The sequence below is a fragment of the Clarias gariepinus genome, chromosome 10 (genome assembly GCF_024256425.1).
Source record: "Clarias gariepinus isolate MV-2021 ecotype Netherlands chromosome 10, CGAR_prim_01v2, whole genome shotgun sequence".
Taxonomy (NCBI): domain Eukaryota; kingdom Metazoa; phylum Chordata; class Actinopteri; order Siluriformes; family Clariidae; genus Clarias; species Clarias gariepinus.
The window spans coordinates 12,435,382-12,507,470 of NC_071109.1; the positions used below are offsets into that span (position 1 = coordinate 12,435,382).

A 72,089-nucleotide genomic window follows, 5' to 3' on the forward strand; every position below is an offset into this window, starting at 1 on the left:
ATATAGTAGCACCCTCATGAACAGCAGCTGTTTAATAACATTAAGCATCTTTAACAGAATAGGATAAAATATATGTGTTCATTTGCTATTTTTTTTTTTACTACATTGTACTGTGGTGTTCAGTGTAAATGTAATAGATTGGTCAGCTTTTGTCTAAACTACGGCTTTACTCTGCTTTATATCTTAGGGAGACCGTAAGGCCTTAAGCTTTGGAGAGCAAAAAATTTATCTACATGAAGTTGGCAAAGAGTTTGAGCCAAAGGCCAATAATCCTATGCCAGGCTCAGCAGATCTTTGTCTCATCACGAAGACCCCGCTGGAAACAGTTGCTGCCCATCTGAAGGTGTGTCAACTTCAGAACAATCTAGTTTTTCAGACTGCTGAAGAACCCTAATATTGACTTGTGTTTTTATAAACAATTTGCTTATCTATTGTTTTCATTTAAACAGAAATGTGGTGTGAAGATTGAGGAAGGGCCAGTTGAGAGGACAGGAGCAGTAGGCCCAATCAAGTCTCTGTACTTCAGAGACCCTGACCACAACCTGATTGAAGTTTCCAACTATATTAATTAAGACTTAAGGTTAAATTGTGGAGGAGACTGTTACTCTCTTAACAGTAATATTTGGGCCAAAATTATGCAAAATAATTGTGAACCTTTTTCTTTGTAAATTTACTTGTGTATATATAACAAAACACCTTAAAGTAAATGCAATAAAATAAAAACAATTTACAATTTCAGTTAATATTACAGCAAATGTCTATGACCCATTACATCACTCACTCACTCATTGTCTATACCACTTTATCCTGTATTCAGGGTAGCGGGGGTATGGAGCCTATGCCAGGAGACTTAGGGCACAAGGCGGGGTACACCCTGGCCAGTGTGTACTCATCACACACTATGGGCAATTTGGGAATGCCAATCAACCTAATCCGCAGGACTTTGGACTGTGGGAGAAAACCAGAGGACCCAGAGGAAACCCATCAAGCACGGGGAGAACATGCAAACTCCATGCACACAGAGACAGGAATCGAGCCTGGCCGGGAATCAACCACGGACCCTGGAGATGCAAGGCGACAGTGCTAGCTACTACACCACCGTCCTGCCCTAATGCCAGACAATTAACATAAAAAAAAAAAACTAGTGACCATGAGTATAAGTAAGTTGCTATCTAAGTAAGAAATTAAACAACACATGAACTACTGTTGTTTTAAGAAAATACTATCAAATAATTTTACTTAATCAGCTATGGTAAAAGGTTCACCTGCACTACCTACAGGGCTCACTATGGCTGCAGCCCACCGTTTCATGCTTCATGCTTTTCATCCTAATCCTTCATTCTACAAAAAAGGTGGAATTATTGTTTTTTTTCATAACAACCAATCTTCTTATTTAATGAAAATAAAAAGTAAATTGGTTAATGCAACCTGTCAAATGAAACTGAAATTTACAAACTGAACAGAAATAACACTGCATGAATCCTGACCTAATATTTAACTATAAATTAATTTAATATTTTACCCTAAGTGACTCAGTGACCAAGCAATCACATCTATGGCCATATTCATGCTTTATTTAACCTAAGAAAAATGGTTTTTGTTGAAGTTCCTGTTCAAAATGTTGCAACGTTTAACAGTAACTAATCACCTTTTTTCATAATAACCAATCTTCTCTTAAAGAAAATAAAAAGTAAATTGGTTAATGCAACCCGTCAAATGAAACTGAAATTTACGAAATAAACAGAAATAACACTGCATGAACCCTGACCTAATATTTAACTATGGTTGTGTTCAAGAAATAATGATAACAGTATTGTGCACTGAAAGAAACTACATCACTCAAGGCAAAAGTATGAGGAAACATTCTGCTCATAAACTCCCCCTAATATGTCAGTTATGTTGATTTAAATGATTTTGACTTCATATGTTTATAAACTAATAAACATACATGAACAAGCTATTTATAAAATGTTTTGCTTTATAAATTACTAATGTAATTACCATGCAGTAGCCCAGTGCTTGTGGGTGCTTGGACACAACAAATGTTGGCAATCACTTTTATCACCCAACGTTTAATAAAACGTAATAAGAATGATTTTGTGAAGGCTTTCTTTCATCACTGTCTCATTCCCTATTGACCTCTATTTTTAGAGTGTAATAGTTGTAATTTGGAAATCAGATGAGACAGCTGATTATATGAAATGTTAATTAATCAGAATTCAACATCAGCTCTTTGTGTCACGATTCGGGTGTATCGGGCTGTTGGTACGCCGTGGGCTTACGAAGGGCAGGCATAAACGCAGAGGGTTCTTTTCAAAATTAAGGGTCTTTTATTGACAAACTAATCACATGAAGACTAAACAAACATAACACTGGCTCTGGAAAACATCACACTCGGGTGTTTAGGAAACAGCACACACAGGGACTCAATAACTCACACACTTAGGGATTCCATAAAACAAACTCACAGAGGGATGCGGGAAACCTTTAACACTTTACACTAGCCTAGAGTGGGGACAGAGACTCTCACAGCCAGGCTCTAATACCTGAGACATACATACACTAGCTCTGTTGTGACACAGGCTCTATTACACACAGGCTCTAATACCTGAGGCATACATACAATAGCTCTAGGCTAGACATATCACCCTCATAGTGCTGTGACAAAGGCTTAAAACACATCTCATATACACGCAACCATAGCCCTTGCTGGTGGAATGAAACCTCGTCTGCTACTACTAGCGCCGCACACTCACTCGCTCTTCAGAACAATACCCACACACTCACTCGCTCTTCAGAACAATACCCACACACTCGCTCCTGTGTCTAAGCGGCCCCTAACTACACAACACACCCACGCTCCTATGATCGGCACTCACCCCCACTCACTTCATGCACATCTTACACATCACACACCTCATACACACACACCTCATGCCCATCATACATATCGCACCCCTCATCATACACACACCTCATGCCCATCATACACACACCTCATGCCCATCATACATATCGCACCCCTCATCATACACACACCTCATGCCCATCATACACATCGCACCCCTCATCATACACACACCTCATGCCCATCATACACATCGCACCCCTCATCATACACACACCTCATGCCCATCATACACATCGCACCCCTCATCATACACACACCTCATGCCCATCATACACATCTTACACATCGCACCCCTCATCATACACACTTCTCTGCACATCATACCTACCTCTAAGAGCAATACACAACACACACCCACGCACTCGTAGAGCAGACCCAGGCTTAGAGCTTAGATTAAACACAGGGAGATAGTCTAAAGAAAAGGGGAAAGACACTAAAGACACACAGACGAAACAAATAGGAGTGACTGAAAACAACTGGACACTAGTCACATACTTAATACTCACAAACGAAAGCAAAACCAAAGATACACTTAATCACATTTAACATAACGAACATGCCCTCAGAGGCAGTTCAACACAAAAACTGAATTCACACAAAACAAAACAAATGCCCACTAGACAATATTAATGCGCAACCCAGTTTCCCAGAACTAACCCAGAACTTTTTATAATGTCCCTAATGAGCCACCTCGACTCAGGTGAACTTCGTCAACACCTGACCGAGGTGCCTTCTGGGAAACTGGGTCTTCTAACAAAACTACACACAAAAAACAAACATAGCCACAGTGCCCTCTAGGGGCAGTCCCTTACACTTTGACTACCATTATAAATTAATTCTAAAAAACAATTTTAACCTAAAGTAGAAGTTGTTTGCTTCTTAAGTGCAGTCAATGACCAACTACATTCAATAACCCGACATTAATTATTGTGGTGAAGCACCATATTAAATAAAGATTTAAGTGAGTTTAGACGGCTTATTCTTCTCCAACAACTAGTTATTTGTTTATCTATTTACAATTTAGTCATTCTGAAAGTCACACAAACCAAGGACTATGGACTTTCGTTCAAACTACAACTATTCTATTTTTTATTTTAATTAGGTCAATAGGACATCACGTCTGTAGACAAGTCGCTGCTACACATCCAGTAAAAAACTAGTTTTTTATTAAAGGTATGTGTAGTAAATGAGACATGTTTTAAACACGAAGAAAGGTGAATTCAAACTGTAAATAAGTGGTTGCAATGGTCATTTATTTGGTCTAAATATTTGTTTCTAATTATGCTTATTAAATCTATCGATGTCAGTAACAGAAACAGACCTGTTCAGGGCTTAAATGGTAAAGTGTAGAAACTGATACTTTCATCATTAAGGAGTGCCGTGGAAAACCCGATGTCTTAAGTAACAGTCACGTTTGCGTTTGTGTACGTACAGTATGGGAGACACTCCAGGGTCTATGCTCTGGCTTTGTATTAAACAGACAGTGAGAGTGCAGGAAGTTTATCCAGTATGGTAAGTCCCATGGTGTGGTCTCATGCCTCACATTGTCATGCAAATAGACAGTTTTAGGATCTGGAGTTGCTTCAGTTGGTCATGTCTAAGCTCAGAAACATTAAATGTTAATAAATGAACTCAGCTGATGAACTGAATGTACTCAGTGACCAAGTAATCACATCTATGGCCATATTCATGCTTTATTTAACTTAAGAAAAAGGTTTCTGTTGAAGTTCCTGTTCAAAATGTTGCAACGTTTAACAGTAACTAATCACTTTTTTCATAATAACCAATCTTCTCTTAATGAAAGTAGAAAGTAAATTGTTTAATGCAACCCGTCAAATGAAACTGAAATTGACAAAATGAACAGAAATAACACTGCATGAATCCTGACCTAATATTTAACTATGGCTGTGTTCAAGAAATAATTAATGATAACAGTATTGTGCCCTGAAAGAAACTACATCACTCAAGTAATGAGTATGAGGAAACATTCTGCTTATAAACTCCCCCTTTTTAATCACAGGCAGTTTTGTTCTTTGTATTAAAATTTGGATCATAAAAATTTCCTTAAATGTATTTCTTCTTTTAAACCTAGAACTTCTTTAATAAAAATTAACCTTATTTTTAGGTTTATGAATCCACAAAAAGTAGAGCATAATGCATTTTTATATATTTAATAACTGATGTTACTTCTCTTCCTGATAAATGAAAGTAACACCAATGACAATTTAGAGAAAAATTATTTACTACTTCTATTTTAATTGTACTATTTACAAAATGGCTTCCATGATATAGACTTGTTTATTACTTTATGTAAGACCACATGGTTTTCCATTATGTCGAGATCAATTATTTATTTAATAATTATCAAATGAATAACACAAATGATGGACTTAAAAGCTTCAAATAAATTGGTAAATAAATTATGACATTCTAAACAAATGAACAGAGACATCTGACATACCTTGCTTAATTATAATAAATAATTATTTTGTAAGATATTAATGTCATTGTGAATCAATTCATTTCAAGAAAAGTATGTGGTCCCACTTCCATGTATTATTATAGTGACAAGGCATTTGCTTGAACTTGCCATTTTTACACTATAATGAAATTTTGAGCATTAAAGTAATACAATGTATTTCATGATTAAATGTTCATACTATATATACTGAATACTTACATAAATAGTATGTCGGTTATGTTGACTTTAATGATTTTGAAATAACACTGCATGAATCCTGACTTAATATTTAACTATGGCTGTGTTCAAGAAATAATTAATGATAACAGTATTGTGCACTGAAAGAAACTACATCACTCAAGGCAAAAGTATGAGGAAACATTCTGCTCATAAACTCCCCCTTTTTAAAGACAGGCAGTTTAGTTTTTTGTGTGAACACACTTGTATATATATTATTTCCTTATACTATTTTATCATTCAGAACCAGAAAAAATCAAAAGGAGTTGGACAAAGGACAAGAGAGTGTCGTTGTATGATTAATGTATTGTATTTTACGTATTTGTTGTTGCATGATTACAGAAAATAGCAGGCCTCATGTGAGTAAGTGCATCAGTACAGGAATTGGTCAGGTGAGCAAAGCAGAGGTTTACTAGAAAAACCTGCATTTTCACTGGTTCTTTTTATAGTCAGTCTTGTTTTACTGTATATGTGTATTATATTTGGGACAGCAGTCCTTTTAAATCACAGCAATTTACCAACCGTTTCCATTTTTTATTTTATAATTAACACCTCATCCTGTTTTTTCACCTAGGTACAATTACATTTATTGTCAATAATAATAATAATAATAATAATAATAATAATAATGTTAAGACATAAAAACCCAAAGAAAGAAAAAATTTAAAAGGCTGTAGAAGTGCAGGAGATGAATCTGCTTAATCAAAATGGCAAGGTCACTTTTCCACGAAATTTTCCAAAGGAGGGAGAAGCAAGTGTCATTGGATAGCTTCCTTGTTAAAGTTGCACAAAAAGCAACATGCAGTAATTCATGTTCAGTGTTTTTTTGTGTTTAGATAAAGCATCTTGCCACAAAGTAGTGTATATAAAAGGATAGAAAACTTCAAGGAAGTTTGATTGTGTTTGCCATCAAGAAGAAGCCAGAAACACATCCATGTTCACAGCTGATGGCGCCATTGAGTTGAACCATCGAACCGTTACCTGTTTGGTTCCCTGAAAGCAGCCCTGATGAAGAAGTCAAGACAGCAATGCATTTGTGGCTCACGGCCCAGGCTGAAATTTTTTTATGAGGTAATATGAAAGCTTGTTGACAGATGAACAGTGTATTGAAAAGTATGAAGATTATGTCAAAAACTATGTATTTTATATTAAAACTACAGCCATATCTCTCCTCTTCCGCTCTCCCCTCTTGTTTTCTCTCCCCCTTTCTCTCTTCCCTCTCTCTGTCGAGTTACACATGTCGTTCCTGAGCTGCCAGTGACTCCCTCTGCCCTTCAATCCTGTCGGACCCATCCTGGTGCCCCACTTCTGGTTGGAGATGTCGTCGCATGTGTGTCTTTTTGGGATGTGTCTGGTGTCAGGGGATGGTTTCACTCTACCATAAAGACGGTTCTGGCCTCGAGTGAGACTTCTGGCAATTGTCTTCAATAACTACCTGGACCCAATATTAACATTAATTAACATCAACTGTTATAGCTGAACTGGCTGCTACCTAACACACTGTTTAAATGCAGATCAATTCCTGTTTTCTGTTTCACCCAAATGAGGATGGGTTCCCTGTTGAGTCTGGTTCCTCTCAAGGTTTCTTCCAATTACCATCTCAGGGAGTTTTTCCTTGCCACTGTCGCCCGCAGCTTGCTTACCAGGGATGATCTGCTCACATTGATTCAGCACACTCATATTTCATACAGACTTAAATAATTCTTTTGATTGTGTAAAGCTGCTTTGAGACAATGATAATTGTTAAAAGCGTTATACAAATAAAATTGAATTGAATTGAATATACAGATCAGTGCTGATACAGTGCTGATCGTTTTTGACTCACACTTGTAGACAGATACTAGATAGATACATAGTCATGTTCAAAACTTAGTTTGTTAGCCCCTTCTATAATAATTTTTATGTTATTTTTTGTTTGTGTGTAAAAACATCACTGATTGTAGCGGGTCTCAGTATTAAGCAAATACAACCTCATATATACAACATATAGAACATACAGTGGGGCAAAAAAGTATTTAGTCAGCCACCAATTGTGCAAGTTCTCCCACTTAAAAAGATGAGAGAGGCCTGTAATTTTCATCATAGGTATACCTGAACTATGTAAGACAAAATAAGAAAAATAAAATCCAGAAAATCACATTGTAGGATTTTTAAAGAATTTATTTGCAAATTATTGTGTAACAAACTTTGATCTCACTACTTTGTTATATACCCTTTGTTGGGAATGACAGAGGTCAAACGTTTTCTCTAAGTCTGATGTTTCCACCCCCATGCTTCACAGTAGGTATGGTGTTCTTTGGATGCAACTCATTTCTTTCTCATCCAAACATGAAGTTTTATTTTGGTTTCATCTGACCATATGACATTCTCCCAAACCTCATCCGGATCATCCAAATGCTCTCTAGCAAACTTCAGATGGGCCTGGACATGTATTGCCTTAATCAGGGGAACTTATCTGGCACTGCAGGATTTGAGTCCCTGGCGGCGCAGTGTGTTACTGATGGTAGCCTTTGTTAGTTGGTCCCAGCTCTCTGCAGATCATTCACTAGGTCCCTCCATGTGATTTCTGGGAGTTTTGCTCACAGTTGTAACCTTTTTGACCCCATGGGGTGAGATCTCGCGTGAAGCCCCAGATCGAGGGAGATCATCAGTGGTCTTGTATGTCTTTCATTTTCTAATAATTGCTCCCACAGTTGATTTCTTCACACCAAGCTGCTTACCTGTTGCAGATTCAGTCTTTCCAGCCTGGTGCAGGTCTACAATTTTGTTTCTGGTGTCTTTTAACAGCTCTTTGGTCTTAGCCATAGTGGAGTTTGGAGTGTAACTGTTTGAGGTTGTGGAGAGGTGTCTTTTATACTGATAACAGATGCCAATAATACAATTAAACAAGTGGTGACAGAGGAGCCTCTTAAAGAAGACATTTTTCATAGTCCCTGTATGTTTTTAATGAAAATGAAGCCAAAAAGAAAAGACCTTTAGTATTACCAAGTACCCCCCATGATTTAATACAGTAGCTTGTAGATCCACCTTTAGCAGCAATGAATTAAAGTAATTGTTTCCTGTATGACTTTAACACTTTTTCAAACTGCTGTGGAGGAATTTTGGCGCAATTTTTTTTTAAACATTGCTTCAGTACATTAAAGTTTTTGGGCAAACTTTAATTTTTTTTTTTTCTTTGGAAAATCTGATTTACATGTGTGCTTGGGATTATTGTCCTGTTGCATGACCAAGTTTAGACCAAGCTTAAGCTGCTGGACAAATGGCCTTAAATTTGCCTCTAGAATACTCTAGTATACGGATGAGTTTATAATCAACTCAATGTCTGCAAGCTGAGAAGGTCCTGCAGCAGCAACCTTAGACCAAATCATCACCTATCCACCACCTTGCTTGACAGTGGGTAGTTTTGCAAACCTCAGTCATGTATTTTTTTGGCAGACCTATCCAACAACAAACTTGCTCAGTCTTCTTGTAATTGTGCTAACATTTAACATGCTCAGTGAGGCCTGTTGGGTCTGAGATGTAGCTTCTTTTAAAAATATATTTCTCTGGTCATTGCTCGGTCTGAGATTGGGGTCAATGTGCTTGGCCATTTACACCTGGGAAGACTGGCAACTGTCTTGAGTGCTTTCCATTTGTGAATAATCTTTCTTACTGTAAAATGTTGAACCCCAAATTGTTTGGAATTGGTTTTATGACCCTTTCCAGATTGATGTGCAGCAACAATTGCTTCTCAAAGCCCATTGTTTATTTCTTCCCCTCTTGGCATTGTGTTGCCACACACCTGAATCCTCCAGACCAGAAAAATGTCAAAACTTCTGTTACCATAGAGGTCTGTAGCCCTGCTAATGATAAATTAAAATTAAAACCTGATTGCAACTTACCATCTTAAATCCTGTGGAAGCAGCAAAGGGCTACTTAGTATTGGCCACATTTTTGTTAAATAAATACAGGTGCTTCTCAATAAATTAAAATATCATCGAAAAAAGTTGATTTATTTCAGTAATTCAATTCAAAAAGTGAAACTCATATATAGTAATATATAGATTTACTACACACAGGCTGACATAGTTTAAGTGTTTATTTTTTTAAATTCTGATGATTATGGCTTACAGCTAATAGAAACCCAAAACTCATTATCTCAGAAAATAAGAATATTGTGAAAAAGTTTAATATTGGAGACTAATGTAGTCACACTTTAATTAGCTAATTAACTCAAAACACCTGCAAAGGTTTCCTGAGCCTTTAAATAGTCTCCTAGTCTGGTTCAGTGGGTCACAAAAGGTCATTGCTAAAGAAACTGGCTATTTACAGACTGCTGTATCCAAACTCCTTAATGGAAAGTTGAATGGAAAGAAAAATGTGGCAGAAAAATGTACAAAAGCAACAGGGATACCCACAGCCTTAAATGGATTGTGAATCTAAGCCTATTCAAGAATTTGGGGAAGATTCAACAGGAGTAAACAGTCGCTGAAGTCAGTGCTTCAAGAGCCACCACACAAAGACGTATCCAGGACATGGGATACAACTGTCACATTCTTTGTTAACACTTCCCAGATCCTGTAGAGCTGCTGTTGCTGACGTAGCTTCCTGTTTTCGTATCGTTGCCGCGAAAGTTTGCGTTTGTGTTAGCGTTTAAATTACACCCTTTTTTTCATTTATACAATAACAATATTAATAGCAACTAGTTTTTTACATCTCACACTATTTGGCTTCGCCTTTTTCTGCGCTTTTTGGAGAACGCGCGAGTTTCTTTGTCTAAAAACAACAAACGGAATTCAGCTCCAAACAACTCCGACTCAGGTACGTTATCATGTCTAACATTCAGCTTGTTCAATGTGTAGAATGCAGGATGTTTAGACATTCTTCCTCCGTCGTTAGTAATAATTTTATTTGTGATAGGTGTGTGTTAGTGAGCATTCTGACGGAGAAGATATCAGCGTTAGAGGAGCGCATCCAGACTTTAGAGAGGGTTAGAGAGTGTGAGAGCAGTGTTATTACTGTAGCGGACAGTCTGGGTGCCGCAGGCGGAGATAACCAGCCCCCGACTCCGGCATTAGAGCCCTCACAGCGGGGCGAGTGGGTGACGACTCGGCGGCATACTCGTTCAGCCAAAGCTAACGCTAAGGCTAGCCCACCGGAGCACACCTCTTCTGCACTTCACGTGTCCAACAGGTTTGCTCTCCTCAGTGATGCACCCACTGAGAAACCTGAAAGAGCTCTGGTTATAGGAGACTCTATAATGAGACACGTGAAATTAGCTAGACCTTTAGGGGCACCAGAGGCAGTGGTTAGGTGTATCCCGGGAGCCAGAGCACCGGACATAGCAGGTAATCTTAGGGCTCTAGGACAGCACAGGTTCTCCAAGATAGTAGTACATGCTGGAGCTAACGATATACGCCTTCGTCAGTCAGAGGTTAGTAAGAATAACTTTATAGAGGTGTTTAAAATAGCGAAGGCGATGTCCGATGGAGTAGTATGCTCTGGTCCCATCCCAATGAGACGTGGTGACATAACTTACAGCAGGTTATGGTCGCTGAACCGCTGGATGTCCAGGTGGTGCTCCGAAAACAACGTGGGCTTCATTGATAATTGGAAGACCTTTGAGGGCAAAGCTGGCCTGTTAGGGCGGGACGGTGTCCATCCCACTCGGGAAGGTGCTGCTCTCATTTCTTGTAGTATAGCACATAGTCTTAGAAAAGGCCTAGTTAATCGGTGACAATCCAGAGCCCAGGCCAGGGAGCAGACAGACAGGCTAAACCAACCGTCTGCTAGCTGCACAGAGTCGTCACTCAGGGTTCACTCTATTGAGACTGTGTCTGTTCCCCGAGCTAAAATCAAATTTAGAAAGACTCAGAAAGTCTGTTTTAGTAATTTAATTAACATAAAGACTACAAACTTGGATCAGACTGAATGCGCAGCCGGCACCTCTGATCTGAAGCTAGGACTGTTAAATATTAGATCTCTCGCATCTAAAGCAGTTATAGTTAATGAAATTATCACAGATCAGGAGTTTGATATACTCTGTTTAACAGAAACCTGGATTAAACAAGACGAGTATGTAGCTCTAAATGAAGCTAGTCCTCCTGGATACAGCTACATACACCAGCCTCGGTTAACTGGTAGAGGAGGAGGCGTCGCAGTTATTCACAATAATAATCTGGCTATTGTACAAAAACACGGACACAAATTTAATTCATTTGAAATTCTTTATAGTAACATAAGTGTATTTAACTATATTAAGTCAGCTCAGTCGATCCCGCTAATTGTCATTTACAGACCTCCAGGGCCGTACTCGGAATTTCTTAGTGAATTTGCAGATTTCCTTTCAAATCTAGTCGTTTCTGTAGACAAAGTGCTAATTGCTGGAGATTTTAATATTCATTTTGAAAACCCAGAAGACCCTCTGAGAACTGCATTTATGTCTATACTGGACTCGGTAGGAGTAAATCAGTGTGTAGTAGGACCCACTCATAAAGCAGGTCACACTTTAGATTTAATAATATTATTTGGATTAAGTATAAGAAATTTATTCACTGTACCACTATCTGAAGTTATCTCAGATCACTATCTTCTCTCAATTCAAAGTGTGTCACAATAATAATGTACACACAGCGCCGCGCTACCGTATGAAACGCACATTTACATCAACTACCAAACAGAGTTTTATCAGTAATCTCCCAGAGTTCCCAACTTCGATTAGATCGCCGTCTGACCCCACAGAACTCGATCAGGCGACTGAATATTTAGAGTCGACATTTCGCTATACCTTAGATAATGTAGCTCCAGTCAAAAGAAAAATTATTAGAGATAAGAAACTTGCTCCCTGGTATAACGATCACACGCGCACTTTAAAACAGACCGCTCGGAAATTAGAACGTAAATGGCGTCAAACTAAATTACTAGTATTTCAAATAGCATGGAAGGAGAGCATCCTGAACTATAGAAAAGCTCTTAGTGTAGCTAGATCAACATATCTCTCCACTCTTATAGAAAATAACAAAAATAATCCTAGATTCTTATTTAATGCTGTAGCCAAATTAACCAGAAATAAGACCACTGCAGAAATCTCCACAACAACATCATGCAATAGTGAGGACTTCATGAACTTTTTTAATAATAAAATTGTAAATATTAGGCATAAAATTGAGGTTTTGAAACCGAACAATGTAATTGATGCAGATGTTAATCTAGCCATGTCAGATCAGAGCCTAGAATACTTTGCTCCCCTTGAAGAGAATGAACTAATTTCACTCATCTCTTCTTCAAATTCATCAACCTGTATATTAGATCCTGTACCGACACATTTTCTTAAACAGATAGTACCAGCAATAACAGAACCCCTGTTGAGAATAATTAATTCTTCACTCAGCATTGGATATGTTCCAAAATCTTTTAAATTAGCAGTTATCAAACCAATAATTAAGAAACCTGACCACGACCCCTGTCAGCTGTCCAGTTACAGACCAATATCAAACCTCCCCTTTATCTCTAAGATTCTGGAAAAGATAGTAGCGGAGCAGCTATGCACATATATACATAGAAATGGCATACATGAGCTGTATCAGTCAGGATTTAGGCCTCATCACAGTACAGAGACAGCGCTCGTTAAAGTAGTAAATGACATTCTATTGGCCTCTGATCAGGGTTGTGTAACTATGCTTGTACTACTTGACCTCAGTGCAGCTTTTGACACCGTTGATCACGCTATTCTTCTTCACAGATTAGAAAATGTAGTGGGAATTAAGGGTACAGCCCTCTCCTGGCTCAGATCCTATCTGACCCATCGTTATCAGTATGTAGACTTAAATGGTGATTATTCTGCATGTTCTCTAGTGGAGTTTGGCGTTCCGCAGGGTTCAGTTTTAGGTCCACTGCTTTTTTCCCTTTACATGCTTCCTCTGGGCAACATAATCCGTAAGCATGGTTTTAGTTTTCATTGTTATGCTGACGATACACAGTTATATGTCTCAGCAAAACCTGATGAGAAAAAACAGCTTACTAAAATTGAGCAATGTGTGCAGGACATAAGAAATTGGATGCTAATTAACTTCCTTCTGCTAAATCCGGATAAGACAGAAGTTCTAGTCATAGGACCGCATACAGCTAGGAGTAAAATTTTAGATCACACCGTAACTTTAGATGGCCTTTCTGTTCCATCAAATGCAACAGTGAAAGACCTTGGTGTGATTATTGATTCCAGCCTTTCATTTGAAGCACATGTAGATAAAACTACCAGGATAGCATTCTTTCACCTCAGAAATATTGCCAGAATAAGAAATTTATTGTCGCTAAACGACGCAGAAAAACTAGTTCATGCTTTTATCACCTCTAGGTTGGACTATTGTAATGCCTTACTGTCTGGTTGTTCAGCTAGATGCATAAATAAGCTTCAGCTAGTCCAGAATGCAGCAGCGAGAGTCCTCACGAGAACCAGAAGATATGAGCACATCACCCCTATCTTATCTTCACTCCATTGGCTCCCTGTGAAATTTCGCATTGATTTTAAAATACTACTCTTGACATATAAAGCATTAAATGGTCTCGCGCCGCAGTACCTGAGCGAACTGCTAGTGTCTTACGATCCGCCACGCCTACTTCGATCAAAGGATGCAGGCTGCTTGTCAGTACCGCGTATTACGAAAAATACAGCTGGGGGCAGAGCTTTTTCTTACAAAGCCCCAAAGTTATGGAATAGTCTTCCAAATAGTGTTCGGGTCTCAGACACAGTCTCAGTGTTTAAGTCCAGGCTAAAAACCTATTTATTTAGCCAAGCATTTTTATAAATAGATTTGCCATAGGTAAAGGAGCAGATCTGGGGGACTCATGGACGTAGAGTATTATGGTGAACTGGTATGTTTGGATGCTGTCTTCCTCACTCTCATTGATCACTCAGGTTTGCTGACGGTGAGGTGATTGTTTGCTTTACATGTCAGGAAGCCCTCATGTTTGTGTTTCCTTCTGGCTCTCCCTTTTAGTTATGCTGTCATAGTTAGTCCTGCCGGAGTCTCTGCTTGCACTCTACAGGTAATATACATTCACATTATACATTGTGTGACTGTGACCATACCTAACTGCCATCTCTCCTCTTCTTCTCTTTCCCCCCCTCTTTCTTTTTCCTCTCTCCTCCTGTCTCCCCCTTTCACTCTTTCTCTCTCTCTCTGTCGAGCTACACATGTCGTTCCTGAGCTGCCAGTGATCCAGACTCCCTCTGCCCTCCGGACCTGTCTGACCCATCCTGGTGCCCCGCTTCTGGCTGAAGATCTCGTCACATGGATGCCCCGTGTGTCTCTCTGGGATGCGTCCGGTGTCTGGGAATGATTCTCTCTACCTAGAAAATGGTTCTGGCCTTGACTGGTGTTGGCAACTGTTTCTCTGGGGACTTGACAGTTCGATAGTTCATAACTGGAACTTCTTACAAGTCTACCTGGGTCTTCAATAACTACCTGGACTCCATATTAACATCAATTAACATCAGCTATTATAGCTGAACTGCCTCCCACCCTACACACTGTATAAATGCAGATCATTTACTGCTTTCTGTTTCACCCAGATGAGGATGGGTTCCCTGTTGAGTCTGGTTCCTCTCAAGGTTTCTTCCTATTACCATCTCAGGGAGTTTTTCCTTGCCACTGTCGCCCTCGGCTTGCTCACCAGGGACAAACTGACCATTTTGATTCATACAAATTCACATTTCAGACAAACTTAAATAATTCTTTTGACTGTGTAAAGCTGCTTTGCGGCAATGAAAATTGCTAAAAGCGCTATACAAATAAAATTGAATTGAATTGAATTGAATTTGTGTCAAACCACTCTTGAACCAGAGACAACATCACATGGGCTAAGAACAAAAAGGATTGAACTGTTGCTCAGGGGGCCAAAGTCCTATTTTCAGATGAAAGTACTGTAAATTGTCTATTTCATTTGGAAATGAAGGTACCTGTGTCTGAAGAAAGAGAGGAGAGGCACAAAATCACACTTCAAGGTTGCTTGAAGTCCAATGTAAAGTTTGCAGTCAGTGGTGGTTTGGGGAGCCTCGTCTTCTGCTGGTGTTGGTCCACTGTGCTTTATCACGTCCAAGGTCAGCGCAGCCGTCTACCTGGACGTTTTAGAATATTTTATGCTTTCCTCTGCTGACCAGCTTTATGGAGATGCTGATTTCATTTTTCAGCAGGACGTGGCACCTGCCCACACTGCCAAAAGTACTAATATCTGGTTTAAGTACCATGGTATTGCTGTGCTTGATAGACCAGCAAACTCACCCTACCTAAACGCCTAGAAATCTAGGATCATTAAATCCGGCTGTTCATAACATCACTTTTACTCAACATGCATATAAGAGTAGGTATTTTATTAGCACTATGGTTTTGGGAGCATATGAGACAAACTGGTTTTAAACTTCCCGCAGGAAGAATAAAACATACAATGATCTGTCCATAGAAATTTTGAACGCCTGCTTTGAGGGCAAAAGTTGTATTTGTCCCAAAAAGTGATGAATACGTATCACAAATCAAATGTCTCAACAATAAATTGACAGATGGCACAGGCAGCAGCACTGGGGATTAATTAAATGTAGATGTCACTTGGATGACAGGGAAGCAAGACACTCTGCAATCCTGAGTGTTCTAAACGTTATGTCTCTACATCATACAGCAGTCGCACTCCTACATGTGGGAGACTTGAATAGTCCCGCGGGAGTGTTAACTCTTAGTGCAGCTTTTTAATCAGAATACGAGGGATGCACAAATGCAGAAGACAACAATAACATGAAACTTGTCCTTTTTAGAGTACTCCCAACTTTCGTGGCTTGCACAATATGTCACTGAGCCATTCTAACAGTTTACACATCCCATGGAAAACAAAACAAAAAAAAAAAAACTTTTTCCACAAGGAAAATTACTTAAAATTACTTAATTTCCTTAAGCCTCGATAATCTTCTGTTGAAGAAATTATATTTAGTTTATTTTTATTGAACAAAACCAAAACAAAATATACATTTAAAATAGCACCAATATGTTTGGATAAACATATACCAAAACAGGGCACACACTAAACGAAAACAAGTAAGAAATAGCAAAAAACACTGAAAGAAAGAAAAAAGTTGTAAATAAATAAAATAGTTGAGTAAATACAAATACAAAGGGGTCTCTTTATTCCTCTTCCAATAAACCAAGGTCTCTTATTATTCCACAAATCTTGGAATCTCAATGAAACACATTTCCTTCTCTCATCTTTGGTCACTGCTCTATGCTTAAAGTGTAAAGAAAAATATTTGTAATCTGACAAATACGATGGCCTTTAAAAGCAAATCATTAACTCATACAGTAGGGCTTGTACTATGCCATAAGTGCCATGTCTATGTACTTGTGCACTTGTCCGAATCAGCCCATTATAAAGATTTTATTAGGGAATTTACAATAATAGTCGTTTTTTAAATGTTTGTTTTCAGATTTTTATAAAATGATCTATTTTTTTATTATATACCAATTATCATATTATAATGTAGTAAATCTACTAAAAAGCAAAGGGTAGATTTAAATAATTTCTTTTATTCACACTTATGTAGGCATATTGCACAAAAATTTTATATCAACACAGCAAATGTCTACAAAAGGAAAAGGGAGTATATGTATTACAGTATAGAAATATAGTTGTCTACAACTAATTTCACTTTATAATAAATTACCATATTGTATGTCTCAGTGCTACTGTTTTTTCAGAGAAACAGCTACAACAAATTAAAAGAAAAAGAAATAATTCTATAAATAACCATTATTTTCACAAGATTTTCCTTTAAAGTAACTGTCCTTCAGTACAAAAGTAGTTGATTTAGACATGAACATAAACAAGCTGTTTACTGCAGCTGAGCTAGCAGTGGTTCGCAGTTAGACAGAAACTCCAACCCCTCCACAGCTTCTATAAGGCCATTCACTTTCTCTGGTGGCACCACTACACTTGCATTATTGCGGAACTTTTTCTGCAGGCTCTCATCACTCAGTGGCTTCCTCCAATGGCCATAGAAGGTGTCACAATGACCTTGTAACACAATGCCATTCACTAAAGTGACCTGCACTTCACCATACATGCGGTCAAAGTTGGCTGGATTGTCCTGGGGGTGCTCTACACGGACGCGGGAGAGCAGGGCATGAAGCTCTGGCCTCAGTAGTGCTTCAGGCTGAAAGGACTGCACTGTTACCTGGCCATCGAGCAGAGTGGTGCAAGCATTGAACTGGAAGGAGTGACGTGCCTGGTGCTCTGACTCTGGGAAGGGCCGATTTATATACTTTGAATGTGGCACCCGTAGTAGGATTTCCTGCACTGAGTTTGGGGAGATGACTCCATCAGAAAGATGCAGCAAAGCCTTGTGGACATGGGCAGCAGCATCAGCAACCCAGTGCATGCCCAAGTGGGCTGGAAATCGCTTAAAGGCAATATCTTGTGTCTCCAAAAGGAATGTGTGCTCTGCCTCTTCGGGCAACACCATCGGCCTTGGGCTATAGTCTTCATAAAATGCACTAAAACCAGCTACCCCAGGAACTCCATCCAGGACCAGGGGGCTTGCCTCCAGCCCACGTGAGGCTAGCAGGGCAGCTTCAAGGCCCAGACGAGAGGCATTACCAATGTGCAGAGGCTTGGACTGAGTGGCAGCATTGGCCATTGGCGCCCCTGCTAATGAGGCAGCGATGGCCAAGGCATGGCTGCACTGAGAATGGTCGAGGGAAAGGAGCCGGGCACAGGCAGCAGCACTTCCCAGTGTCCCCACGACACTAGGGGGATGGAACCTTGAAAAAAATAATTTAAAAGGATATTTAATTCATGCCTTTTAATGCATTTATTAAAAACTATTCCGAAAAGTTTGCATACAATTACAAAATCATAGTCTTCAAGTCAGACATTACAGATCATATTTATGGCATAACTTAAAACATATCATATCGGTTGCTGAAAAATCAGTCACAGCAGAAATGTCTCATTTATTCTATTCATCCATCTGTGTTTTTAGTCATGGACCGACCTACAGTACATAGGTTAAGGTTATGTTTAAAGGTAAGGCTAGCATTCCTTTCTTAAGGTTTATGTATATAAAATTTAACCACACTCACATTGTTCAGTTGAATTTGTTTACTACAGTGGCAGTTCTGTTTAAACTGCCCTCAAAAAATTACTTATTTTAATACTATTATTACTAATTTTGGGACTATATTAGAACGATGAGGTATCGTGTTATGATGGTTGCTCAACTTGGTTTAACTTTGAATTACTTTTGTTATAGAGACAATTCTTACCTTTTAGGAATGTTGTGGGCTTCATTGGAGAATCTCATCAGGCGACCTTGCATCTCAATACCAATGTTAAAGGCCATTAGGAGGTCCAGACCACTTGGCTTGCTGTTTTTGGGAAACATGTCACAAATGGCAAGAAGAGCAGGAAGCACTGCACCAGAGGGATGAGTTGCAGGGTGCCAAGTATCATCAAAGTCCATAGAATGAACCTGAAGAAGACATGCTAATCATCAAATGGTGCCTTGTAAGTACACAATTTGGCTTATTACTGGCAATGCAAGTTGTCTGCTACATATACTTTAGAAGTATACCAATTCCTTTATAAAGGTCAAGATGTAGCTTTTAGCTCTTTACCCTAGTTGAACAATATCACATGAATGGATCAACATTTGACCACAGGACAATATGAGAAAGGCTTAATAAGAGTTCCATTTTCTCTTATTTGCCAATGATGCTATGGGGAGAATTTTTTTTTTTCAGTCCCTTATTTCAAGTATGAAAAGGAATACTCACTGCTACTCCATTGACTAAGGCAGCTAGGGTTGGGGAAAGCTTTGTTCCACTGCGCCCATAAACAAAGCTGATGTCATCGGGAGCGTACATGTGCTTTGAGAGAAAAGAGGAAAGATGGGTCACTTGCTGTTACATACAATGAGCTCTGCCAAAGTAGCCTGTGGACAGGCTTTATTTTAGCATTGGATACAGCATTGCTTTTGTACAAACAGGAGTTAAGGTTTGAAAGATTGGAAAAACTTGACAGTGTAGACAAAACACACACAAAATAAATTCGAAAGGGGTGTTAGGGGTGAAGTATATTCTATAAAGCCCATGCCATTGTTCTAGGGTCAGCATTTGGTGCATTTTCGTACTCCCTTATTAGTTTATTGTTAACATGTTGCTGTTGTGTGCCATTACCTGGCAATGCTGAAGTGCAAGTTCAAACACTTCAGTGGTGCTACCCAGCAGTCCTACACCAATGCTGTCCAGCACCATGCGTTTGCTTCTTTGGAGTACGACTGGTGACAGATGACTTGGCTGCACTCTCTGGATGAATCGACCAAAGCTGCTGGTTACAGTCTCCTCGGGGTTGGGTCGGTCCATGACTAAAAACACAGGAGGAAGAAAGGAATAAATGAGAGATTTCTGCTGTGACTGCTTTTTCAGCAACCAAGTAACCTGCTAAATATGTTTTGGTACACCAGGTTACTTTAAATCTTTGTCCAATTTGATCAATATAAGAGTGTGTTAAGAGTAGTAGAGTTAGCTCACCATCTAGTGCGGGTTTATGGAGTCCTCTGATTGTAGATAGGGTGGACACTTGTCTGAATGATCTCTAGATAATTGAAAAATTTGTATCATAGAATGTATTAGTATTAACATAACACAAGATATATGTCATGTTTTTTTAACAAGCATGAGTTCATGATTCTTTATTCTAAATAATCCAGCTATATTTTACTAGATTATAGAAATAGTTAAGGTTAGGAGCATCAGGAGTAACGTATACCACGGTCCAAGTTGTCATATAAAAATAGTAAAGAAGCAAAGAAAGCTGAAAAGACACTTTCCACAGCAACATTGTCATTCATTAATATGAAAATTCTAAAAAAGCATCATTACCTGTACTGTGGGAAGCATATTGTATCTCTGTATGGTTGAGGATATTTATGTGGATGTCAAACTGAAGGAGCCTACAGTAGATTTTTCTTTGTCTCTGCACACAATGTCTTTGTAGCTGATGCTCTTGCTTCTCAGGTGAGTCCTCATCTTCTCTTTATATAGCACAAAACACTCACCAATCGCAAGACTGGAACTTCCAAAACCTTTTTACGCAACAGGGGTGGGATATTTCATCATTTGAGTAGAAACTTTAAAGTCCTAGCATTTGACCAATTATGTCATCCTTCAAGTTGAGGCAACAGGTTGGTTGGGAGCCTTAAAGCTCCATCTACTTTACTTAAGCACATTTCTATTAAAAGAGAATCCTTCCACTGCCATCCAATAGTACTTATACTACAGATTTACAGCAGGTAAGTGAAGTTTTTTACATACTTTATATGATTTCTTAATGTTTCTTTTATTTGGCCATTTGGGCCACCTGGACGTGGCTCAGATTTGCAGGTATGTTAATGTTATATTGTAAATCTTGAACTTATTTTAGAATTTCAATATTAGCTTACATAACATTTCACAAGATTTACATATAATCTTAAATAAACTTTAATAATCTTAAAATATTGGACCGTGTTCTTACAGGACAACAGCTGCAGTTTTCAACAGAATCATTAAGTTTACTGCAGGAGCAATAGCATTTTTGGTTATTAATTCTATCCTAGTTCTGATTTGAATTTTATTAATTTTGATGGAATTTCTAATGGATATTTACAATAATATGCTTGATTTCATTCCTTTTTATGATTTGCAGCTGCTTATGACAATCTTGTTTGCAGGCATTAACCATTATTATGGAGGTCATAGTGGTGTGTCTTCTTCTTTCCACTTTTAATAGACTTCCATACCAGTTGGAAGGTAAAGTTTGCTTCACAGTGGACAATCAGAGATGATAATTTATAAATCTTTAAAAATGACTTTATATTCAGTAACTATTTTTAAATACCCTTTTTCAGTTGATACTCTTTCAATATTTACCATAATTTGTTTATATGGAACTCTGGCATCACTTGTTAATTCCATATACTCCAAGACCATAATACCAGTTGGACCCGCACTCATAAAGGTATTTTTAAATTGCTACAACATGGGAAATTTAAGTTGTTAAAAGTACTTAAATGATTTGAATGTCATTTTGTCTTGTACTTTTCATAGAATAATGATAAGAAGAAAAAATCTGCTGCTACAGCTCCATGTCCAATTCCATCTTCTCGTGGGACCAGTGGACTGCTAGAAATTGCGAAATTGCTGGAAAGCAAAGGTGTATGTGGTATACCAACAGATACTGTATATGCTTTGGCCGCTTCTTGCAAGCATCCAAGTGCAATAGAGAAAATCTACAATATTAAAGTGAGTACCATGCAATTCTTCATTTATATTTGATGTACTAACCTGTTTGAGAAAAATTTAACTTGTAATCATTTTCTTAAATTATCCTCCACAGGAACGTCCTGCAGAGAAGCCCATCTGCATCTGCATTTCTAGTTTGGAGCAGCTTGTTCCAACAAAACCACCATTTAGTCCATTGCTCTGGGAGTTCATGAGAAATGTATATCCAGGAGGGATCAGCTGTATTGTCCCAAAAGGAGACTGGCTCCTTAAACTTGGTAAGACAGCAGCATTAGAATGTCTGATCAAACATTTTCATTTTATTATTGTGTAACTTGCATAAACCTATTGTTTTAAGGTGTGGGGGCTGCATACGATCGTGTGGGGACCAAGGACAGCATAATGATTCGTGTCCCTGACCACACAGTCACTGCCCATCTGTGTGACATCACTGGGCCTTTGGTTATCACATCTGCAAATCCAAGTGGTGAACCTGACAGCACACATCATGACATGGTTATTAAGTAAGTTGTATTTCATGACTCATGACTGTTGGAATAAACTTGCAATGTACACTAAGGTTTGTTAAAAAATCATCAACCCTGTTCGTAGTCCAAATTAATATTGCTTCCTATTTTATTTATTTATAGAGCGGAGACTTTGTAATTATTTGTGCACTGAAATTCACTTATAGATTTTGTAATGATCCTTACTGTTTATGGTAAAAAAAAGAAACCACTGTGTAACCAAACATTTTTGGTAGTAAATAAAGGTTTTAATATTAAGGCATAACAGAAGAACTTTTAAATGTCTACCAGGCGCCTTGGACACAAGATCCATGGAGTACTGTGTGATGGGCAGTCCAATGAGCTGGTAGGCTCAACTGTGGTCAACTGCCTGAAAATTGATGAAGGTAATCCAAAAATGAATTTACCAAAGATACAGTATTTCTACATTGATTACCTTTTTAATGTCCATACTAATAGATGTTGCTTTTTTAGGTACCATACATTTCCTGCGAGAAGGTTGTGTCCCTGCAACAAAGGTGCAGCAAATTTTTGAGAGGGTGAAAAACAGCATGTTATAAGAAATTAAGCTACAGCATCAAAGCATACAAACTTTAATTTAACTACAGTGTAAAAACTATGGTGATAAAAAGGCAAAATGTCTGACAGATTATTGGTAATAAATTTAAAAGTGAGAGCATGATGGTAAAATAACTATATAAACTATTAATGTTTTGTTGTTGTAAAAAACATTGTGGAATAAACATGCCCAGGAGAGATGGATGATATTATATACTTTAGATGGATGATAGTATATACTGTAGGTGTCTATATATGATCTGTGAATATATATTTTTCTAAATGTGTTACCATTTATAAACATTGACACAGACACTAAATTATATGCTGGCATGTATGTTAATAGTATCTCCATTTTTTTTTTGTAATTTATTGCCTAAAGTGTAGGATAAATAAATCAAGAAAGAAATCATTCTTCTTCCTCTTCTTGTATTTTTGTTATTTGACCAATTTCTTTTTTATGGTATTTTAATAAAAGCATGTGTTACTACAAAAGGGTAATTAAAATAAAATCTATACACAAAGCACTTAAAAAGATCATAATATCTGAAGTGACCACAGTACAATCACTCCAATGTCTTTCAATATTTTACAATCAACTATTTATTGTGAGTGAAGCTATCCAATTGTTAAAATTATTATGAACTTTTATATGAAAGGACACAGGGAAAAAATAAACTAATTAAAAATAAATAATATATATATATTTTTTTACTTATGCTGGCATACCCAGCAATTCAAACAACAGCTTTCTTATATTTGCGAATGATTGCCAATAACACTATTATTAGTCCAAGTACACTATGTGGCCAAATTCATATCACAACCATCCATCACACCTACAGTACAGTTTGTATAATCCCATTCAATTAATAAAGGGTTGGTCCTTCTTTTGATCTTGTAGTAACCGCGACTCTTTCAGGAAGGCTTTCAACGAGATTTTGGGCAAGGTTGTGGGGATTGCCCCATTTCAACCACATTAGTGAGATAAAGCACTGATGTTGGGTAAGGGGTCCTGGATGCATTCAAAAAAGGCTGCTAACTAGCCAACTAGTTAAATCAGGTGCATTGGGAGCAGAGAAAACACCAAAATGTGCTGGACTTTCCTTCCAAACACTAATCTCATCCCTACCCATTTTCTCTTTCATCCCTTCATATCCCTAAGAAAAATGCGGGACCAATATATGTACAGTACATGTAAAAATCAAGTGTTCACTTTCTCCTGTACAGTTTATATTTATATTTAGTGTTGTAATATTTTTGTATAATTAAGGCTTTTTCATACTTTGTTTTATATTTTGTGATATAAACAAAACAAATCAAAAGTTAAACATAGTTCATAGTGATGGAGAACAGATTAATTCTATTTACATATATTCCTATGAACAAAGACTGAACCACTGTACGACCAAATCAGGTTACGAACAAAACTTAGGAATGAATTACATTTGTGAACTGAGGTTCCACTGTATTTTAAAAGAAGCAGCTAATTATAAAGTTTACAATGTGAAACACTGTTCTTTTGTCTTTTTCTTTACAAGGCTGCCTTTTCAAAAATATCAAGTGAATATATATATATCAATTCACTTGATATTTTTGAAAAGGCAGCCTTGTAAAGAAAAAGACAAAAGAACAGTGTATGTATGTATGTATATATATATATATATATATATATATATATATATATATATATAAATATATACTTGTTTTATTAACCTTGCTAAACTTCTCTTTTCACAGAAACACCTCTTATTCCCTAGACATTGAATTTTGTGTGCGACAGTTTAAAATCAGGAAATTTGATCTATTGAACTAATATACACTTCAGTGAGGCAGCACACACCTGCCACATGTTAATACTTATCTCTTATTTTATTACAGTTTACTGTAATGTCTTTTTAATCATTACTTTGTTTGTAACAGTCCAAATAACTGCAGACCATTATGAACATGCTTATATTTCACCAGGTCTTTTATTGTGCTACAAGCATACCTTACTACTACCATAAACAGTGAAAAACAGTTTTATCATGTCCCTGCTTTTACTCCTTCTTCCACACTTGTAGGTCACGGTTCAAACAAGATTTCTCCCTAATGTAACCTCATACAAAAATATACACTCCCTGGGCTTGTTGCTCAGGTTTGCTGTTCTCTGGCAGAGCAGAGGTCTTGTTTACAGCTGGAAAGTGTGGATTTGAATAAGAATTTGTGGCATTTAAAAGCATTTTCTGTGGGGTAATCCAGATGGAGAATCAACACACACATACACACACATTAAAACAATTGTTTTTTTAAACCTGCCAAACCTCTAGTTTCACCCCTAAAATCATGCAGACTGTATGTAATCTGTAACAGTTTGGGGATTCCGGTCGCATGAAACTTATTGTTGACACACCCTCCATGTAAATAACAAATAAAGCATTTAAAAAAAGACAACTATAGTAAAACCTACAGAGGATTCCATTTACGTTTTATAACAAACCATAATGATATTTGTTTTACAACATTTATTTCATTTTTATTTTGTTAAATAAACACACACACACACACACACACACACACACACACACACAACATACTGTATAGTTGAACATTGTTTAACACTTGTTAAATTCTTTGTAATTCTTTCAATCATGCTCTTTTATGTGTGTTGCTTTTGTGTAATGAGTAATGTGTAGTTCCTATAACCTTGTTTTACACCCCTATAGTATGTAACAAATTAACAACAAAAAAAATAAACAACAAATAACAAGCAAATAAAATTTATTTAAATTCAATACAGTAAACTTCTATAAAATGTGTTTAAAATGCTTTCCCTTATTATATGTTTTACAATTATATTCTTATATTATAAACATTTTATATATGATGAGAAATGACAAGTTAGGGAATTTTATCTCATCATCTGACTTGAGAGTTCACAGTGTCACCTTACATTACCACACCTTGGTTTTTAATTAACTGATACCTCAATTTTGTATGTTTTTCCTGATAATATCCAGTACGTGTGATTATACAGAAGGAATGTCTGGCATTATGAATGTAATATACTGACCTAAAACTTCAGTTTTTATAGAAAATGTGTGCATGATGCGTTGGTGTAGTGGTTAGCACTGTCGCCTTGCACCTTCAGGGTCTGGGTTTAATTCCTGGCCAGGGTCGAATCCATTCTCTGTGTGCATGGAGTTTGCATGTTCTCCCTGTGCTTGGTGGGTTTCCTCCCACAGTTCAAAGATATGCAAGTTAGGCTAATTGCCGTTCCCCAAAAAAATTGCACTGGTGTATGTGTGTGCCCTGCGATAGATTGGCACCCTGTCCAGGATGTACCCTGCTTCGTGTACTAAGTCTCGTGGGATAGGCTCCTATCCCTTAATACAGGATGATGTGGTATAGAAGATGAGTGAGTGAGTTAGTGTGCATGATAAATTACTTGGGAGTATGGATCTTCTTGTTAGAATTATTTATCCATGAAAAAAGAAATTCTTATTGGTTAATTGGATGCCAAACATAAACATACATAAAAAAGACAATAGCTAAATTCTCACGGATTCTATTCACTATGAATAATGATACTTGTGTCACAAATGTTTCCAGTCCCATGCCACATGTTATTTTTGTTTAGGGCTTTTTTTGGGTTGCACAAGGTTTATACACATAGCCCATGACTGAAAGTGGAGAAAGTACAGGGTGGGCCTTTTATATGGATACACCTTAACAAAATGAGAATGGTTGTTGATATTAACTTCCTGTTTGTGGCACATTAGTATATGTGAGGGGGAAAACTTTTCAAGATGGGTGGCGACCATGGTGGCCATTTTAAAACCAACTTTTGTTTTTTCAATAGAAAGAGGGTCATGTGACACATCAAACTTATTGGGAATTTCACAAGAAAAACAATAGTGTGCTTGGTTTTAACAAAACTTAATTCTTTCATGAGTTATTTATTTACTATACTATTTAAGTTTCTGACCACTTATAAAATGTGTTATAAATGTGTTATAAAATGTGTTCAATGTGCTGCCCACTGTGTTGGTTGTCAATGCAACCCTCTTCTCCCACTCTTCACACACTAATAGCAACACCGCAGGAGAAATGCTAGCACATTGAACACATTTTATAACACATTTATAGCCACTTGACTAGGTTTCCCATGGAACTGAACATCAGCTAGTAGACTTGTAAGACTTGTTTGTGTGGTTTCAAAGAAACAGGTATTGTGTGTTTTATTGTATTTTAATATTGGTAAATTGTAAATATCAAGTACACATACACACATGCACGCACCCCCCCCCCCCCACACACACACACACACTGATAACTGATACCTCAATTTGTATATACATATTTCCTATCGCATCAGGTGAATCAAAACTATATCACTTTTTTCATCTGATAGGATTTAGCAATTTACTACACAATACCTCTGGCGACCACCAAATGGGAAACATTAATTCTTAAAGTTCACATATTATACTTAAAAATTTTAAATAAGTCTTAGAGAGCTTCAAAATGTGTATGTTAATTTTCCAGCTTCATTTCAAGTCTCATCATACATTTGAATATGCATAATTTTTTTTCAGTTTCTCTCCTTTTCCAAGCAATTAGCTGCTAACTGCTAACTTAAGAGCTAAAGAAGTCTAAGAAATAAAGAGACATGAAGGCTAACTGCAGAAGAAGTACAAAAGAACCACAAGCGTAGCCTTATTTCATGTAGCTTTTAAACATGGCACTACAGTATATAACGGCAGAGCTGGATGGATTTAAGCAGAGCTAGACTAAGCATCAAGGCGAAGGAGGGCCTCTTGGTATATGAGGTCACAACAGGGGGAAAATTTTATCTGCTTGTTTTTAGCCCTGAACAATACAAAAATGGACAAAGGACAGCAGGGAATGTTTTTTTTCACAAATTCTATAGACCCAATGCCCGTAAAAAGTGATTTTTGCACACTAGGTCTCATTTAAAGCCCAGAATGTCTACTTTTCATATAAGCCATTATCCACTGACATGTGAAGCATCATCACAAATAAGTTCAATCCTGAAGACAGGAACCTCCAAAACAGGTGGAAATTCTATTTCTTTGGCCTTGGTGAAAAAAATTAATTTTAAAATGCTCTTTTTTTATACAGCTTTGTAAAAAAGTAAATTAAACCACTCATCTTCTCATACATACATTTACTCACTCGCTCAATTGTTCACTGACTTTATCTTTATCAGGGTCATGCTGGATTCCGGGTTCTCTCCAGGAAACACTGGTTGTGAGACAGGTATCATCATTTCGTGTTGTAACAGATTTTACGCCTGGGTGGCACCACAGGCAAATTAAGTGCGACATTATCTTTTCTGTGGGATTGAATCACATGGGCTGGCCTTTGGTCCCCACATGCATAGATGAGATTTGGATGCCCACAATACACCAATTTCCTGGTGTTATTCAATTCACCTGCTGGTGGCGTTAAAATTGTGGCTGATCAGAGTTTTATTTTAAGATTTAACTCACATATTTAACATTTGATAATTATTTTGTGAGATTTAGAGAAAAGAAAATAAGAAACTGTCATGAAATCAAACAATAACTGATTTTTTTTTGTCTAGTGTGCAAAAAATCCAGTTTTCTAAAAGTGTTCATATTTGCATAATATAAATTGAAAGTGTAGACTTTTTTTGACATTTAAAGTATGGACATTTTAAGAAATCTTTAAGTTTTATCTAATTCACTGTCACAGTTTTTCTATCTGTATTGTCTAAACTTGATGTGTCATACCCTAAAATAGCATGTTATGCAGGATCTTCACCTAGATAGAGCCTTAGGGGTCAGGCTCGGGCCTTGAGCCCGGATCTCCGGTGTGGTAGAGTTTACCACTGAGCCACAAGCATGATAGGTTTGGACCCAACTGAAAGCACTCAAAGCAGAAGTTTCAGGTAGAGTAGATTTATAAAAAAAAAAAAAGGCAAAAATATAAACAGGCGGTTAATAATCAACAAAGGTTCTTCTCACTTAAAGGAATTAATGAAAATAGACAAAAACAAACCCTCAAACAAAAGCTTCCACAAGGGGAGAAAATAGCCAGGGAATTACCAATCAAAAATAAAAGGACTAAGGAACTTAAAACAGGGAACTCTGAATCATTACCGTAGGTTCAGCAGGAGACACAGGGCAGGGACTCAAAAACCGAGTGAATAAGAGGAGAGAAAATGAACAGCTTAAATACACTGGGGGGAAAACGAGACAGGTGATCTGAAAAACTAATGAGGAAACACAAGGAAGAACTAAAGATAAGGGGAACACAAATGACCTCTAGAGGCCTGGGGACAAACTACCGGAGGAACGAAAGGCTGACAGGACCCCCTCCTCTAGGAACGACTCCTGGCATTCCTTTTAGCATCTCCCGATTGCCGTGGGCGGAACTCCTGGATTAAACTTGGCTGGGACCCAAGAGCACTCCTCCGGCCCGTAACCCTCCCAGTCCACCAGATACTGTAGTGAGTTCCAGATCCTCCGGGAGTCCAGTATGCGGCGGACTGTGTAGGCTGGCTGGCCGTCAATGACTCTGGGAGGTGGAGGGGTTCTGCGTGGGGGGGCAAAGGGAGAAGACAAAACAGGTTTTAACAAAGAGACATGAAACGTTGGGTTAATTCTAAGAGAATGAAAATGAAATAAACGATAAGAAACAGGGTTAACTTTCCTGGCAATGCGAAAGGGGCCAATGAACTTCTGAGACAACTTCCTCGATTCAACCCGGAGGGCCAGGTTCTTGGTGGATAACCAGACTCTTTGACCAGGTCGGAAGTTGGGCGCTGACCGGCGGTGGCGGTTGGCCTGCCTTTGGTATCTTTGGTATCTTTGGGAGGATCGAAGAAGGATTTGCCTAGCCTTCCTCCAGGTTTGTTGACAGCGCTGAACAAAGCGTTGGGCAGATGAAACGCCCACCTGTGCTTCTTCCTCAGGAAACAATAGGGGGGCATACCCAAACTGACATTCGAAGGGGGACAGTCCAGTGGCCAAAGACTGGAGGGTGTTGTGTGCGTATTCCGCCCACTGGATGTAGGTTGCCCAAGAAGTGGGGTTATGGGCTGCCATGCACCGCAGGGTGGTCTCCAGATCCTGATTAATCCGTTCTGTTTGGCCATTGGACTCAGGCTGGAACCCCGATGAAAGGCTGGCTGTGGCCCCAATCAGCCTGCAGAAGGCACTCCAGAACCGGGATGAAAACTGAGGCCCCCGATCAGAGACCATATCTAATGGCATACCAAAAATCTGAAAGACATGAATTATAAGGAGTTCAACTGTCTCCTTAGCAGATGGCAGCTTGGGCAGAGGAATGAATCGGGCGGGATTAGAGAACGGGTCCACCACTACCAGGATGACAGTGTTACCTTGGGATGGTGGGAGTCCTGTAACAAAGTCCAGAGACAGGTGTGACCATGGCCTGCGGGGAATGGTTAAGGGATGGAGTAGGCCCTGGGGTCGCTGACGAGTGGACTTACCCTGGCTGCACACAGTATAGGCCTTCACGTAGCCCTTTACATCCACCTTGATGGATGGCCACCAAAACCGCTGCTGCAGGAACTCGAGTGTACGTGCAGTTCCTGGGTGGCATGTCAAGGAGGACCCATGGCCCCACTGCAAGACCCGGGCCCGAGCAGAATGAGGGACGTATAGGCATCCCGCTGGACCGCCTCCTGGGTCTGGCTCATGAGCTTGAGCCCCCCGCACCTCCCGCTCTAGATCCCACTGAAGGGGTGCAATGATCTTTGACTTCGGGAAAATCTGGGCCAGCGGTTTCTCCTTTGTCTCGGGAAAGTAAGCTCGGGACAGGGCATCCGGTTTGACATTCTAGGTGTCGGGTCTGTAAGACAGAATAAATTGAAAGCGATTAAAAAACAATGACCATCGAGCCTGCCGATGATCCCTTACATGGTAGTTGCGCTCTGCATCTGAAAGACGATGAGACATAAAAGCACAGGGATGCAATTTACTGTCCTCACCTCTTTGTGACAGGATGGCCCCTACGCCTACCTCCGATGCATTTACTTCCACCACAAAAGATTTTTCTGGGTCAGGGATAGAAAGGATGGGAGCGGAAGTAAAACGGCGTTTGAGATCCTGGATAGTAGGGATGCTTCTGGACCCCAGCAAATCTTGGTTCTTGAGTTGTTTAGCCATTGACAGGTCCAGGAAATTGCCCGCAGCACGCGAATCAATCATGGCTTGGATCGAAAGCTGGTGACCCTCCCAGGACAGAGTGGCTGGAATGGCTAGGACGACGTTAGTAGGAGGATCTCTAATTTTCCCCATCACAGCCCTCCCACACCTGGGCGGGGGCCCCCATTTCCCGAAAGCTCAGGACAAGAAGAGCGAAAGTGGCCAGAAGATCCACAGTAAAGACAAAGCCGCTCCCTTATGCGGCGTTCCCTCTCCTTAGGAGTGAGCCTGGAGTGACCCAACTGCATGTTCTCTGGGAAGTCACAATGCTGTTCAGGGACAAGGGGCGCTCTAGGGGGCATACCAACTGGCGAAACAGATCTGCTCATAGGTACTTGAGGTAGAGGTGCCTTACGGCGAGCCAACCTCCGCTCTCTTAGACGATTGCCCAGACGGATGGCCAGGGTAATGAGAGACTCGAGATCAACAGTAGGCTCACGGGGGGCTAACTCATCTTGTAGGGACTCCGACAACCCTCTCTGAAAACAGACCATCAGCGCCTCATCATTCCATCCACTCGTCGCTGCGATGGTCCGAAACTCTATGGCGAAGTTTTCTGCACTACGGGAGCCCTGTTGGAGGGTAAGCAGGCGCTTGGAAGACTCTCGACCACTGACTGGATGATCAAAGACTCGCTTGAACTCCTCCTTTGTCTGAGAGAAGGGTAATCATGTAAGCAATCTTTGATTGGTCAGTGGGGAAACTTGAGGGCTGGAGCTCAAAGGTCAGGGATTGTGGGGGACCAGGGAGCCGTTCAGCAATCTGGTGGATGGAACTTGTCACCTCTGCCAGGAGTTGAGAATGCTTAGCCATCAGCTCCTCCTGTCGGCTGAGAACGGCCTCGTGGCGCTGGAAGGATGATTCATGTTGAGCAACCACTCTCATTAGATTCCTGGTACAGAGTGTTTGTGGGTCCATGACTGACTCGGTTTTTCTGTCAGGCTCGGGCCTTGAACGCGGATCTCCGGTGTGGTAGCCAAAGAGTTTACCACTGAGCCACAAGTGTGATAGGTTTGGACCCAACTGAAAGCACTCAAAGCAGAAGTTTCAGGTAGAGTAGATTTATTTAAAAAAAAAAGGCAAAACTATAAACAGGCGGTTAATAATCAACAAAGGTTCTTCTCACTTAGAGGAATTAATGAAAATAGACAAAACAAACCCTCAAACAAAAGCTTCCACAAGGGGAGAAAATAGCCAGGGAATTACCAATCAAAAATAAAAGGACTAAGGAACTTAAAACAGGGAACTCTGAATCATTACCGTAGGTTCAGCAGGAGACACAGGGCAGGGACTCAAAAACCGAGTGAATAAGAGGAGAGAAAATGAACAGCTTAAATACACTGGGGGGAAAATGAGACAGGTGATCTGAAAAACTAATGAGGAAACACAAGAAAGAACTAAAGATAAGGGGAACACAAATGACCTCTAGAGGCCTGGGGACAAACTACAGGAGGAACGAAAGGCTGACATTAGGTAGCAGTGTCACACAATTAAGGCAATGTCACACAAAATGATACAGTGAAAGCACATCTGGCTTTTTTATGCCTACTATTACAAATGCATTTGCATTTTATTAGATGCATTCTTAAATTGCGTATATTTTACAAGTACAACGTGAAAAAAAAATACAAAACAAATACAGTAACTAATGCTGAAACCATAAATAATTAAAACATTGAAAATATAGTTGTCCATGAATATTTGGCCATTTTGTCATATGAAATAATTTAAACCTGTGCATAAAACTAGAAAATCATTTGCTGTGATTGTTGCTCGAGATTTGTGTTTGGTGACTAACATATCGCCCTCATGTGCAATGTCTACACTCAAAAATGATATTGTGTACAGTTCCATGAAATTTTTGTCAACAGTTAAACTGTTTAAATTAGTCTATATTACATTTAATTTAGTTTCATTGTATTTGGGTGGTTTCTTTATTGTCTATACGGGTACAATATAGAATAAGATATTTACAGGCTTTTATTTACATGCTTAAAGCTCTAGATATAGAGGTCAGCTCTATAATTAATGTTTACCCTCATTGTTGGTGTTTTGGCTAAGGTCTACTGATCTCAACAAGTCAGATTGACCTGAATCTGTTTTAAAGTCTGTGTGAGTAACTGGGCTGTCTCTTTGAGGACCTGTTTCAAAGCCATCATTCAAATGGCCATGCTTATATTTCCTCTGAATTTCCTTAAATAGCTGCAGGATTTTAAAAAGATGACAAGACTGTTATTTGCTATAACAGAACTGCTATCCTACGACAGAAAGTAGTATATATTAAATAAATTGTCCAGGCATAAATAAATTTTACCTTAGACTTGGGAATAAGGCTGACTCTAAAAAAGCCAATTTGGCCTCTCTCAATCTAAAGAACAGGGAAACCTTGCATGTTGTCTTATCTGTACTTGTACAAAGGATCCTAATTTGTTTTAGTATGTGCTTAAATTTGAATGTTAAGCAACCAACCTCTAGGAATAATCAGGCTGATTGATGATGGCCAAGACACCTCTTTTTTCCCCAGAGGAGTGGATTGATTTGTTGTTTGACTGGTTCCAACTGTTTAATGGAAGAGGCCCTTCTAACAATAGCTTCATTTTCAACATCTCTTTACAATGGTACCTGGGAGTAATTGGGATATATATATATTATTTCAAAGAGAAAATGCTATTATTTGTACAGAGACTGTATTTTTTACATTCTCAAACCCTCCCCAACCAACCCCGAACATACTGCCTAATATTAATGATGACATTGATTAGAATATAACAAAGATGGATATGCAATAGTTGAATAAAAATAAAAAAAAAATAATAATAAAAAAATAAATTAAAAAAAATAAAAAATGAATAAATAGAAATAATTACAAATGGAAAAGTTAAAATAAAAATAAATAAATGAATAAATACATGAATAGATAAATTAAACTGGATACCATAATCAGGAATATAACAAAGTCAAGGAAGTACCTTTATGGCAGTAAAATATGATAATAAGGGTTGCCAGACATAAGAGAATTTATGGGAACCTCTGATTGAATATTTAATCTTTTCTAGATGTAGGTATAACATCAGATCCCGAAGACATTGTGATACTTTAGGTGGATTATGTTGGCTGCATTACTAAAACGCATTAGAAAGAACAATAGCATTTAATATTAGCCTGTTATGATTCCGATAGAGGTCGTAACATAGCCTTTAAACAGGCAACTTGTGCAACCAATCATGAAGAGCTTTCGGCACGTCCCCTACCTTTCGGCACGCCCCAACCTTTCGACACGCCCATTACTCCGAGCTGCAGCTACCCCTGTCTCATCCGTGTTCTGCTTAAGTGCATACGGTGCAATACATGTATCTGAAAATAACGGAAAAGGTCAACTGAATTAAGAGTAAATTTGGAACGCAAATCATTAAAACTTGCAAAAATATAAAGATTACTGAACCGAAAATTTCCCTTATCTTGCCACTGTTTGAAAGCAGAGTCTAGTTTTGCAGGGAGGAAAGCATGATTATTGCATATTGGACTCTGAAACAAAAGTGCTTGTCTTAACTTCAAATGCTGACGTAGTTGAGTCCATATTTTAAGAGTGAAATGAACAATTGGATTTGATGTATATTTAACTATTTTAATAGGTTAGCTACATGTTACAAGAGCTTGTAAAGAGGTTGCTGTGCAAGATTTAGATTCAGTTTCAAGCCAATCAGTGCCCCCTGATGAGTGCATCCAGTAAATTATCTTTTGGACATTGGCTGCCCAATAATAGTAAACAAAGTTAGGAAGAGCTGAACCTCCAATTCTATTTTTCTGAAGAAACTCTTTACTAATTCTTGGGATTTTCCCATCCCAGATAAAATTGGAGATATGTTTATCCAATGTATTGAAAAAAACTTTAGATAGAAAGATAGGGAGGCACTGAAATAAATATAAGAATCTTGGAAAAACTGTCATCTTAACACAGTTCACTCTGCCAACCAAAGATAGGTGGAGAGGCCTCCATTTTTGAAAATCAGATTTGAGTTTAGTCAATAGAGAAGTGAAGTTATTTTCATATAGTCCTTTAAAGTTCTGAGTGATATTGATGCCTAGATATTTAAACTTAGATCTTGCCATGCAGAAGGGAAGCATGGAGTCAGGCATATGTCTGGCGAGTGAGTTAACAGGCATACATTCACTTTTGGAGATATTCAGCTTATAGCCAGAAAAGGTCCCAAAATTGTGCAAAACTTTGATAATGTCATCGATGCATGATAAAGGATCTGAAATGTAAAGAAGCAGGTCATCAACATATAATGAGAGCTTATGTTCAACACCCCACCTAACTATGCCATGGAAAGAGGATATAGATTTTAATGCCAGCGATAATTGCTCAATTGCAATTGTAAACAGGAGGGGACTTAAAGGGCTCCCTTGCCGAGTGCCCCTTGACAAAGGAAATTTTTTTTATCTCCATTTATTCGTAACTACTGAAGCAATTGGAGAAGTATAAAGCAGACGAACCCACTTTATAAATTTGGGGCCGAAGCCAAACCTATCCATAGCAAAAAAAGGTAATCCCACTCCACCCGATCAAATGCCTTTTCGGCATCTAATGATGCTACAATTTCAGGGGTGTCTTGGGATGAGGGAGTGTAAAGAACATTTAAAAGGCGACGGATGTTAGCATAACTAAAAAGGGAGAGCCAGAAGGAAACACAGACATGAGGGCTTCCAGAGATGTAAGGCAACCAATCACCTCACCGTCAACAAACCTGAGTGATCAATGAGAGTGGGGAAGACAGCATCTAAACATACCAGTTCACCTAATACTCTACGTCCATGAGTCCCCCAGACCTGCTCCTTTACCTAAGGCTAATCTATTTATAAAAATGCTTGGCTAAATAAATAGGTTTTTAGCCTGGACTTAAACACTGAGACTGTGTCTGAGTCCCGAACACTATTTGGAAGACTATTCCATAATTTTTGGGCTTTGTTAGAAAAAGCTCTGCCCCCTGCTGTAGTTTTAATAATACGCGGTACTGACAAGCAGCCTGTATCCTTTGATCGAAGTAGGCGTGGCGGATTGTAAGACACTAGCAGTTCACTCAGATACTGCGACGCGAGACCATTTAATGCTTTATATGTCAAGAGTAGTATTTTAAAATCGATGCGAAATTTCACAGGAAGCCAATGCAATGTAGATAAGATAGGGGTGATGTGCTCATATATATGATATAATGTCTCCTCTAAGCACCACTTTTAGAGTCTCCCAAAGGAGAGAAGAGGAGACATGCTCCGTTGAATTAAATTCTAAAAAATTGTCAATTGAGGAAGACACATGTTTGCAAAATGATTCATCGGGCAACAGCAATGAATTTAATTGCCATGTATAACTTGTAAAATTAGATGGAAAGGAGATATCCAGTAATAAGGGAGCATGATCAGACTCTACGATAGCAGAATACTCCACTCCCTTTACTGAGGGATGGAGACTTTTGTCTATAAAAAAATAATCAATTCTATTGATTCTACCTTGATGTACATGAGAAAAATAAGAAAAGGCCTTACTGTGAGGGTTGAAGAATCGCCAGGGGTCTACGCAGCCTGTCTGGCTTAAAAATGCTGAAACATCGCATGGCATTTTAGAAGGAACTTGTGGTTTTGGATTTGAGCGATCCAAATTTGGGTTCATTACACAGTTAAAGTCACCGCCTAAAATCAGATAATATAAATTAAAGCTGGGTAAAGACGCAATCAGTTTTCTTATATAATTTTTATCATCTCAATTGGGGCCATAAATTTTCACCAGCAAGATCTGGGTTTGAAACAGCCTACCTGTCACCATAATATAATGACCCTGAGGATCAGCAATAACATTAGAAGCAGAAAACTGACTTTTTTTATGTATTAATATTGCCGTTCCTCTTCCCTTTGCATTAAATTTAGAATGGTAAATGTGCCCAACCCATGGTTTCTGTCTGAATTAAGTAAATGTGTCTCTTGAAGGAAGATTATATCGGAATTAAGACGTTTAGGATGAGAGAAAATTCTTGACCTTTTTATAGGACCGTTAAGACCTTTAACATTCCAGACATCAGTACAGCATAGAAGGATGAACACTGCACCTGGCATAGATAAACCTGGTATCCAGCTAAGTTTCTCAATATCTCTGGCACTGAATGAAAACAGCCCAAAAACAAATTGAGTATCCAGAAAAAATAAAGATAATAAAAATAAAAGTAAAAAAAAAAAAAAAGTTACTGAGGCAGTAAACCACGCCATTAACATTACAACACCCTTTCCTATGTTTACCTCCCCAAATGAGATAAGCTGCAGGACTCCACTAAACCTGTTGCACTCCCAGCTACCCATTAACTACTCAACTGTTGAGCTCCCAACACCCTGTCTCCTATACATCACAGCAATTTGTAAATACTGCATTCAGACAGGCATTCAGCAAAACAGAATAGAATAATAACAATAAGAATAATAAAACTAAAATCTGGAGGGTTAATTATGGTCCATCTTCCAGTGTTTCATTACAGTACCTTTCCAAGGACATAAGTCGTCATGACGACTAGTCCGTCCGCTGGTATTTTGACAGTACCCTCTCAAACAAAAATGTGAACCGTCGCGGTAGAAGAAAAAAGAAAATACAAAATAAGAACAGTTTTTGTAATAGATGTGTGTACACCCTTAAATTTGTCGTTCAGAAACTATTTGAGTTTACCGGGTATTACTCCCTCCAGCAGCGGTCACGTCGATCCGAAGGCTCAAAGAAGGCTTCGGCTTCGGGTGCTGACTCGAAGGTGAAGGTCTCCCCATTGTGAGTAAATCGCTAGTGGGCAGGATAGAGGAATCTGAAATGTATCCCATTTTGATAGAGCATCATTTTGATGTTCTTGAAGGTACAGTAGCGCGCTTCTTGGAGAGTGCCGCACTTAGGTCAGGGTAGAATCTGAGAGTTTTTCCTCGATACTGCAGTTCGTGTTGCCTGGCCCAGCACAGAGCTTGTTCCTTCTCCTGGTATCGATGAAAACAAACGATAATGGGTCTTGGAGGTTGACCATCCCTGGGTTTAGTCGCCAATGCACGATGCGCTCTTTCCAGCTCAGGCGATTTCTCAAACACCTGAACCCCCATGACGTCTTTCAGCAGATCCAAAGTAAACTTGACCATGTCCGTTCGAATTTTGCTGACTTCGGGAACATTTATGATCCGCAGGTTCGCCCTACGTGAACGATTTTCGAGGTCATCCAGATGGTCTAACAGTGCTTCATTGGTACCTTTCAACGCAGCGATGTCTGCCTCCGCTTTACTGAGAGCTTCGAAGTTTTTCCCGGCCGTTGTTTCCACGGTTGCGAGACGTTTACCAAAACGCATCCACAGTCTCCTGAAACGATTCTATGGAAAGCTGTATTGGTGCAAGGGAAGCCTTGATTAGCGCACTCATATCTTCTTTAAGATGTTCGCGTTGTTTTTCCAGCTCCGCAGTCAGCATATTTAAAGAGAATTCCTCGTTAGCCACTGAAGCAGCCGTCGCCATTTTAGCTAGCTTGCTACTTATCGAAGTTCTCTTTGGATCTTGATCAGCTGTTTTCATTTTATAGTGAGGCAATTTTGACGCCAAACCTGTATCGCCGTTCACTACTGCTTGCCTAATCTGTTATCAGTAACAATTACTATTGTTTAAGTTGTCGGGAGACTCAGACGCACGCGTCCGCTCTCTACATTGCTCAAACCGGAAGTCTAATTGGGATATATTAGGCAGCAAGAGAAACTTTGTTTTCCAGAAGTTCATATGTTGGAAGCAGAAAAAATGGACAAGCATAAGGATTTGAGTGACTTTGACGAGGACCAAATTGTGATGGCTAGAGGAGTGGGTCAGAGCAACTCCAAAACTGCAGCTCTTGTGGGATGTTCCTGGTCTGCAGTGGTTATGATCTACCAAATATACTCCAAGGGAGTAAAACTGGGAAGCTGGTGACAGGGTTATTGGCCAAGACTCAATAATGCACACGGGGAGTGTAGGCTGGCCTGTATAGTCCGATCTAATAGGTTGAAATCAGCCGTCTAGATCACCTTGTTCTGACGGTCTGAGATTTAAAGAGAAACAAAGTTTTCTACTCCTCAGTCTTGGGAATGGGGGTGGTTACATTTAAGGTACACCTAAACCACCTGTAGCACCCTGATAACCCATACATCAGTGGCCTTTTCAGGCTTCTCTATTAGGGGCAAAAATATTATGACATTGTAATACCAGAAGTACCACACGGTGGCAGCATTGTACAAATAATGCACTTCCAAATCAACTCAAGATATAGTAGCACCCTCATGAACAGCAGCTGTTTAATAACATTAAGCATCTTTAACAGAATAGGATAAAATATATGTGTTCATTTGCTATTTTTTTTTTACTACATTGTACTGTGGTGTTCAGTGTAAATGTAACAGATTGGTCAGCTTTTGTCTAAACTACGGCTTTACTCTGCTTTATATCTTAGGGAGACCGTAAGGCCTTAAGCTTTGGAGAGCAAAAATTTTATCTACATGAAGTTGGCAAAGAGTTTGAGCCAAAGGCCAATAATCCTATGCCAGGCTCAGCAGATCTTTGTCTCATCACGAAGACCCCGCTGGAAACAGTTGCTGCCCATCTGAAGGTGTGTCAACTTCAGAACAGTCTAGTTTTTCAGACTGCCGAAGAACCCTAATATTGACTTGTGTTTTTATAAACAATTTGCTTATCTATTGTTTTCATTTAAACAGAAATGTGGTGTGAAGATTGAGGAAGGGCCAGTTGAGAGGACAGGAGCAGTAGGCCCAATCAAGTCTCTGTACTTTAGAGACCCTGACCACAACCTGATTGAAGTTTCCAACTATATTAATTAAGACTTAAGGTTAAATTGTGGAGGGGACTGTTACTCTCTTAACAGTAATATTTGGGCCAAAATTATGCAAAATAATTGTGAACCTTTTTCTTTGTAAATTTACTTGTGTATATATATATAACAAAACACCTTAAAGTAAATGCAATAAAATAAAAACAATTTACAATTTCAGTTAATATTACAGCAAATGTCTATGACCCATTACATTACTCACTCACTCATTGTCTATACCACTTTATCCTGTATTCAGGGTAGCGGGGGTATGGATCCTATGCCAGGAGACTTAGGGCACAAGGCGGGGTACACCCTGGCCAGTGTGTACTCATCACACACTATGGGCAATTTGGGAATGCCAATTAGCCTAATCCGCAGGACTTAGGACTGTGGGAGAAAACCCGAGGACCCGGAGGAAACCCATCAAGCACGGGGAGAACATGCAAACTCCATGCACACAGAGACAGGAATCGAGCCTGGCCGGGAATCAACCACGGACCCTGGAGATGCAAGGCGACAGTGCTAGCTACTACACCACTGTCCTGCCCTAATGCCAGACAATTAACATAAAAAAATTAGTGACCATGAGTATAAGTAAGTTGCTATCTAAGTAAGAAATTAAACAACACATGAACTCATGTTGTTATAAGAAAATACTATCAAATAATTTTACTTAATCAGCTATGGTGAAAGGTCACTTGCGGTTCACCTGCACTACCTACAGGGCTCACTATGGCTGCAGCCCACCGTTTCATGCTTCATGCTTTTCATCCTAATCCTTCATTCTACAAAAAAGGTGGAATTTTGGAATTTTTTCATAATAACCAAACCAAAGTAAATTGGTTAATGCAACCTGTCAAATGAAACTGATATTTACGGAATAAACAGAAATAACACTGCATGAACCCTGACCTAATATTTAACTATGGCTGTGTTCAAGAAATAATTAATGATAACAGTATTGTGCCCTGAAAGAAACTACATCACTCAAGGCAAAAGTATGAGGAAACATTCTGCTCATAAACTCCCCCTTTTTAAATACAGGCAGTTTTGGTTCTTGGTTTAAAAATTTGAATCATAAAAATTTCCTTAAATGTATTTCTTCTTTTAAACCTAGAACTTCTTAATAAGAATTAACCTTATTTTTAGGTTTATGAATCCACAAAAAGTAGAGCATAATGCATTTTTATATATTTAATAACTGATGTTACTTCTCTTCCTGATAAATGAAAGTAACACCAATGACAATTTAGAGAAAAATTATTTACTACTTCCATTTTAATTGCACTATTTACAAAATGGCTTCCATGATATAGACTTGTTTATTGCTTTATGTAAGACCACATGGTTTTTCATTATTTCGAGATCAATAATTTATTTAATAATTATCACATGAATAACACAAATGATGGACTTAAAAGCTTCACAAAAAGTTGGTAAATAAATTATGACATTCTAAACAAATGAAGAGAGACATCTGACATACTTTGCTTAATTATAATAAATTATTATTTTGTAAGATATTAATGTCATTGTGAATCAGATTCATTTCAAGGAAAGTATGTGGTCCCACTTCCATGTATTATTATAGTGACAAGACATTTGCTTGAACTTGCCATTTTTACACTATAATGAAATTTTGAGCATTAAAGTAATACAATGTATTTCATGATTAAAAGTTCATACTATATATACTGAATACTTACATAAATAGTGTGTCGGTTATGTTGACTTAAATGATTTTGAAATAACACATGAATCCTGACTTAATATTTAACTATGGCTGTGTTTAAGAAATAATTAATGATAACAGTATTGTGCACTGAAAGAAACTACATCACTCAAGGCAAAAGTATGAGGAAACATTCTGCTCATAAACTCCCCCTTTTTAAAGACAGGCAGTTTTGTTCTTTGTGTGAACACACTTGTATATATATTATTTCCTTATACTATTTTATCATTCAGAACCAGAAAAAATCAAAAGGAGTTGGACAAAGGACAAAAGAGTGTCGTTGTATGATTAATGTATTGTATTTTACGTATTTGTTGTTGCATGATTACAGAAAATAGCAGGCCATGTGAGTAAGTGCATCAGTACAGGAATTGGTCAGGTGAGCAAAGCAGAGGTTTACTAGAAAAACCTGCATTTTCACTGGTTCCTTTTATAGTCAGTCTTGTTTTTGTAACGGTACGCCAAGTCACGCCCTCTGCTCAAGCCAGGTCATGATCTCCAGCGACTCCTTTCCACACTCCATTCCGTTGCTTCCATTTTGCCGCCTCATTCATTCATGCTCGAGCACACCTGCGCCTCATCTCATTCATCACTCGCACTCTATATAATTCTTTCTCAGACAGCGAACTCTTGCCGAATTATTGCGTGCTCCAAGCCAAGTGTTTTTGTGTCGTGTTTTACTAAAATATACATTTTTTGCCTTTCACGTTGTTGACCTTTTTCTCCCCTAGTGACGCCTTTGCTTCACGATTTGGAATTGTTTGCGTCGTTGACTGATAACCCGGCTTTGAACATTTGCTTTCCCTTTCGACTGCGACTCTGTCTAAACCCTTGGGATCACTGCAGCTCTGATCTCGCTCGGCTGCTGCTGCTCTCCCTCTACCGGCGCGCCGGATTCAGTACGCGCGCAGCGGACTTCATCTCTCCACACAGCCGCGCTCACTCTGCTGCAGCTTTTGTCCAGCCTGCGCGTTCTCAGCAGCGCGCGCTCTGCTGGCCACCGCGCATGCTCTGTGCCACTCGCTCCTTTGCTCCTATCTACAGCCCCTGCTCAGCCACGCCACAGCTCACTTCAAAGTAATGTTTTTTTTAATTTCAATCTCCTCCTTTTGACTTTCATTTTCTGCGTTAAATTGGTGGTATTTAAATAAAGTAACTTTCCTTTTGATTATAATTAATCTGTTTTGACCTTGACATTGTGCATTAAAATCAGTTATATTGAACATTTTCTGTTGTGTCTGCTCTTGGGTCCTCCAAGCCTGCCTCACACAGACCACCCCTGACAGTTTTACTGTATATGTGTATTATATTTGGGACAGCAGTCCTTTTAAATCACAGCAATTTACCAACCGTTTCCATTTTTTATTTATTAATTAACACCTGATCCTGTTTTTTCACCTAGGTACAATTACATTTATTGTCAATAATAATAATAATAATAATAATAATGTTAAGACATAAAAACCCAAAGAAAGAAAAAATTTAAAAGGCTGTAGAAGTGCGGGAGATGAATCTGTTTAATTAAAACGGCAAGGTCACTTTTCCACGAAATTTTCCAAAGGAGGAAGAAGCAAGTGTCATTGGATAGCTTCCTTGTTAAAGTTGCACAAAAAGCAACATGCAGTAATTCATGTTCAGTGTTTTTTTTTGTGTTTAGATAAAGCATCTTGCCACAAAGTAGTGTATATAAAAGGATAGAAAACTTCAAGGAAGTTTGATTGTGTTTGCCATCAAGAAGAAGCCAGAAACACATCCATGTTCACAGCTGATGGCGCCATTGAGTTGAACCATCGAACCGTTACCTGTTTGGTTCCCTGAAAGCAGCCCTGATGAAGAAGTCAAGACAGCAATGCATTTGTGGCTCACGGCCCAGGCTGAAATTTTTTTATGAGCTAATATGAAAGCTTGTTGACAGATGAACAGTGTATTGAAAAGTATGAAGATTATGTCAAAAACTACACCCTAAAAAATGCTGGGTTAAAAACAACCCAATCTGGGTTGTTTTTAACCCAGCTGCTGGGTAACTATTGGACTAACTAAATGCTGGGTTAATTTAACCCAGCAAAATGGGTTAAATATTTAACCCAAATGCTGGGTCATATTTAACTATAATGCTGGGTTAATTCTACCACATAAATTGGTTAAATGTTCTACCCAGATGTTGGTTCATTTTAACTGGAATGTTGAGTTACAGTAATTCTACCTCACAAATAGGTTATTATTATTTTCATGTTTTACAGTGAATCTGTAAAAAAAAAACTACCTACGTCTATTAAACAGTTAAATTACTTTGATATACTGGTTTATTACAAAAAAAAAATTAAAAGTTTTGCAAACCATACATATATGCAATAAACATCCTATTAAATGTTCATAGAAAAAACATTTATTTTTCAAAAGCACAAGAACAGATAATCAACAGCAACATCATTACCATACTATTATCCACAAGGGCAGAATGGAGTAATAACACAAATAGGCTGAGGCAGCTTCTACAGAGCAGGATGTCTGTGACTTTAGATATCTTTTCTGCAGAACAAAACTATCCAGCCCTGGTTCCGTTTTAACATACAAACACTTTCTATGACTTTTCCAGTAGGCCTTGCTATTTCATAGCAACATTACAAAAAGTCCTATACAGGTGCACACTACTTTAAATAGTTAATGTCAAAAATATAAAATGCCTTGAAGCACACATCAACCGCCCCAAGTAGTGTGCATTGCTCCAGACCCTGTCCCACCAGGATGACGAATGCCTGAGAGTAGCGCTGGTCATTATCTCCCAACGTCAGGATGTAGGGTACGGCCTTGACACTTCAGCCTGCTTGAGGTATTCCACCATGTTGGTGCCAACCTTAGAAAGAAATGAAAGAAAGCAAAAAATTGGTTGAATAACAAAGATTAAACTGAACAAGACTATCAATTCAATGTGTAATAGGATTTATACTAAATAAAAAAATGACAAAGCTAGGGTATAGGTAACCTGAAACAAAAACATGTAGACAGCTACTACCAAAAATAAAATAAGCAAAATAAGCATGGCTTTTGGGATAAAGCTCATATATATATATATTAGTCAGACTAGTTGATCTTGTGGGCTGTGTTGATTTTAAGCTAATTACCGAGGAGATGCATTGTCATAGCTGGGGTCATACTGGCACATTACAATTACCCAAATATTAATACTTCCATCTAGTAGTTATCTGTACAGCTGACTGATAGTTAATTTAGTCTGAGTCACAAGCAACTTTGGTTAAAGAGGGCTACCTGGTTAGCTTACATGCAGCAGTCATATTTGCATACTACTTGCCAAAGGGGGAAAGGTGTAAAATATTGTTATAACTCGGGAGAAACGCGGACGAATTTTGACCGCGGAGTAAATTACTAGCTAGTGAAAAACGGGAGGGTTAGCAGGTGTGTATATTTGTGAGAGGGTCAGTGTTTTGTAACACCCCAGCATTTTATTGTCTCAGTGAGATTAATAAAGTTCTAATGTTAACTAAATGCTAGCGTCATGCTAATACTACAGTTACAATTTCGTCACCCTGCAAACATTCTACAGAGAAAGATAAAAAGCTCAGACATCTTATCCGTTTCTTTCACACACAGGTGGGGTTCTTTGGCTAACTAGCAGGTTTCAGCTAAATTATCTTTCCTCAGACCAGCCTGAAAGTTTGAGTGTAACCTTAACACGGTAACAGTAATAAATGTTATATATAGTAATAATTTTTCAGTCATATGTGACTTAGGTGAGTGAACATGTGTATACAGACCTTGTATTTAACGTCATTTTCCCTTAAATGAACCGTCATCAGCGGTGTGGGAGCTCAAGAGAGACACGAAGCTCTGAGACACTAAGCTCTGACTGACAGCCGCTGAATTCACCGGTGAACTTTGGGGGGAGGAGCCAATCAAACTTCAACCCAGCAGCTGGGTTACACAAAAACTACCCAACTCTCTGTAAATAACCCAGAAAAATGACCCAACAGAGGCAACCCAGCGCTTGGGTACAAAAAACAACCCAGCGTTTTTTAGAGTGTATGTATTTTATATTAAAACTACAGCCATATCTCTCCTCTTCCGCTCTCCCCTCTTGTTTTCTCTCCCCCTTTCTCTCTTCCCTCTCTCTGTCGAGTTACACATGTCATTCCTGAGCTGCCAGTGACTCCCTCTGCCCTTCAATCCTGTCGGACCCATCCTGGTGCCCCGCTTCTGGTTGGAGATGTCGTCGCTTGTGTATCTCTTTGGGATGTGTCTGGTGTCAGGGGATGGTTTCACTCTACCATAAAGACGGTTCTGGCCTCAAGTGAGACTTCTGGCAATTGTCTTCAATAACTACCTGGACCCAATATTAACATTAATTAACATCAACTGTTATAGCTGAACTGGCTGCTACCTAACACACTGTATAAATGCAGATCAATTCCTGTTTTCTGTTTCACCCAAATGAGGATGGGTTCCCTGTTGAGTCTGGTTCCTCTCAAGGTTTCTTCCAATTACCATCTCAGGGAGTTTTTCCCTGCCACTGTCGCCCGTGGCTTGCTTACCAGGGCTGATCTGCTCACCTTGATTCAGCACACTCATATTCCATACAGACTTAAATAATTATTTTGATTGTGTAAAGCTGCTTTGAGACAATGATAATTGTTAAAAGCATTATACAAATAAAATTGAATTGAATTGAATTTACAGATCAGTGCTGATCGTTTTTGACTCAAACTTGTAGACAGATACTAGATAGATACATAGTCATGTTCAAAACTTAGTTTGTTAGCCCCTTCTATAATAATTTTTATGTTATTTTTTGTTTGTGTGTAAAAACATCACTGATTGTAGCGGGTCTCAGTATTAAGCAAATACAACCTCATATATAGAACATACAGTGTGGCAAAAAAGTATTTAGTCAGCCACCAATTGTGCAAGTTCTCCCACTTAAAATGATGAGAGAGGCCTGTAATTTAAATCATAGGTATACCTGAACTATGTAAGACAAAATAAGAAAAATAAAATCCAGAAAATCACATTGTACGATTTTTTAAGAATTTATTTGCAAATTATTGTGTAACAAACTTTGATCTCACTACTTTGTTATATACCCTTTGTTGGGAATGACAGAGGTCAAACGTTTTCTCTAAGTCTGATGTTTCCACCCCCATGCTTCACAGTAGGTATGGTGTTCTTTGGATGCAACTCATTTCTTTCTCCTCCAAACATGAAGTTTTATTTTGGTTTCATCTGACCATATGACATTCTCCCAAACCTCATCCGGATCATCCAAATGCTCTCTAGCAAACTTCAGATGGGCCTGGACATGTACTGCCTTAATCAGGGGAACTTATCTGGCACTGCAGGATTTGAGTCCCTGGCGGCGCAGTGTGTTACTGATGGTAGCCTTTGTTAGTTGGTCCCAGCTCTCTGCAGATCATTCACTAGGTCCCTCCATGTGATTTCTGGGATTTTTGCTCACAGTTGTGATCTTTTTGACCCCATGGGGTGAGATCTTGCGTGGAGCCCCAGATCGAGGGAGATTATCAGTGGTCTTGTATGTCTTTCATTTTCTAATAATTGCTCCCACAGTTGATTTCTTCACACCAAGCTGCTTACCTATTGCAGATTCAGTCTTCCCAGCCTGGTGCAGGCCTACAATTTTGTTTCTGGTGTCCTTTAACAGCTCTTTGGTCTTAGCCATAGTGGAGTTTGGAGTGTAACTGTTTGAGGTTGTGGAGAGTTGTCTTTTATACTGATAACAGATGCCAATAATACAATTAAACAAGTGGTGACAGAGGAGCCTCTTAAAGAAGACATTTTTCATAGTCCCTGTATGTTTTTAATGAAAATGAAGTCAAAAAGAAAAGACCTTTTGTATTACCAAGTACCCCCCATGATTTAATACAGTAGCTTGTAGATCCACCTTTAGCAGCAATGAATTAAAGTAATTGTTTCCTGTATGACTTCAACACTTTTTCAAACTGCTGTGGAGGAATTTTGGCGCAAAATTTTTTTAAACATTGCTTCAGTACATTAAAGTTTTTGGGCAAACTTAAATTTTTTTTTTTCTTCGGAAAATCTGATTTACACGTGTGCTTGAGATTATTGTCCAGTTGCATGACCAAGTTTAGACCAAGCTTAAGCTGCTGGACAAATGGCCTTAAATTTGCCTCTAGAATACTCTAGTATACGGATGAGTTTATGATCAACTCAATGTCTGCAAGCTGAGAAGGTCCTGCAGCAGCAACCTTAGACCAAATCATCACCTATCCACCACCTTGCTTGACAGTGGGTTTGAGGAATTTTTGCCGAAATGCTGTTTGGTAAAGGCCAAACAACTCCACTTTGCTCCATTTGTCCGGAGGACATTGTTCTAGAAGCCTTGTGGTTTGATCAAATGTAGTTTTGCAAACCTCAGTCATGTATTTTTTTGGCAGACCTATCCAACAACAAACTGTACTTGCTCAGTCTTCTTGTAATTGTGCTAACATTTAACATGCTCAGTGAGGCCTGTTGGGTCTGAGATGTAGCTTCTTTTAAAAATATATTTCTCTGGTCATTGCTCGGTCTGAGATTGGGGTCAATGTGCTTGGTCATTTACACCTGGGAAGATTGGCAACTGTCTTGAGTGCTTTCCATTTGTGAATAATCTTTCTTACTGTAAAATGTTGAACCCCAAATTGTTTGGAATTGGTTTTATGACCCTTTCCAGATTGATGTGCAGCAACAATTGCTTCTCAAAGCCCATTGTTTATTTCTTCTCCTCTTGGCATTGTGTTGCCACACACCTGAATCCTCCAGACCAGAAAAATGTCAAAACTTCTGTTACCATAGAGGTCTGTAGCCCTGCTAACGATAAATTAAAATTAAAACCTGATTGCAACTTACCATCTTAAATCCTGTGGAAGCAGCAAAGGGCTACTTAGTATTGGCCACATTTTTGTTAAATAAATACAGGTGCTTCTCAATAAATTAAAATATCATCGAAAAAAGTTGATTTATTTCAGTAATTCAATTCAAAAAGTGAAAATTCACTACACACAGGCTGACATAGTTTAAGTGTTTATTTTTTTAAATTCTGATGATTATGGCTTACAGCTAATAGAAACCCAAAACTCAGTATCTCAGAAAATAAGAATATTGTGAAAAAGTTTAATATTGGAGACTAATGTGGTCACACTTTAATTAGCTAATTAACTCAAAACACCTGCAAAGGTTTCCTGAGCCTTTAAATAGTCTCCTAGTCTGGATCAGTGGGTCACAAAAGGTCATTGATAAAGAAACTGGCTATTTACAGACTGCTGTATCCAAACTCCTTAATGGAAAGTTGAATGGAAAGAAAAATGTGGCAGAAAAATGTACAAAAGTAACAGGGATACCCACAGCCTTAAATGGATTGTGAATCTAAGCCTATTCAAGAATTTGGGGAAGATTCAACAGGAGTAGACAGCAGCTGAAGTCAGTGCTTCAAGAGCCACCACACAAAGACGTATCCAGGACATGGGATACAACTGTCACATTCTTTGTGTCAAACCACTCTTGAACCAGAGACAACATCACATGGGCTAAGAACAAAAAGGATTGAACTGTTGCTCAAAGTCCTACTTTCAGATGAAAGTAAATTGTCTATTTCATTTGGAAATGAAGGTACCTGTGTCTGAAGGAAGAGAGGAGAGGCACAAAATCACACTTCAAGGTTGCTTGAAGTCCAATGTAAAGTTTGCAGTCAGTGGTGGTTTGGGGAGCCTCGTCTTCCGCTGGTGTTGGTCCACTGTGCTTTATCACGTTCAAGGTCAGCGCAGCCGTCTACCTGGACGTTTTAGAATATTTTATGCTTTCCTCTGCTGACCAGCTTTATGGAGATGCTGATTTTATTTTTCAGCAGGACGTGGCACCTGCCCACACTGCCAAAAGTACTAATATCTGGTTTAAGTACCATGGTATTGCTGTGCTTGATAGACCAGCAAACTCACCCTACCTAAACGCCTAGAAATCTAGGATCATTAAATCCGGCTGTTCATAACATCACTTTTTCTCAACATGCATATAAGAGTAGGTATTTTATTAGCACCATGGTTTTGGGAGCATATGAGATAAACTGGTTTTAAACTTCCTGCAGGAAGAAAAAACATACAATGATCTGTCAATAACATTAACTTGTCCTTTTTAGAGTACTCCCAACTTTCGTGGCTTGCACAATATGTCACTGAGCCATTCTAACAGTTTACACATCCCATGGAAAACAAAACTAAAAAAAAAAAAACTTTTTCCACAAGGAAAATTACTTAAAATTACTTAATTTCCTTAAGCCATGCTAATCTTCTGTTGAAGAAATTATATTTAGTTTATTTTTATTGAACAAAACCAAAACAAAATATACATTTAAAATAGCACCAATATGTTTGGATAAACATATACCAAAACAGGGCACACACTAAACGAAAACAAGTAAGAAATAGCAAAAAACACTGAAAGAAAGAAAAAAGTTGTAAATAAATGAAATAGTTGAGTAAATACAAATACAAAGGGGTCTCTTTATTCCTCTTCCAATAAACCAAGGTCTCTTATTATTCCACAAATCTTGGAATCTCAATGAAACACATTTCCTTCTCTCATCTTTGGTCACTGCTCTATGCTTAAAATGTAAAGAAAAATATTTGTAATCTGACAAATACGATGGCCTTTAAAAGCAAATCATTAACTCATACAGTAGGGCTTGTACTATGCCATAAGTGCCATGTCTATGTACTTGTGCACTTGTCTGAATCAGCCCATTATAAAGATTTTATTAGGGATAAATATTTATTATTTATTATTTACAATAATAGTCGTTTTTTAAATGTTTGTTTTCAGATTTTTATAAAATTATCTATTTTTTTATTATATACCAATGATCATATTATAATGTAGTAAATCTACTAAAAAGCAAAGGATAGATTTAAATAATTTCTTTTATTCACACTTCTGTAGGCATTTTGCACAAAAATTTAATATCAACACAGCAAATGTCTACAAAAGGAAAAGGGAGTATATGTATTACAGTATAGAAATATAGTTGTCTACAACTAATTTCACTTTATAATAAATTACCATATTGTATGTCTCAGTGCTACTGTTTTTTCAGAGAAACAGCTACAACTAATTAAAAGAAAAAGAAATAATTCTATAAATAACCATTATTTTCACAAGATTTTCCTTCAAAGTAACTGTCCTTCAGTACAAAAGTAGTTGATTTAGACATGAACATAAACAAGCTGTTTACTGCAGCTGAGCTAGCAGTGGTTCGCAGTTAGACAGAAACTCCAACCCCTCCACAGCTTCTATAAGGCCATTCACTTTCTCTGGTGGCAGCACTACACTTGCATTATTGCGGAACTTTTTCTGCAGGCTCTCATCACTCAGTGGCTTCCTCCAATGGCCATAGAAGGTGTCACAATGACCTTGTAACACAATGCCATTCACTAAAGTGACCTGCACTTCACCATACATGCGGTCAAAGTTGGCTGGATTGTCCTGGGGGTGCTCTACACGGACGCGGGAGAGCAGGGCATGAAGCTCTGGCCTCAGTAGTGCTTCAGGCTGGAAGGACTGCACTGTTACCTGGCCATCGAGCAGAGTGGTGCAAGCATTGAACTGGAAGGATTGACGTGCCTGGTGCTCTGACTCTGGGAAGGGCCGATTTATATACTTTGAATGTGGCACCCGTAGTAGGATTTCCTGCACTGAGTTTGGGGAGATGACTCCATCAGAAAGATGCAGCAAAGCCTTGTGGACATGGGCAGCAGCATCAGCAACCCAGTGCATGCCCAAGTGTGCTGGAAATCGCTTAAAGGCAATATCTTGTGTCTCCAAAAGGAATGTGTGCTCTGCCTCTTCGGGCAACACCATCGGCCTTGGGCTATAGTCTTCATAAAATGCACTAAAACCAGCTACCCCAGGAACTCCATCCAGAACTAAAGGACTTGCCTCCAGCCCACGTTAGGCTAGCAGGGCAGCTTCAAGGCCCAAACGAGAGGCATTACCAATGTGCAGAGGCTTGGACTGAGTGGCAGCATTGGCCATTGGGGCCCCTGCTAATGAGGCAGCGATGGCCAAGGCATGGCTGCACTGAGAATGGTCGAGGGAAAGGAGCCGGGCACAGGCAGCAGCACTTCCCAGTGTCCCCACGACACTAGGGGGATGGAACCTTAAAAAAATAATTAAAAAGGATATTTAATTTATGCCTTTTAATGCATTTATTAAAAACTATTCCGAAAAGTTTGCATACAATTACAAAATCATAGTCTTCAAGTCAGACATTACAGATCATATTTATGGCATAACTTAAAACATATCATATCGGTTGCTGAAAAATCAGTCACAGCAGAAATGTCTCATTTATTCTATTCATCCATCTGTGTTTTTAGCCATGGACCGACCTACAGTACATAGGTTAAGGTTATGTTTAAAGGTAAGGCTAGCATTCTTGCTTAAGGTTTATGTAAATTCAACCACACTCACATTGTTCAGTTGAATTTGTTTACTACAGTGGCAGTTCTGTTTAAACTGCCCTCAAAATATTACTTATTTTAATACTATTATTACTAATTTTAGGACTATATTAGAACGATGAGGTATCGTGTTATGATGGTTGCTCAACCTTGTTTTACGGTGATGTGTAGAGAATTACTTTTGTTATAGAGACAATTCTTACCTCTTAGGAATGTTGTGGGCTTCATTGGAAAATCTCATCAGGCGACCTTGCATCTCAATGCCAATGTTAAAGGCCATTAGGAGGTCCAGACCACTTGGCTTGCTGTTTTTGGGAAACATGTCACAAATGGCAAGAAGAGCAGGAAGCACTGCACCAGAGGGATGAGTTGCAGGGTGCCAAGTATCATCAAAGTCCATAGAATGAACCTGAAGAAGACATGCTAATCATCAAATGGTGCCTAGTAAGTACACAATTTGGCTTATTACTGGCAATGCAAGCTGTCTGCTACATATACTTTAGAAGTATAACAATTCCTTTATAAAGGTCAAGATGTAGCTTTTAGCTCTTTACCCTAGTTAAACAATATCACATGAATGGATCAACATTTGACCACAGGACAATATGAGAAAGGCTTAATAAGAGTTCCATTTTCTCTTATTTGCCAATGATGCTATGGGGAGAATTTTTTTTTTCAGTCCCTTATTTCAAGTATGAAAAGGAATACTCACTGCTACTCCATTGACTAAGGCAGCTAGGGTTGGGGAAAGCTTGGTTCCACTGCGCCCATAAACAAAGCTGATGTCATCGGGAGCGTACATGTGCTTTGAGAGAAAAGAGGAAAGATGGGTCACTTGCTGTTACATACAATGAGCTCTGCCAAAGTAGCCTGTGGACAGGCTTTATTTTAGCATTGGATACAGCATTGCTTTTGTACAAACAGGAGTTAAGGTTTGAAAGATTGGAAAAACTTGACAGTGTAGACAAAACACACACAAAATAAATTCGAAAGGGGTGTTAGGGGTGAAGTATATTCTATAAAGCCCATGCCATTGTTCTAGGGTCAGCATTTGGTGCATTTTCGTACTCCCTTATTAGTTTATTGTTAACATGTTGCTGTTGTGTGCCATTACCTGGCAATGCTGAAGTGCAAGTTCAAACACTTCAGTGGTGCTACCCAGCAGTCCTACACCAATGCTGTCCAGCACCATGCGTTTGCTTCTTTGGAGTACGACTGGTGACAGATGACTTGGCTGCACTCTCTGGATGAATCGACCAAAGCTGCTGGTTACAGTCTCCTCGGGGTTGGGTCGGTCCATGACTAAAAACACAGGAGGAAGAAAGGAATAAATGAGAGATTTCTGCTGTGACTGCTTTTTCAGCAACCAAGTAACCTGCTAAATATGTTTTGGTACACCAGGTTACTTTAAATCTTTGTCCAATTTGATCAATATAAGAGTGTGTTAAGAGTAGTAGAGTTAGCTCACCATCTAGTGCGGGTTTATGGAGTCCTCTGATTGTAGATAGGGTGGACACTTGTCTGAATGATCTCTAGATAATTGAAAAATTTGTATCATAGAATGTATTAGTATTAACATAACACAAGATATATGTCATGTTTTTTTAACAAGCATGAGTTCATGATTCTTTATTCTAAATAATCCAGCTATATTTTACTAGATTATAGAAATAGTTAAGGTTAGGAGCATCAGGAGTAACGTATACCACGGTCCAAGTTGTCATATAAAAATAGTAAAGAAGCAAAGAAAGCTGAAAAGACACTTTCCACAGCAACATTGTCATTCATTAATATGAAAATTCTAAAAAAGCATCATTACCTGTACTGTGGGAAGCATATTGTATCTCTGTATGGTTGAGGATATTTATGTGGATGTCAAACTGAAGGAGCCTACAGTAGATTTTTCTTTGTCTCTGCACACAATGTCTTTGTAGCTGATGCTCTTGCTTCTCAGGTGAGTCCTCATCTTCTCTTTATATAGCACAAAACACTCACCAATCGCAAGACTGGAACTTCCAAAACCTTTTTACGCAACAGGGGTGGGATATTTCATCATTTGAGTAGAAACTTTAAAGTCCTAGCATTTGACCAATTATGTCATCCTTCAAGTTGAGGCAACAGGTTGGTTGGGAGCCTTAAAGCTCCATCTACTTTACTTAAGCACATTTCTATTAAAAGAGAATCCTTCCACTGCCATCCAATAGTACTTATACTACAGATTTACAGCAGGTAAGTGAAGTTTTTTACATACTTTATATGATTTCTTAATGTTTCTTTTATTTGGCCATTTGGGCCACCTGGACGTGGCTCAGATTTGCAGGTATGTTAATGTTATATTGTAAATCTTGAACTTATTTTAGAATTTCAATATTAGCTTACATAACATTTCACAAGATTTACATATAATCTTAAATAAACTTTAATAATCTTAAAATATTGGACCGTGTTCTTACAGGACAACAGCTGCAGTTTTCAACAGAATCATTAAGTTTACTGCAGGAGCAATAGCATTTTTGGTTATTAATTCTATCCTAGTTCTGATTTGAATTTTATTAATTTTGATGGAATTTCTAATGGATATTTACAATAATATGCTTGATTTCATTCCTTTTTATGATTTGCAGCTGCTTATGACAATCTTGTTTGCAGGCATTAACCATTATTATGGAGGTCATAGTGGTGTGTCTTCTTCTTTCCACTTTTAATAGACTTCCATACCAGTTGGAAGGTAAAGTTTGCTTCACAGTGGACAATCAGAAATAATAATTTATAAATCTTTAAAAATGACTTTATATTCAATAACTATTTTTAAATACCCCTTTTCAGTTGCTACTCTTTCAATATTTACCATAATTTGTTTATATGGAACTCTGGCATCACTTGTTAATTCCATATACTCCAAGACCATAATACCAGTTGGACCCGCACTCATAAAGGTATTTTTAAATTGCTACAGCATGGGAAATTTAAGTTTTTAAAAGTACTGAAATGATTTGAATGTCATTTTGTCTTGTACTTTTCATAGAATAATGATAAGAAGAAAAAAACTGCTGCTACAGCTCCCTGTCCAATTCCATCTTCTCGTGGGACCAGTGGACTGCTAGAAATTGCGAAATTGCTGGAAAACAAAGGTGTATGTGGTATACCAACAGATACTGTCTATGCTCTGGCCGCTTCTTGCAAGCATCCAAGTGCAATAGAGAAAATCTACAATATTAAAGTGAGTACCATGCAATTCTTCATTTATATTTGATGTACTAACCTGTTTGAGAAAAATTTAACTTGTAATCATTTTCTTAAATTATCCTCCACAGGAACGTCCTGCAGAGAAGCCCATCTGCATCTGCATTTCTAGTTTGGAGCAGCTTGTTCCAACAAAACCACCATTTAGTCCATTGCTCTGGGAGTTCATGAGAAATGTATATCCAGGAGGGATCAGCTGTATTGTCCCAAAAGGAGACTGGCTCCTTAAACTTGGTAAGACAGCAGCATTAGAATGTCTGATCAAACATTTTCATTTTATTATTGTGTAACTTGCATAAACCTATTGTTTTAAGGTGTGGGGGCTGCATACGATCGTGTGGGGACCAAGGACAGCATAATGATTCGTGTCCCTGACCACACAGTCACTGCCCATCTGTGTGACATCACTGGGCCTTTGGTTATCACATCTGCAAATCCAAGTGGTGAACCTGACAGCACACATCATGACATGGTTATTAAGTAAGTTGTATTTCATGACTCATGACTGTTGGAATAAACTTGCAATGTACACTAAGGTTTGTTAAAAAATCATCAACCCTGTTCGTAGTCCAAATTAATATTGCTTCCTATTTTATTTATTTATAGAGCGGAGACTTTGTAATTATTTGTGCACTGAAATTCACTTATAGATTTTGTAATGATCCTTACTGTTTATGGTAAAAAAAAGAAACCACTGTGTAACCAAACATTTTTGGTAGTAAATAAAGGTTTTAATATTAAGGCATAACAGAAGAACTTTTAAATGTCTACCAGGCGCCTTGGACACAAGATCCATGGAGTACTGTGTGATGGGCAGTCCAATGAGCTGGTAGGCTCAACTGTGGTCAACTGCCTGAAAATTGATGAAGGTAATCCAAAAATGAATTTACCAAAGATACAGTATTTCTACATTGATTACCTTTTTAATGTCCCTACTAATAGACGTTGCTTTTTTAGGTACCATACATTTCCTGCGAGAAGGTTGTGTCCCTGCAACAAAGGTGCAGCAAATTTTTGAGAGAGTGAAAAACAGCATGTTATAAGAAATTAAGCTACAGCATCAAAGCATACAAACTTTAATTTAACTACAGTGTAAAAACTATGGTGATAAAAAGGCAAAATGTCTGACAGATTATTGGTAATAAATTTAAAAGTGAGAGCATGATGGTAAAATAACTATATAAACTATTAATGTTTTGTTGTTGTAAAAAACATTGTGGAATAAACATGCCCAGGAGAGATGGATGATATTATATACTTTAGATGGATGATAGTATATACTGTAGGTGTCTATATATGATATGTGAATATATATTTTTCTAAATGTGTTACCATTTATAAACATTGACACAGACACTAAATTATATGCTGGCATGTATGTTAATAGTATCTCCATTTTTTTTTTGTAATTTATTGCCTAAAGTGTAGGATAAATAAATCAAGAAAGAAATCATTCTTCTTCCTCTTCTTGTATTTTTGTTATTTGACCAATTTCTTTTTTATGGTATTTTAATAAAAGCATGTGTTACTACAAAAGGGTAATTAAAATAAAATCTATACACAAAGCACTTAAAAAGATCATAATATCTGAAGTGACCACAGTACAATCACTCCAATGTCTTTCAATATTTTACAATCAACTATTTATTGTGAGTGAAGCTATCCAATTGTTAAAATTATTATGAACTTTTATATGAAAGGACACAGGGAAAAAATAAACTAATTAAAAATAAATAATATATATATATTTTTTTACTTATGCTGGCATACCCAGCAATTCAAACAACAGCTTTCTTATATTTGCGAATGATTGCCAATAACACTATTATTAGTCCAAGTACACTATGTGGCCAAATTCATATCACAACCATCCATCACACCTACAGTACAGTTTGTATAATCCCATTCAATTAATAAAGGGTTGGTCCTTCTTTTGATCTTGTAGTAACCGCGACTCTTTCAGGAAGGCTTTCAACGAGATTTTGGGCAAGGTTGTGGGGATTGCCCCATTTCAACCACATTAGTGAGATAAAGCACTGATGTTGGGTAAGGGGTCCTGGATGCATTCAAAAAAGGCTGCTAACTAGCCAACTAGTTAAATCAGGTGCATTGGGAGCAGAGAAAACACCAAAATGTGCTGGACTTTCCTTCCAAACACTAATCTCATCCCTACCCATTTTCTCTTTCATCCCTTCATATCCCTAAGAAAAATGCGGGACCAATATATGTACAGTACATGTAAAAATCAAGTGTTCACTTTCTCCTGTACAGTTTATATTTATATTTAGTGTTGTAATATTTTTGTATAATTAAGGCTTTTTCATACTTTGTTTTATATTTTGTGATATAAACAAAACAAATCAAAAGTTAAACATAGTTCATAGTGATGGAGAACAGATTAATTCTATTTACATATATTCCTATGAACAAAGACTGAACCACTGTACGACCAAATCAGGTTACGAACAAAACTTAGGAATGAATTACATTTGTGAACTGAGGTTCCACTGTATTTTAAAAGAAGCAGCTAATTATAAAGTTTACAATGTGAAACACTGTTCTTTTGTCTTTTTCTTTACAAGGCTGCCTTTTCAAAAATATCAAGTGAATATATATATATCAATTCACTTGATATTTTTGAAAAGGCAGCCTTGTAAAGAAAAAGACAAAAGAACAGTGTATGTATGTATGTATATATATATATATATATATATATATATATATATATATATATACATATATACTTGTTTTATTAACCTTGCTAAACTTCTCTTTTCACAGAAACACCTCTTATTCCCTAGACATTGAATTTTGTGTGCGACAGTTTAAAATCAGGAAATTTGATCTATTGAACTAATATACACTTCAGTGAGGCAGCACACACCTGCCACATGTTAATACTTATCTCTTATTTTATTACAGTTTACTGTAATGTCTTTTTAATCATTACTTTGTTTGTAACAGTCCAAATAACTGCAGACCATTATGAACATGCTTATATTTCACCAGGTCTTTTATTGTGCTACAAGCATACCTTACTACTACCATAAACAGTGAAAAACAGTTTTATCATGTCCCTGCTTTTACTCCTTCTTCCACACTTGTAGGTCACGGTTCAAACAAGATTTCTCCCTAATGTAACCTCATACAAAAATATACACTCCCTGGGCTTGTTGCTCAGGTTTGCTGTTCTCTGGCAGAGCAGAGGTCTTGTTTACAGCTGGAAAGTGTGGATTTGAATAAGAATTTGTGGCATTTAAAAGCATTTTCTGTGGGGTAATCCAGATGGAGAATCAACACACACATACACACACATTAAAACAATTGTTTTTTTAAACCTGCCAAACCTCTAGTTTCACCCCTAAAATCATGCAGACTGTATGTAATCTGTAACAGTTTGGGGATTCCGGTCGCATGAAACTTATTGTTGACACACCCTCCATGTAAATAACAAATAAAGCATTTAAAAAAAGACAACTATAGTAAAACCTACAGAGGATTCCATTTACGTTTTATAACAAACCATAATGATATTTGTTTTACAACATTTATTTCATTTTTATTTTGTTAAATAAACACACACACACACACACACACACACACACACACACACAACATACTGTATAGTTGAACATTGTTTAACACTTGTTAAATTCTTTGTAATTCTTTCAATCATGCTCTTTTATGTGTGTTGCTTTTGTGTAATGAGTAATGTGTAGTTCCTATAACCTTGTTTTACACCCCTATAGTATGTAACAAATTAACAACAAAAAAAATAAACAACAAATAACAAGCAAATAAAATTTATTTAAATTCAATACAGTAAACTTCTATAAAATGTGTTTAAAATGCTTTCCCTTATTATATGTTTTACAATTATATTCTTATATTATAAACATTTTATATATGATGAGAAATGACAAGTTAGGGAATTTTATCTCATCATCTGACTTGAGAGTTCACAGTGTCACCTTACATTACCACACCTTGGTTTTTAATTAACTGATACCTCAATTTTGTATGTTTTTCCTGATAATATCCAGTACGTGTGATTATACAGAAGGAATGTCTGGCATTATGAATGTAATATACTGACCTAAAACTTCAGTTTTTATAGAAAATGTGTGCATGATGCGTTGGTGTAGTGGTTAGCACTGTCGCCTTGCACCTTCAGGGTCTGGGTTTAATTCCTGGCCAGGGTCGAATCCATTCTCTGTGTGCATGGAGTTTGCATGTTCTCCCTGTGCTTGGTGGGTTTCCTCCCACAGTTCAAAGATATGCAAGTTAGGCTAATTGCCGTTCCCCAAAAAAATTGCACTGGTGTATGTGTGTGCCCTGCGATAGATTGGCACCCTGTCCAGGATGTACCCTGCTTCGTGTACTAAGTCTCGTGGGATAGGCTCCTATCCCTTAATACAGGATGATGTGGTATAGAAGATGAGTGAGTGAGTTAGTGTGCATGATAAATTACTTGGGAGTATGGATCTTCTTGTTAGAATTATTTATCCATGAAAAAAGAAATTCTTATTGGTTAATTGGATGCCAAACATAAACATACATAAAAAAGACAATAGCTAAATTCTCACGGATTCTATTCACTATGAATAATGATACTTGTGTCACAAATGTTTCCAGTCCCATGCCACATGTTATTTTTGTTTAGGGCTTTTTTTGGGTTGCACAAGGTTTATACACATAGCCCATGACTGAAAGTGGAGAAAGTACAGGGTGGGCCTTTTATATGGATACACCTTAACAAAATGAGAATGGTTGTTGATATTAACTTCCTGTTTGTGGCACATTAGTATATGTGAGGGGGAAAACTTTTCAAGATGGGTGGCGACCATGGTGGCCATTTTAAAACCAACTTTTGTTTTTTCAATAGAAAGAGGGTCATGTGACACATCAAACTTATTGGGAATTTCACAAGAAAAACAATAGTGTGCTTGGTTTTAACAAAACTTAATTCTTTCATGAGTTATTTATTTACTATACTATTTAAGTTTCTGACCACTTATAAAATGTGTTATAAATGTGTTATAAAATGTGTTCAATGTGCTGCCCACTGTGTTGGTTGTCAATGCAACCCTCTTCTCCCACTCTTCACACACTAATAGCAACACCGCAGGAGAAATGCTAGCACATTGAACACATTTTATAACACATTTATAGCCACTTGACTAGGTTTCCCATGGAACTGAACATCAGCTAGTAGACTTGTAAGACTTGTTTGTGTGGTTTCAAAGAAACAGGTATTGTGTGTTTTATTGTATTTTAATATTGGTAAATTGTAAATATCAAGTACACATACACACATGCACGCAACCCCCCCTCCCACACACACACACACACACTGATAACTGATACCTCAATTTGTATATACATATTTCCTATCGCATCAGGTGAATCAAAACTATATCACTTTTTTCATCTGATAGGATTTAGCAATTTACTACACAATACCTCTGGCGACCACCAAATGGGAAACATTAATTCTTAAAGTTCACATATTATACTTAAAAATTTTAAATAAGTCTTAGAGAGCTTCAAAATGTGTATGTTAATTTTCCAGCTTCATTTCAAGTCTCATCATACATTTGAATATGCATAATTTTTTTTCAGTTTCTCTCCTTTTCCAAGCAATTAGCTGCTAACTGCTAACTTAAGAGCTAAAGAAGTCTAAGAAATAAAGAGACATGAAGGCTAACTGCAGAAGAAGTACAAAAGAACCACAAGCGTAGCCTTATTTCATGTAGCTTTTAAACATGGCACTACAGTATATAACGGCAGAGCTGGATGGATTTAAGCAGAGCTAGACTAAGCATCAAGGCGAAGGAGGGCCTCTTGGTATATGAGGTCACAACAGGGGGAAAATTTTATCTGCTTGTTTTTAGCCCTGAACAATACAAAAATGGACAAAGGACAGCAGGGAATGTTTTTTTTCACAAATTCTATAGACCCAATGCCCGTAAAAAGTGATTTTTGCACACTAGGTCTCATTTAAAGCCCAGAATGTCTACTTTTCATATAAGCCATTATCCACTGACATGTGAAGCATCATCACAAATAAGTTCAATCCTGAAGACAGGAACCTCCAAAACAGGTGGAAATTCTATTTCTTTGGCCTTGGTGAAAAAAATTAATTTTAAAATGCTCTTTTTTTATACAGCTTTGTAAAAAAGTAAATTAAACCACTCATCTTCTCATACATACATTTACTCACTCGCTCAATTGTTCACTGACTTTATCTTTATCAGGGTCATGCTGGATTCCGGGTTCTCTCCAGGAAACACTGGTTGTGAGACAGGTATCATCATTTCGTGTTGTAACAGATTTTACGCCTGGGTGGCACCACAGGCAAATTAAGTGCGACATTATCTTTTCTGTGGGATTGAATCACATGGGCTGGCCTTTGGTCCCCACATGCATAGATGAGATTTGGATGCCCACAATACACCAATTTCCTGGTGTTATTCAATTCACCTGCTGGTGGCGTTAAAATTGTGGCTGATCAGAGTTTTATTTTAAGATTTAACTCACATATTTAACATTTGATAATTATTTTGTGAGATTTAGAGAAAAGAAAATAAGAAACTGTCATGAAATCAAACAATAACTGATTTTTTTTTGTCTAGTGTGCAAAAAATCCAGTTTTCTAAAAGTGTTCATATTTGCATAATATAAATTGAAAGTGTAGACTTTTTTTGACATTTAAAGTATGGACATTTTAAGAAATCTTTAAGTTTTATCTAATTCACTGTCACAGTTTTTCTATCTGTATTGTCTAAACTTGATGTGTCATACCCTAAAATAGCATGTTATGCAGGATCTTCACCTAGATAGAGCCTTAGGGGTCAGGCTCGGGCCTTGAGCCCGGATCTCCGGTGTGGTAGAGTTTACCACTGAGCCACAAGCATGATAGGTTTGGACCCAACTGAAAGCACTCAAAGCAGAAGTTTCAGGTAGAGTAGATTTATAAAAAAAAAAAAAGGCAAAAATATAAACAGGCGGTTAATAATCAACAAAGGTTCTTCTCACTTAAAGGAATTAATGAAAATAGACAAAAACAAACCCTCAAACAAAAGCTTCCACAAGGGGAGAAAATAGCCAGGGAATTACCAATCAAAAATAAAAGGACTAAGGAACTTAAAACAGGGAACTCTGAATCATTACCGTAGGTTCAGCAGGAGACACAGGGCAGGGACTCAAAAACCGAGTGAATAAGAGGAGAGAAAATGAACAGCTTAAATACACTGGGGGGAAAACGAGACAGGTGATCTGAAAAACTAATGAGGAAACACAAGGAAGAACTAAAGATAAGGGGAACACAAATGACCTCTAGAGGCCTGGGGACAAACTACCGGAGGAACGAAAGGCTGACAGGACCCCCTCCTCTAGGAACGACTCCTGGCATTCCTTTTAGCATCTCCCGATTGCCGTGGGCGGAACTCCTGGATTAAACTTGGCTGGGACCCAAGAGCACTCCTCCGGCCCGTAACCCTCCCAGTCCACCAGATACTGTAGTGAGTTCCAGATCCTCCGGGAGTCCAGTATGCGGCGGACTGTGTAGGCTGGCTGGCCGTCAATGACTCTGGGAGGTGGAGGGGTTCTGCGTGGGGGGGCAAAGGGAGAAGACAAAACAGGTTTTAACAAAGAGACATGAAACGTTGGGTTAATTCTAAGAGAATGAAAATGAAATAAACGATAAGAAACAGGGTTAACTTTCCTGGCAATGCGAAAGGGGCCAATGAACTTCTGAGACAACTTCCTCGATTCAACCCGGAGGGCCAGGTTCTTGGTGGATAACCAGACTCTTTGACCAGGTCGGAAGTTGGGCGCTGACCGGCGGTGGCGGTTGGCCTGCCTTTGGTATCTTTGGTATCTTTGGGAGGATCGAAGAAGGATTTGCCTAGCCTTCCTCCAGGTTTGTTGACAGCGCTGAACAAAGCGTTGGGCAGATGAAACGCCCACCTGTGCTTCTTCCTCAGGAAACAATAGGGGGGCATACCCAAACTGACATTCGAAGGGGGACAGTCCAGTGGCCAAAGACTGGAGGGTGTTGTGTGCGTATTCCGCCCACTGGATGTAGGTTGCCCAAGAAGTGGGGTTATGGGCTGCCATGCACCGCAGGGTGGTCTCCAGATCCTGATTAATCCGTTCTGTTTGGCCATTGGACTCAGGCTGGAACCCCGATGAAAGGCTGGCTGTGGCCCCAATCAGCCTGCAGAAGGCACTCCAGAACCGGGATGAAAACTGAGGCCCCCGATCAGAGACCATATCTAATGGCATACCAAAAATCTGAAAGACATGAATTATAAGGAGTTCAACTGTCTCCTTAGCAGATGGCAGCTTGGGCAGAGGAATGAATCGGGCGGGATTAGAGAACGGGTCCACCACTACCAGGATGACAGTGTTACCTTGGGATGGTGGGAGTCCTGTAACAAAGTCCAGAGACAGGTGTGACCATGGCCTGCGGGGAATGGTTAAGGGATGGAGTAGGCCCTGGGGTCGCTGACGAGTGGACTTACCCTGGCTGCACACAGTATAGGCCTTCACGTAGCCCTTTACATCCACCTTGATGGATGGCCACCAAAACCGCTGCTGCAGGAACTCGAGTGTACGTGCAGTTCCTGGGTGGCATGTCAAGGAGGACCCATGGCCCCACTGCAAGACCCGGGCCCGAGCAGAATGAGGGACGTATAGGCATCCCGCTGGACCGCCTCCTGGGTCTGGCTCATGAGCTTGAGCCCCCCGCACCTCCCGCTCTAGATCCCACTGAAGGGGTGCAATGATCTTTGACTTCGGGAAAATCTGGGCCAGCGGTTTCTCCTTTGTCTCGGGAAAGTAAGCTCGGGACAGGGCATCCGGTTTGACATTCTAGGTGTCGGGTCTGTAAGACAGAATAAATTGAAAGCGATTAAAAAACAATGACCATCGAGCCTGCCGATGATCCCTTACATGGTAGTTGCGCTCTGCATCTGAAAGACGATGAGACATAAAAGCACAGGGATGCAATTTACTGTCCTCACCTCTTTGTGACAGGATGGCCCCTACGCCTACCTCCGATGCATTTACTTCCACCACAAAAGATTTTTCTGGGTCAGGGATAGAAAGGATGGGAGCGGAAGTAAAACGGCGTTTGAGATCCTGGATAGTAGGGATGCTTCTGGACCCCAGCAAATCTTGGTTCTTGAGTTGTTTAGCCATTGACAGGTCCAGGAAATTGCCCGCAGCACGCGAATCAATCATGGCTTGGATCGAAAGCTGGTGACCCTCCCAGGACAGAGTGGCTGGAATGGCTAGGACGACGTTAGTAGGAGGATCTCTAATTTTCCCCATCACAGCCCTCCCACACCTGGGCGGGGGCCCCCATTTCCCGAAAGCTCAGGACAAGAAGAGCGAAAGTGGCCAGAAGATCCACAGTAAAGACAAAGCCGCTCCCTTATGCGGCGTTCCCTCTCCTTAGGAGTGAGCCTGGAGTGACCCAACTGCATGTTCTCTGGGAAGTCACAATGCTGTTCAGGGACAAGGGGCGCTCTAGGGGGCATACCAACTGGCGAAACAGATCTGCTCATAGGTACTTGAGGTAGAGGTGCCTTACGGCGAGCCAACCTCCGCTCTCTTAGACGATTGCCCAGACGGATGGCCAGGGTAATGAGAGACTCGAGATCAACAGTAGGCTCACGGGGGGCTAACTCATCTTGTAGGGACTCCGACAACCCTCTCTGAAAACAGACCATCAGCGCCTCATCATTCCATCCACTCGTCGCTGCGATGGTCCGAAACTCTATGGCGAAGTTTTCTGCACTACGGGAGCCCTGTTGGAGGGTAAGCAGGCGCTTGGAAGACTCTCGACCACTGACTGGATGATCAAAGACTCGCTTGAACTCCTCCTTTGTCTGAGAGAAGGGTAATCATGTAAGCAATCTTTGATTGGTCAGTGGGGAAACTTGAGGGCTGGAGCTCAAAGGTCAGGGATTGTGGGGGACCAGGGAGCCGTTCAGCAATCTGGTGGATGGAACTTGTCACCTCTGCCAGGAGTTGAGAATGCTTAGCCATCAGCTCCTCCTGTCGGCTGAGAACGGCCTCGTGGCGCTGGAAGGATGATTCATGTTGAGCAACCACTCTCATTAGATTCCTGGTACAGAGTGTTTGTGGGTCCATGACTGACTCGGTTTTTCTGTCAGGCTCGGGCCTTGAACGCGGATCTCCGGTGTGGTAGCCAAAGAGTTTACCACTGAGCCACAAGTGTGATAGGTTTGGACCCAACTGAAAGCACTCAAAGCAGAAGTTTCAGGTAGAGTAGATTTATTTAAAAAAAAAAGGCAAAACTATAAACAGGCGGTTAATAATCAACAAAGGTTCTTCTCACTTAGAGGAATTAATGAAAATAGACAAAACAAACCCTCAAACAAAAGCTTCCACAAGGGGAGAAAATAGCCAGGGAATTACCAATCAAAAATAAAAGGACTAAGGAACTTAAAACAGGGAACTCTGAATCATTACCGTAGGTTCAGCAGGAGACACAGGGCAGGGACTCAAAAACCGAGTGAATAAGAGGAGAGAAAATGAACAGCTTAAATACACTGGGGGGATAATGAGACAGGTGATCTGAAAAACTAATGAGGAAACACAAGAAAGAACTAAAGATAAGGGGAACACAAATGACCTCTAGAGGCCTGGGGACAAACTACAGGAGGAACGAAAGGCTGACATTAGGTAGCAGTGTCACACAATTAAGGCAATGTCACACAAAATGATACAGTGAAAGCACATCTGGCTTTTTTATGCCTACTATTACAAATGCATTTGCATTTTATTAGATGCATTCTTAAATTGCGTATATTTTACAAGTACAACGTGAAAAAAAAATACAAAACAAATACAGTAACTAATGCTGAAACCATAAATAATTAAAATATTGAAAATATAGTTGTCCATGAATATTTGGCCATTTTGTCATATGAAATAATTTAAACCTGTGCATAAAACTAGAAAATCATTTGCTGTGATTGTTGCTCGAGATTTGTGTTTGGTGACTAACATATCGCCCTCATGTGCAATGTCTACACTCAAAAATGATATTGTGTACAGTTCCATGAAATTTTTGTCAACAGTTAAACTGTTTAAATTAGTCTATATTACATTTAATTTAGTTTCATTGTATTTGGGTGGTTTCTTTATTGTCTATACGGGTACAATATAGAATAAGATATTTACAGGCTTTTATTTACATGCTTAAAGCTCTAGATATAGAGGTCAGCTCTATAATTAATGTTTACCCTCATTGTTGGTGTTTTGGCTAAGGTCTACTGATCTCAACAAGTCAGATTGACCTGAATCTGTTTTAAAGTCTGTGTGAGTAACTGGGCTGTCTCTTTGAGGACCTGTTTCAAAGCCATCATTCAAATGGCCATGCTTATATTTCCTCTGAATTTCCTTAAATAGCTGCAGGATTTTAAAAAGATGACAAGACTGTTATTTGCTATAACAGAACTGCTATCCTACGACAGAAAGTAGTATATGTTAAATAAATTGTCCAGGCATAAATACATTTTACCTTAGACTTGGGAATAAGGCTGACTCTAAAAAAGCCAATTTGGCCTCTCTCAATCTAAAGAACAGGGAAACCTTGCATGTTGTCTTATCTGTACTTGTACAAAAGATCCTAATTTGTTTTAGTATGTGCTTAAATTTGAATGTTAAGCAACCAACCTCTAGGAATAATCAGGCTGATTGATGATGGCCAAGACACCTCTTTTTTCCCCAGAGGAGTGGATTGATTTGTTGTTTGACTGGTTCCAACTGTTTAATGGAAGAGGCCCTTCTAACAATAGCTTCATTTTCAACATCTCTTTACAATGGTACCTGGGAGTAATTGGGATATATATATATTATTTCAAAGAGAAAATGCTATTATTTGTACAGAGACTGTATTTTTTACATTCTCAAACCCTCCCCAACCAACCCCGAACATACTGCCTAATATTAATGATGACATTGATTAGAATATAACAAAGATGGATATGCAATAGTTGAATAAAAATAAAAAAAAAATAATAATAAAAAAATAAATTAAAAAAAATAAAAAATGAATAAATAGAAATAATTACAAATGGAAAAGTTAAAATAAAAATAAATAAATGAATAAATACATGAATAGATAAATTAAACTGGATACCATAATCAGGAATATAACAAAGTCAAGGAAGTACCTTTATGGCAGTAAAATATGATAATAAGGGTTGCCAGACATAAGAGAATTTATGGGAACCTCTGATTGAATATTTAATCTTTTCTAGATGTAGGTATAACATCAGATCCCGAAGACATTGTGATACTTTAGGTGGATTATGTTGGCTGCATTACTAAAACGCATTAGAAAGAACAATAGCATTTAATATTAGCCTGTTATGATTCCGATAGAGGTCGTAACATAGCCTTTAAACAGGCAACTTGTGCAACCAATCATGAAGAGCTTTCGGCACGTCCCCTACCTTTCAGCACGCCCCAACCTTTCAACACGCCCATTACTCCGAGCTGCAGCTACCCCTGTCTCATCAGTGTTCCGCTTAAGTGCATACGGTGCAATACATGTATCTGAAAATAACGGAAAAGGTCAACTGAATTAAGAGTAAATTTGGAACGCAAATCATTAAAACTTGCAAAAATATAAAGATTACTGAACCGAAAATTTCCCTTATCTTGCCACTGTTTGAAAGCAGAGTCTAGTTTTGCAGGGAGGAAAGCATGATTATTGCATATTGGACTCTGAAACAAAAGTGCTTGTCTTAACTTCAAATGCTGACGTAGTTGAGTCCATATTTTAAGAGTGAAATGAACAATTGGATTTGATGTATATTTAACTATTTTAATAGGTTAGCTACATGTTACAAGAGCTTGTAAAGAGGTTGCTGTGCAAGATTTAGATTCAGTTTCAAGCCAATCAGTGCCCCCTGATGAGTGCATCCAGTAAATTATCTTTTGGACATTGGCTGCCCAATAATAGTAAACAAAGTTAGGAAGAGCTGAACCTCCAATTCTATTTTTCTGAAGAAACTCTTTACTAATTCTTGGGATTTTCCCATCCCAGATAAAATTGGAGATATGTTTATCCAATGTATTGAAAAAAACTTTAGATAGAAAGATAGGGAGGCACTGAAATAAATATAAGAATCTTGGAAAAACTGTCATCTTAACACAGTTCACTCTGCCAACCAAAGATAGGTGGAGAGGCCTCCATTTTTGAAAATCAGATTTGAGTTTAGTCAATAGAGAAGTGAAGTTATTTTCATATAGTCCTTTAAAGTTCTGAGTGATATTGATGCCTAGATATTTAAACTTAGATCTTGCCATGCAGAAGGGAAGCATGGAGTCAGGCATATGTCTGGCGAGTGAGTTAACAGGCATACATTCACTTTTGGAGATATTCAGCTTATAGCCAGAAAAGGTCCCAAAATTGTGCAAAACTTTGATAATGTCATCGATGCATGATAAAGGATCTGAAATGTAAAGAAGCAGGTCATCAACATATAATGAGAGCTTATGTTCAACACCCCACCTAACTATGCCATGGAAAGAGGATATAGATTTTAATGCCAGCGATAATTGCTCAATTGCAATTGTAAACAGGAGGGGACTTAAAGGGCTCCCTTGCCGAGTGCCCCTTGACAAAGGAAATTTTTTTTATCTCCATTTATTCGTAACTACTGAAGCAATTGGAGAAGTATAAAGCAGACGAACCCACTTTATAAATTTGGGGCCGAAGCCAAACCTATCCATAGCAAAAAAAGGTAATCCCACTCCACCCGATCAAATGCCTTTTCGGCATCTAATGATGCTACAATTTCAGGGGTGTCTTGGGATGAGGGAGTGTAAAGAACATTTAAAAGGCGACGGATGTTAGCATAACTAAAAAGGGAGAGCCAGAAGGAAACACAGACATGAGGGCTTCCAGAGATGTAAGGCAACCAATCACCTCACCGTCAACAAACCTGAGTGATCAATGAGAGTGGGGAAGACAGCATCTAAACATACCAGTTCACCTAATACTCTACGTCCATGAGTCCCCCAGACCTGCTCCTTTACCTAAGGCTAATCTATTTATAAAAATGCTTGGCTAAATAAATAGGTTTTTAGCCTGGACTTAAACACTGAGACTGTGTCTGAGTCCCGAACACTATTTGGAAGACTATTCCATAATTTTTGGGCTTTGTTAGAAAAAGCTCTGCCCCCTGCTGTAGTTTTAATAATACGCGGTACTGACAAGCAGCCTGTATCCTTTGATCGAAGTAGGCGTGGCGGATTGTAAGACACTAGCAGTTCACTCAGATACTGCGACGCGAGACCATTTAATGCTTTATATGTCAAGAGTAGTATTTTAAAATCGATGCGAAATTTCACAGGAAGCCAATGCAATGTAGATAAGATAGGGGTGATGTGCTCATATATATGATATAATGTCTCCTCTAAGCACCACTTTTAGAGTCTCCCAAAGGAGAGAAGAGGAGACATGCTCCGTTGAATTAAATTCTAAAAAATTGTCAATTGAGGAAGACACATGTTTGCAAAATGATTCATCGGGCAACAGCAATGAATTTAATTGCCATGTATAACTTGTAAAATTAGATGGAAAGGAGATATCCAGTAATAAGGGAGCATGATCAGACTCTACGATAGCAGAATACTCCACTCCCTTTACTGAGGGATGGAGACTTTTGTCTATAAAAAAATAATCAATTCTATTGATTCTACCTTGATGTACATGAGAAAAATAAGAAAAGGCCTTACTGTGAGGGTTGAAGAATCGCCAGGGGTCTACGCAGCCTGTCTGGCTTAAAAATGCTGAAACATCGCATGGCATTTTAGAAGGAACTTGTGGTTTTGGATTTGAGCGATCCAAATTTGGGTTCATTACACAGTTAAAGTCACCGCCTAAAATCAGATAATATAAATTAAAGCTGGGTAAAGACGCAATCAGTTTTCTTATATAATTTTTATCATCTCAATTGGGGCCATAAATTTTCACCAGCAAGATCTGGGTTTGAAACAGCCTACCTGTCACCATAATATAATGACCCTGAGGATCAGCAATAACATTAGAAGCAGAAAACTGACTTTTTTTATGTCTTAATATTGCCGTTCCTCTTCCCTTTGCATTAAATTTAGAATGGTAAATGTGCCCAACCCATGGTTTCTGTCTGAATTAAGTAAATGTGTCTCTTGAAGGAAGATTATATCGGAATTAAGACGTTTAGGATGAGAGAAAATTCTTGACCTTTTTATAGGACCGTTAAGACCTTTAACATTCCAGACATCAGTACAGCATAGAAGGATGAACACTGCACCTGGCATAGATAAACCTGGTATCCAGCTAAGTTTCTCAATATCTCTGGCACTGAATGAAAACAGCCCAAAAACAAATTGAGTATCCAGAAAAAATAAAGATAATAAAAATAAAAGTAAAAAAAAAAAAAAAGTTACTGAGGCAGTAAACCACGCCATTAACATTACAACACCCTTTCCTATGTTTACCTCCCCAAATGAGATAAGCTGCAGGACTCCACTAAACCTGTTGCACTCCCAGCTACCCATTAACTACTCAACTGTTGAGCTCCCGACACCCTGTCTTCTATACATCACAGCAATTTGTAAATATTGCATTCAGACAGGCATTCAGCAAAACAGAATAGAATAATAACAATAAGAATAATAAAACTAAAATCTGGAGGGTTAATTATGGTCCATCTTCCAGTGCTTCATTACAGTACCTTTCCAAGGACGCAAGTCGTCATGACGACTAGTCCGTTCGCTGGTATTTTGACAGTACCCTCTCAAACAAAAATGTGAACCGTCGCGGTAGAAGAAAAAAGAAAATACAAAATAAGAACAGTTTTTGTAATAGATGTGTGTACACCCTTAAATTTGTCGTTCAGAAACTATTTGAGTTTACCGGGTATTACTCCCTCCAGCAGCGGTCACGTCGATCCGAAGGCTCAAAGAAGGCTTCGGCTTCGGGTGCTGACTCGAAGGTGAAGGTCTCCCCATTGTGAGTAAATCGCTAGTGGGCAGGATAGAGGAATCTGAAATGTATCCCATTTTGATAGAGCATCATTTTGATGTTCTTGAAGGTACAGTAGCGCGCTTCTTGGAGAGTGCCGCACTTAGGTCAGGGTAGAATCTGAGAGTTTTTCCTCGATACTGCAGTTCGTGTTGCCTGGCCCAGCACAGAGCTTGTTCCTTCTCCTGGTATCGATGAAAACAAACGATAATGGGTCTTGGAGGTTGACCATCCCTGGGTTTAGTCGCCAATGCACGATGCGCTCTTTCCAGCTCTGGCGATTTCTCAAACACCTGAACCCCCATGACGTCTTTCAGCAGATCCAAAGTAAACTTGACCATGTCCGTTCGAATTTTGCTGACTTCGGGAACATTTATGATCCGCAGGTTCGCCCTACGTGAACGATTTTCGAGGTCATCCAGATGGTCTAACAGTGCTTCATTGGTACCTTTCAACGCAGCGATGTCTGCCTCCGCTTTACTGAGAGCTTCGAAGTTTTTCCCGGCCGTTGTTTCCACGGTTGCGAGACGTTTACCAAAA

General features: G+C 38.7%; 2 protein-coding genes and 1 long non-coding RNA gene across 3 annotated transcripts; 1 reads left to right on the forward strand and 2 right to left on the reverse strand.

Annotated features, from left to right (window-relative positions):
- Window positions 1–17,243: 17,243 nt before the first annotated feature.
- LOC128531316 (cis-aconitate decarboxylase-like) lies at window positions 17,244–20,542 on the reverse strand. Its single transcript, XM_053505123.1, has 6 exons — window positions 20,510–20,542; window positions 20,159–20,222; window positions 19,805–19,992; window positions 19,403–19,495; window positions 18,893–19,098; window positions 17,244–18,388 (listed from the first exon to the last, which is right to left on the reverse strand). The coding sequence occupies exons 1-6, from the start codon at window positions 20,525–20,527 to the stop codon at window positions 17,461–17,463; spliced, it is 1,497 nt and encodes a 498-aa protein (XP_053361098.1). The 5' UTR covers window positions 20,528–20,542; the 3' UTR covers window positions 17,244–17,460.
- Window positions 20,543–39,693: 19,151 nt separating this feature from the next.
- LOC128532214 (uncharacterized) lies at window positions 39,694–40,160 on the forward strand. The gene is made up of 2 exons (XR_008361274.1): window positions 39,694–39,814; window positions 39,921–40,160. It is a non-coding gene; the product is annotated as an uncharacterized LOC128532214 (long non-coding RNA).
- Window positions 40,161–51,014: 10,854 nt separating this feature from the next.
- On the reverse strand, window positions 51,015–52,568 carry LOC128531844 (cis-aconitate decarboxylase-like). Its single transcript, XM_053506001.1, is given in 2 exon segments — window positions 51,015–51,942; window positions 52,450–52,568. Coding segments are annotated over 2 exon segments (1,047 nt in total).
- Window positions 52,569–72,089: the final 19,521 nt, after the last annotated feature.

What these genes read in the sequence shown, in the direction of transcription:
- LOC128531316 (XM_053505123.1), bottom strand. An exon ending in TTGCACTTCAGCATTGCCAG is followed by an intron (nt 19,496 to 19,804) that starts GTAATGGCACAC and finishes TTTCTCTCAAAG; the next exon opens with CACATGTACGCTCCCGATGA. An exon ending in CCTTAGTCAATGGAGTAGCA is followed by an intron (nt 19,099 to 19,402) that starts GTGAGTATTCCT and finishes TGTCTTCTTCAG; the next exon opens with GTTCATTCTATGGACTTTGA.